Source organism: Glycine soja, chromosome 13, assembly GCF_004193775.1.
Source record: "Glycine soja cultivar W05 chromosome 13, ASM419377v2, whole genome shotgun sequence".
Lineage (NCBI taxonomy): Eukaryota > Viridiplantae > Streptophyta > Magnoliopsida > Fabales > Fabaceae > Glycine > Glycine soja.
Genome location: NC_041014.1, coordinates 19,230,312 through 19,302,400, shown reverse-complemented (window position 1 = coordinate 19,302,400; position 72,089 = coordinate 19,230,312). Strand labels below are relative to the sequence as shown.

Genomic DNA, 72,089 nt, shown 5'->3' with positions numbered 1-72,089 from the left:
TCTATATATATATATTTAAGATTAATGTACTGAAGTTAAAATTAAATTATTTAAATATTATTTGAGTTTGATTATTAATGAAAATAATTTTTTTATCAAACTTTATCTATTTTTCGATCAAACTACATATTAGTGAGTGTTTCTTTTTCTTGATGAATCGAAAAATTAAAATAAAAAATCTAATAATTAACATTATCTTTACGTGTCGTAGAAAACTAAAAGGTTGTGTATTTTCTTGTGGCAATGCTTGTTTTTTGCATTTTTGTTACATACTGCTTCGTTCGTATATATGTTCACCAAAATTATTGAAGCCAATTAGGGCTTCGTATGTGTGTGGTAAAGACAGACGAGCAATTCGTCGGTGCCTAATAACCTTTATAAGCCACTGGCCACTATCAGCTCGATCGACCACGAGATTTTCTTTCGTGAACACGGGATGCCAATTAAATGAAATAATTGGTTCTGATGGGTCTTTCCTGCGATGAATCAATTGATTTGTCACATTCTCTATCTTAATGATATAAAATATAGTGAAAATTGTAGCACATAATAATTGAATACTTATACTTGACAACAAGGTGCCCATGGTTACGAGCATTGTTTGTGGTTCATGCACGTGATTTTGTCGAAGATATGATAACCTAATTAAACTTGTGTTGTCATGTTTAGAAGAGCTAGCTGAATGTTTTGGAAAAACAAGTCTCATGCTGGTAAGTTAGAAACAAATAGAAGAGAACATGAGAGGATTATGCGTCCAAATTGTTAAGGTATTTTCGGTCAAGACATTCATAAACAAACGTTAATTAGGCTTAAGGGTAAGTATTAAAGCCCCACATTAGTTAGTTAAAACAATTAAATGATTATATAAATAAAGGAGTTATGAGTATAAACTATTAAGCTAATCTGGTCATATATGTTGAAAGTTCACATTATAGTGCACTCTTGGACGTATTATATACTTTATAGTTTCCACAAGCATCAATAATTAATTAATATAGTTTTTCATTTTTATTATACTTTTCACTGTTCACCAAACATAAGACTGTTTTTTCTCTTTCAAGCTTATACTACCTACCTACTTTTTTATTTATGTATAATTAACCTAGCTAATATATAATTAATATGTACAAGCTCTATGTTTCAAAACCTAAAAGGTAAAAAAATTGACTAGGATATGAAGTCATGTTTTTTGTTGTTGTTGTTGTGTGTGTAGAAAGCAAAACAAAAGGAAAAAAAAAAAATCATATTTGTGTTTGATTGATTCTTATAATGGATCACAAATATCTAGAGCCATAACAACAGAGAAGGTTCTCATCCTTCACTTGGAAATCACAAATGAGGGATGACGTTGGTAATACGAATACAGCTTTAAAATCAATTTATGACAATACTAAAATAATTAAAGGGAGGAACCGGGTAGGTAAGCATATAATTGTAATTTTTTTTTTTGGTGCAAGGTAAGGATAGAATTTGAACACAACTGAACGATGAAGTGTTATCGTAGATATCTACACAAATGCTATTGCAGAGCAACCTAAACAATTGAAGAGTCCCCCAACAAAACAATATACACGTATACAAAAAAAAAAAATCAGTGAAAAATTTGGCACGATTAAAAAAAAGTTGAATAGTCATAAAGAGAAACAAAACTTGTAACGCCACTATTAACGAAAAGAAGAATGAAGAGAAAATATCTTTAAATGGAGCAAAATAGAAAGAAAAAAAAGAGTAGGTTAGGCAGAATCGTTTTATCATTATTAAGTAATTGTTTTAAAAGTTAATTAAATAAAAGAGAATATATTTGTTTTTAATGTTAAACACAAAGTTGGAAGATATATTATTTTAAATTTCTATAAAAAATGTGAAATAAATAATGAACTCCACGAGATTAATTAATGTTTATGAGACTTGAATTAAAGATCGACTAATGTTAAAATAAACCCTTAAAATAATATGAAATAAAAAAATTATTTTATTAACAATAAATATTGGCGGTAAAGATGATAACATTAAAATGCAATTTTAATTTAACTAAGAATATATTGTGAAACTTAAAAAACTGTCATTCAAGCAATAATTATAGTCAATGCATGACAGTACTTCATTCAGTAAGAAAGTTGGGGAGGACCATTTTCTGCAAAGTCGCTGTCACGGGTAATATATATATATATATATATATATATATATATATATATATATATATATATATATATATATATATATATAAGCATGAAAGCTAAATAAATTCATGCATTCATGCGTAAGCAGAATTTCCTCAGCCACCTAAACTATTTTCTATTCCGATTCAAACGTACGGTTGCAACCTTGTTTCCTTCATTTTCCCACCTACGTATAGTCCTTATTCAAAATAAAAATAATTACAAATTAAGGTAGAGGGACGTATGGCACATGCATCTTTAACTCAATTGGGTATTGTGTATAAATGCTTAATAATTTAAGTGGCCCTAACTATTTATTATACAGCTAGCAGAAGCAGGTTGAACCTAGAATAATGCAGGTAATTCCTTCGTATATTACCACAAAAAAAAAATGTTACAGAGAGACATAAATAAGAAACAATTGCAGTATGGAAATGAAATGCTACTTTAACTCTCTTTTTTTGTTACACTAGCTACGACTATACTACTAAGTGTGTAGTCTTTTGGTCACTGCCATAGGTAGCTGCAAACAATAAAATCAATTATTACAATACAGCTAGAAGATGCAGGTTGATGCCAGGATGAATGGATGATCCAGAGATTCATTTGATCATACAAAAGAATTGGTTAAATAGTGACGTATAATAAGTAAACTAAAAATAGTATGAAAATTTACTTTTTTTTATATATATATAAAAAACTAGCTATGCGACTATACTACCAAGTGCTCTTTCAGTCACGGGCTTAACCTAGCTAACTGCCAATTTATTGAATAATTTATCTAATATATTAATATCAAATTTGGCCATTTTGATAGCCAATGGGTGTTAAAATATTACTCAAAATAGCTAGTTGTTAATTGGTATTACTATGTTGTATTGAAGATTAATCTAAAAAAATGTAAATGTATAATTGGTGGTCTATTATCTAGAGAGTTCTACACCTATGGAGATGTTGTAGTGTGTAGAAATTTCTTGATGGATGTAGAAAAATATCTTATAAAAGTATCTAGAACATTATAGAGATGAATGATATATGATAGATGAGTTTAGAAGACTCTAGGACTAAGTAATATAGAAGTGTGTAAAAATCACCTATGTAACCTATATAAAGACATAAGTTGTAGTAAGTCATGTAATGTAAGTAAAGAAACTAATAAGCACAATTCAAATTAAGGTGTCAATTTTTTGAAAACTCATCCTCTTCCTACTCCCATCATTTTTATCATACATTTCTACCATATCCTTCCATAAAAAAAGACATAACCACGTCTCATATCCTAACAGTGACATTAGAGCAATGTTGATCCTATGACCTTTACTACATCACCTAGCCCACCAACCTTCAACTACAACCAAACCTTAGTTCCAATATTTAATGGGGAAGCATATGATTATTGGAGCATCTAAATGCAAACTCTATTCATCTCACAAGACTTGTGGGATGTTATAGAGAACGACTATCTAGTCTAGTCAAGAAGAATTGGCTACATAGACAGCAGCAAAGCAAAAGGAGTACAAGCAAAACAAGCAACATGATGCTAAGGCTCTGCTATTCATCCAACAAGGAGTTAGTAGAGAGATCTTTTCAAGAATCATGCAAGCAAAAAATGCAAAGGAGACTCTGAAAAATGAATTTAAAGGCACATACAAAATAATTTCTATTAAACTTCAATCTTTGTGAAAGGATTTTGATACATTAATAATGCGGAAAGATGAATCTATACAATCTTTCTTCTCTCGTGTCTCTAATATCTTCAATCAAATTAGAAGTTACGGAGACACGATTAAAGACAAGAAAATAATACTAAAAATATTAAGGGATTGTGTCTTCTCGTTCATCATTGAGTTGAGTTCAATGATCAATAAAAATGTTATTTTATCTATTTTCATTTCCTTTTAGTTTTTTTATACTTAGGCATTCGAACCCAAGGAATTGTGTACCCATTGATCATCATTGGAATGAGCTAAATGACCAACAAAGCGGGTCGAATATCCCAACTAAAATATGATCTATATGATTGAAGGACATTTCAACGCCTTAATTAGGTTAATATTTGCTCCCTCAATAGCATCATTCCTCTAGGTTTTGAACTCAATATTCTTAATTGGATTCTTTATCTAGTATTCTCACCTCTGCATATTCACTCAACCTAAGTATTTTTTTTTACAAACCTCTTCAAAGCTTCATCTTATAACAACCTTGCTAGAAACTTAGACAATTAATTTTTCATAATAATAGTTAGAAGAAAAAATCCAATTAAAAAAAATACAAATTCAAAGTTCAAGAATTTAGTTGAAAAAGTTCAAAAACCTAATTATAAATAGTTGAATAGTTCTGAGACCTATGAAATACGTAATTTAACCTTTATAAAATACTTAATTAATTTTTCCATAAAAATAATTAAGATATTTCATTCCTGAAGTCACTTGGGTCGATCTAGTGTCTTATAAAATACACTAATATCCTTTATATATTACACTAATCTCCCTTAATGCTTGAAAGCATTATGTGTGTGTTATGTGTTACACTAATCTCCCTTAATACTTTTCCGGATGTCCTTTTTTGTTTATTTTTCATCCATTAGTTATAAAAAAAATGGGGTGACATACAACTGACATGAAATATAACGAAGCAGACAAAATGGAGCGTCATTTAACACGAACATGAACTATGGTTATCCATAGCCATATCCATATCCAAAAATAACATAATTGCCTCCACGTCTCGAACATAACAGTGAAAGCTAGGCAAAAACAAAGAGAGAAACAAAAACCTAACACTTGAACCACAGACCAGATTATATCCGGAAAAGCAAGCTGCATTCAATTCAAACTAAACATTTTTTTAATAAACAAAAGAGAGCATGCATTTATTAAAGTAATCCCTTTTATAATTAAAATAGTAATATGATTAATTAATTTCATTTATGTAACGATCCTGTCATTGAACTTTGTTAAACTAATTCTCTTACAGGCTACAGCAAACAATAGCTGTTCATTGACAAACTTGAAAATTATCAATGATTTTACAAATTTTATATAGTATATTTATGGAAAATGCTAGATAGTAGGAAACAAAGTTGGACGAAATCTGTTACGCCATTATCCTAGCCATGATTTCTGCCAAATGCTTATTTATTTATTTATTAAACAAATTTAAACACTTGGTTTCGTGCTTATTCTTACAAATTCCTTCGAATTATTGAGCAACATTCTAAAATTAAATCATGTCAATATATTCGTGCTTATTCGTACAAATTCAACTATTTGGTGACATGTTTTATTAAATTTAATTGAAAGCATTGTCTCGTTTCATGATATTCTTATTGAGATCTTCATGTCAATTTTGATCAAATTTCAACATTTGATGAAAATTTTATGTAGTTTTAGTTGACACGCCGATGTTTGACACCATATGAAATTGCTATGCTTGTCATGGCCCTCGGCTTTAAGGCTTAAGCCAAAGGTGGGGGATGACCTTATATGGAGTCACTATTTAACAATTATGTAATTTGGCAAACTCGAGGGTAGATGTATCGAAATCAATCGTGTTGAAAATGATGCAACTTTAAATAATTTATAAAGTAGGTCCATTTTGTTTACAACGAAGCATTATAAATTTGCCCATGTATAGAATATAATCTTGATTTAATGTATATCATCTTTATGTATAAATTTGCCCATGTATAAAGAAATTAAGTAAACTAACTGTATTATTCCATTTTTTTTAAAATATTTCATATGTTATTTTTTTAACAGATACAAATTCTTTAGTATAGCTCATTTTAGTAAGCTTTTTATCCTTCAATTTGACTTGCTCAAGAAGAAGATTCTAATATTCTGTCTTGTTATTGCTATTATCATAAAAAAAAAAACATAGGATACACTCTTTTAATTTTAGGATTCATATACACTTCTTTAATTTTAAGGTGGAAGGTGTGTTACAGGGGTATTCATGGAACGGATTAGAGTGAGTTAATTTGAGTGAGTTAATTTATGTCCTTATTCGATCTAAAATTTGGCTTATTCTTTTTATACTATTTAAATTTTTTTTACACCTAACATAATTTAAAAAATTTCAACTTTTTTTACTTCTTCTTTGTTCCTTTTTTTTTCTTCGTATAGTCTACGGATTGATAATCCGTAAAGTTAATCTATATGGACCCATATGAATTGGCCAATATGCCAATTATATTAAAAAATAATTAATATCATTATATATAACACTAAAATTTCTAATGTATATTTAATACACATATAAATTTACATAATAAATTTGTAACAATTAATTTTGATCTAATAATATTTTTTTATATATAAATTTTAAATAAAAATCATAGGTTTAATAAAAATTTATATATTTAAAAAAATACATTATTAAATTAAAATTAATTGTTATAAAATTTATTATATAAATTTATATGTATATTAAATATATATTAGCTAGACATTTTATTGTAATATATAACAATATTATTTATTTTTAACATAATTATTTTAGCTTAGTTGGTTAGAATATCATGCTAAAAAAATGAAAGTCACATGTTCAAGATCGGTATGGATCATTAATTTTAAATTGATTTTGTTAGAATTAATTTTGAGAATTTGAACCAAATAATATTTTGGACAAGACTAGGTGAATCCAATTTGTTACTGCAATATATTAATCTTAATCTTAACCTTACATGTAGCTAAAATGTATAATTAAAGAAATATAATACAAGATTAAGATATTTTACAATATATATCTTAACATAAACAATTTCGATATAAATATAGTATCATTTTAAAAAATATAATTTAATAAATGAAGAAGTTGTATTATTAATATATAATTTTTTTATATTAAAAATATACTTTAAAATAATATATAACATTAAGATGGATTGGGACAACCCATAATATAACCTAGACCCATCCTTAAAATGCCCAGGATCTAATTTTTTAGGGTGTTTTTTTTTCTACATTTCTAAAATTGCTTCATGTACTTTTCATGTTACTTCTAGAATGATCATTCAAAAAGATATTGTCAATTCCTTAGATTTGAACCCGTAAAAAATCCAAGTTAGTGGGATGAGTTGGGTTATGAATACCCCTAGTGTGTTTGTTGTTGGGAGAGAGAGAGAGAGAGAGAGGACGTAAGTGGGTGAGAAAAGAAAAAGAAATGAGTGAGAAATGAGGTTATTTGATATAAGAAAAATGAATAGATTAGAAATATATATAAAATGTTTTTAATTTTTCTTTTAATCGTATACGGGTTCAAAACGTCTTTCTCCTTTACGCTCTCTGTCCCATCGTTCAAAACGTCTTTCTCCTTCAGCAAGGTACTATCGATTATCGAACTCCACATTAAGGTGAGGATGGTGATGTGAATGGTGTCAATTGTCAAGGGTGCCCTTTGTCCCTAAAGAAGAAGAATGTGTGCGAGTGTACCTTTATCATGGTTCATTATTTCTCTTTTTTTCTTCACAAATTTGAGAAAAAATCCTATATTACGAGTAGGGGTGGGAATAGGCTAGGCCGGTCTACAGGGATCTACGACCTGGCCTACATAAAGCCTGGTCTGGCCTGACCTATTTAATTAAAAGGCTAGACTCAGGCTTTTTTAAAAGCCTATTAAATTAAATAGGCCAAGCTTAAGCTTATTAAAAAGTCTTATAAGCCTGATAGGCCGGCCTATATATATATATATATATATATATATATATATATATATATATATATATATATATATATATATATATTATTTTTTGGGTACAATTAATATTATTTTTTTAAAAAAACTAGCAAATTCCATTCCTATAATTAAGTAAAATTTTAATTACACGGTGTGAGTTTCTTTATATTTCTCATTATTTTTATTAGTTTTCCTATTTCTGTTAACAGTTCCTTTTTCTATTCCTATTAGGTTTCATTTTTCTTTTATTACGCATTTTAGAGCAAATAAAAATCATATCCTATCATATCCTACGTTCCTATACAAAAATCATATCCTATTACGTTCCTATATAAAAATCATATCATATCATATCCTATTACGTTCTTATACAAAAATTATATCCTATCATATCTTATCTTGTGGTGAATATGGAGGAGCTAATGATGAAAAATGACGTTACTATTAATTTTATTGGTAGATATTTTATGCACCGGTTCTATTCAAATAGAATTGAGATGTAGGCTTTATTTTTTGGTTGTAATAATTAATATGTTGATTTGATAGACTTGGATGATACTACCTCAAGTATGAGGTTTTCTTTTGTTTTAGATTATTTTATATCATTTGGTGATTTCTGTTTATATTATAATATATTTTTAGGACTGCCAACTAAATTAACGTTAGATTAAAAATTAAGGCAAATTATATATTAAGGCCTTGTTTAGCCTATTATAGAAGGGGTGTTATTTTTTTTTTGGTAAAAACAACTAAGAATATTAAAGATTTAATGTGAAGAAGATTTTTAAATATGCTTTTAAATAGACTACCAGACTAGGCTAGGCTTTTAAAAAGGTTAGGCCGAGCCAAAATAAAAAGCCTTTGATAGACTATAGGCCAGGTTCAGGCCTCAAAAATTAATCGTAGACTAGACTCAGGTCTTTTAAAGCCTGGCCTGACCTGACCTATTCCCACCCCTAATTACGATACTTATGTTTATTTCAAAAACAATTTCAGCTTTATCAAACAAGTGGAAAAGAATAGTTTTCACTCACTTCTCTCTTTTTTCTTTATACCAAATATATAAAGCCTTATAGATAATGTTATAGTTTTTTTTTCTTCTTTGTGTGAATGAGATAATGATATAGATAGCATTATTTCTTTTCCTTATAATACAATACTACTTTACTTTATTCGTGTCATTTTATCAAATATTTTTGTAATAAATACGTACGTATATTCAGTTTGAACAGGCAAAAAGATTGATAGGATTGACTAGATTCAGAGAATTTTTGGGTATGAGGAATGGGCAAATGATGGTTAGGTGATGGGGCGAGAGAGTTGGTCGTAATCCCAAAACATAACATAATGCCAGAAAACTTGGAAGAAGGGATTCTGTTCCAGTCAGAGAGTCGGCGTAACCTTAATTTACTTCAATGGATATGGTGGTGGCTATTATCCTTTGAATTTTTATGTCCAACATACATGCATTCATTTCTCATACTTTGTGTCATCCCATACCACAGCTTGCTGATCTCGGTTTAAATATTAGTTTTTAACTTAGATTGAATTAATAAAATTAATTTTACATCATAACTTTTAGGATTGGATGGTTTTTTTTATTAGTAGAAATTAAATATAACATAAAAAATTTATAACATTCATATGTTTATATTCAACCAATTGAATTAATTTAATTAAGATCAAACAATTAATTACGCGTAAAATTATATATGAAGCTGAATCGAGTGTGCATGGTAGAAAAAAGTGTCTGCGGGAGAGTGTTTACGGTCATAGTATCAATTATGCATCCTAATGCAATGCATGTACACATTCTTAATTTATTTATTTGTTATTTGGTAGAATAAAATAAAAGAGAGAAATAAGATTTTTTTTCTTTTTTTAATTAAAAAGAAAGCAAGATGAAAAAGAACGTATACTAATTATAGAATAATAAAAATAATTTTAAATAAAAATGAAATGTAATAAAATTATTAAGAAAGTATATATATTATATTATTATTTTAACAATATTAAAATATACTACATTCCTTCGACATGCGTTATTTCAACAGACAAATGGCGTTCTATGTCGAAGGCATTTATATCTTTTTGAGAATAGTTGACACACTCTTCAAATCGAGCGGAAACCATTTTTACGTGGACTTCAGTGTTTAAGCAATTCATTCCCTTCCTTCTTTTCTTTCTTTTATTTTGATTCTCACCTCAAGCAAACATACGTTTAATCTGGTCTTTTTCCGTGAGATCCTTATACTTTGCTTCTGTAGTTCTGTTCAATAAAGATCACACACAAATGATCATATATAAAATAAAAGAAAATTTGATGCTGTAGAAAAATTTGACCCCTTTTTGTTAACTTGTAGCTTTGAAAAAATATTTAAGCTATACAATATTATATATATAAATAGTCAAAACTAAAAATTGTTTAAAAAGTTATATGATTATTTATAAAAGTTAAGTAATTTTATTTTAAAATCAAATAACTTATATTTTAATCTTCACCAATCTTAATAATATAAGATTCGATTATCAATATTTATTTTACTTAATTATTTCTCTTCCTTTCACATAGACAAGATTTTATAAAGAGAGGCAAAGAGAGAGAATAGACTATACACTTACACTGAATAATAATTTTATATTGTTATTAATTACAAACTATTTCAGTTAAAAAAATTAATCACAAATTATCATATATATTAAGTTGGTTAATTTTTAAAATAATCATATTAAAAGTTATCAATTATAATTAATTTTAAATATTCACATGAATTTTTAACATGATTATATCACATTAAATTTTGATCATTCATGTATAATTGTATGGCTTGAATTTAATATACGCTCTCATAAAAATGATCATCTTGCTAGCTATACTTGTGTATGTGGGTCAACTAAGCTAAGATGGACTAAAAAAAATGTTAGTTCAAATAGAATTGGCTCAAATTAGATCAGCTTAATGGACTTGCTGGAAAAATATAAACATAAATTCAATCAAACTTATTTTTGTCTGATATTTTTTAATTTTAAAATTTATATAAATATAGACTAAAAAAAATTAAAGTGAGCTAATATGAGTTGGCTTGGTGGGTCACCAATAGGGTGGCAATAGGTCAGACCAGGTTTTAAAAGGTCTAAGCCTAACCTACGATGAATTTTTTAGGTCTGAGCCTGACCTATAGCCTATCAAAGACTTTTATTTTGACTGACCTGATCTTTTTAAAAGCCTAACATGACCTGATAGTCTTTTTAAAAGCCTTCTCCACATTAAACCTTTAATATTCCTTTGATAGTTGTTTTTACAAAAAAAAAAATAACACATCTTCTATAATAGGCTAAACAAGGCCTTAATATATAATTTGACTTAATTTTTAATTTAACGTTAATTTAGTTGGTAGTTTTACAAATATATTAATAATATAAACTGAAATCACTAGATGATATAAAATAATCCAAAACAAAAGAGAACCTCATACTTGAGGTAGCATCATCCAAGTCTATCAAACCAACATATTAACTATTACAAACAACAAATAAAGCCTACATCTTCATTCTATTCGAGCAGAACTGGTACATAAAATATCTACGAATAAAATTAATAGTAACATCATTTCATCATTAGCTCCTCCAGATCATACACAATCACCATAAGAATTTCAATGCAACATGCAAGCTTTCTAACGAGACAAGACAATCAAAACTTCAATGTGATTTGTATCTCTTTTTTTTCAGCCTTCAAAATAAGAAGAAAAATACATATATATATTAGTTATTGGACTGAAAAACACTACATAAATAAATGAACAAGTTGCTAAAAATGATTAAATATTACTTATAAAAATTATAATAAGTAATATTAACCTTTGATTTTTTCTTCACATTATATTTTTGACGAAACCAATCTCCACCGCAAATTAGAGCTTCAACAGATTCTTCGTTTAGTTTAGAGCGAAATTCATCAATTACTCTACCTCTAGCACTAAATGTGGACTCTGATGCCATAGTTGAAATTGGAGTAGCTAGTATATCAGCAGCCATCTTAGACAATATCTTATATTTCATGCTATTGTTCCTCCTCCATTGCAATTCTGATTTTATAGGAGAAACAATTGAAACAGTAAAGAAATGTCATGAAGAAGAGGAAGAGATAGCTTGTGAAGGAAAATTGAGAGAATGCAGAAAACTAGAAAAATACAAAAATAGAATACAAAGTATATTTATATACACTCTATAACTAACCAGCTCTAACTAACTATAAAAGAAATTAGTTAGGATGGTTAATACCCCCCCCCCCCCCCCTCAAGCTGGAGAATGTATGTCTGACATTCCCAGCTTGCACTGAAGAAAATGGAAAGCGCCTGGTGGAAGAGCTTTAGTATATATGTCTGCAAGGTATTGAGCAGATGGGCAACAATTTGATAAGGCCGGAATGCAATTTCTCTCGCACAATGTGACAATCTATCTCAATATGTTTCATACGTTCATGAACGATAGGATTCACAACAATGTGAAGAGCAGAGCGATTATCACACAACAAAAGAGTTGGTTGAGTGTAAACAATTCCAAAGTCATTAAGCAAGTGGGTTAACCACTGTAATTCACATGTAGCACTAGCTAGTGCCCGATACTCAGCCTCGGATGAACTTCTAGACATTGTGGCCTACTTTTTGGATTTCCAAGAAATAAGGGAATTACCAAGATCGACTAAGTAACCAGTGATAGATCGCCTTGTATCAACGCATCCTACCCAGTCAGAGTCATTAAAAGCTTTGAGATGCAATGTGCTGGAAACAGGGAAAAATATACCAGAACCTAGTGCTGCTTTCAAGTATCTGAGAATCTTATAATCTGCTTGTTAATGAGCTGAAGAAGGATGAGCTACAAATTGACTTAAATGTTGCACCGCATATGTGATATCGGGCCTTGTTTTTTTGAGGTAAATAAGGCGACCAATGAGCCTACGGTATGATGAAGCTGTTGTATCATCAAGTGGAGTTCCAGATTGTTGGTGTAGTCTTACAGCATAGTCAATGGGAGTAGAGACATGTTTGCTTCCTAACATGCCTGCATCATGCAAGATATCAAGAACATATTTTCTTTGAAAAATATTGATCCCTTGTTTACTTCGAGCCACTTCAAGTCCAAGAAAAAAATTTAAGTCACCAAGATCTTTGATTTTAAAAACTTGATCCAGAAGCTGAGTTATGGACTTAATTTCTAGAAGATCATTGCCTGACAAGACAATATCATCTACATAAATCAGTAAAGCAGTAAAAGATTGAAGATGCTGCTTAATAAACAAAGAATGATCAGAAGAGCATTGTCTATAGCCATGTGAGATGAGAAAAGTAGACAACCGAGCATACCACTGTCTACTGGCTTGTTTAAGGCCATACAAAGATCTCTGCAATCTACAAACTTGATTAGATTTTGTTGAGTGCATACCAGGAGGCAAAGCCATGTAAACTTCTTCATTAAGATCTCCATGCAAAAAAGAATTGTTCACATCTAATTGTTGTAAATGCTAGTTGTTAATAGCAGCTAAAGCAAGCAACAATCTCACAGTAGTTATCTTGGCCACTGGTGAAAAAAGTATTAAGATAGTCTTGACCCTCAATCTGAGTATACCCCTTTGTTACTAAACTAGCTTTTTATCTCTCCACTGACCCATCAGTCTTGTGTTTGATTTTATAAACCCATTTACATTCAATAGCAGATTTGTTAGGTGGAAGGTCAGTCAAAATCCAAGTATGATTAGCCTCTAAAGCCTTAATTCCAGCATTCATTGCTTTAATCCATTTGTCTGATTGAGAAGCTTCTTTAAATGACTTAGGTTCTGTCTCAGAGGATACAACCATAATAAAACTGTGGTATGTAGGAGACAAATTTTTGTAAGATAAGAAAAAAGCTAAAGGATAACGAATACCTGAGGATTGACCAGTAACAACTGATGTAAATATAGTGTGAAAGTCTTGAAACTTCTTTGGTCTGGTTCTGTCCCTATTAGATCTTCTAGGAGGAACAATAATTGGGGAATTTAATGGATTATAAGAAGTGTTTGAGGAGTCCAATTGTGAATGATAAACATACATGTTAGATTGAGAATCATCAAAGATATTAGAGTGTGAAAAAGGTGAAGAACAAACCAAATCTTTACCATGGTCATAGATGGTAGGATAGGAATGTACAAGGAAACTAGGAAAAGATTGAGAGGCACTAGGAGAGGCATAAGGGAAACAATCTTCATAAAAAATCACATGCCTAGATACCATTATGGCTATAGAGGAAAGATAAAATGTAATATACCCTTTAGTGTGAGGCTTGAAGCCCAAAAAAATGGAAGCAGAGGCTCTAGGATCAAGTTTTTTTCTGCTATTAATGAGAATGCTGATGTAGCATAAGCAACCAAAGACTTTCAAAGAAGAAATGTCATATGCAGTACCATATAATTTTTCAAAAGGAGACTTATTATTAAGAAATGGAGTTGGCAAACAATTGATGAGTAAAACAACATTCTGTAAAGCAAAAGACTAAAAGATTGGTGGTAACTTGGACTGAAAAAGAAGGGCTCGAGTGGCATTTAATAAATGTTGATGCTTTCTTTCCACAATTCCATTTTGTTGTGGGGTTTCAACACAGGAAATCTGGTGTATGATACCAGTATTATGATAAAACTGTTTCATAATAAATTCTGCACCATTGTCTAATCGGATAGCTTTCACTTTTGTATTGAATTTCCTCTCAACATAGGAAACAATGGCTTGTAAATGAGTTTGAGTCTCAGCTTTTGAAGTCATTATAAAAATCCAAAAAAATCTAGTATGATCATCCACAATTGTAAGAAAATACTTATGTCCATTCAAAGCAGTTGTGGCATAAGGACCCCAAATATCTACATGTATCAAAGAGAAAAGACTAGAAGCATAAGAGTCATTATTGGGAAATGGGAGTTTTCTCTGTTTTGCTCTATGGCAAGTATCACAAACAAAGGTTTTATCACAAGTCAACATAGGGTAAGTTTGTTTCAACAATTGCATTGTATCATATGAAGGATGGCCCAAACGAAAATGCCAGATATCAATGGCTTCTTTATTACAAGACAAAACAGATTTAATGGAAATGAAATTGTTGTTAGTCTTGGGAACTTAATTGGCAGCAAGTATTCTAAGCTTGTACAAGCCTTCCACTACATCAACTGTACCAATCATCCTCTAGTTGCTTATATCCTGAATCAAACATGAATTAGGCAGAAAAGTTAACTTGCAATTCAATGCAGAAACCAATTTTGATATAGAGATTAAATTGAAATTAAAAGATGGCAAGTATAGCACATCCTCTAAGTGTAAAAACTCAGTAAATTTGACTGTTCCTGAGTGTGTGGCTATGACTTGTTGACTAGTTGGCAGGTGAACCACCATGGGATTTATTTCTCTGTATGTAGAGTAATAGGTCAATGAGGATGCAACATGATCAGTAGCACCAGAGTCCAAAATCCATGTTGCAGCTTCAAACTTGTGCATATTGCAAATAAAGGATAGTGTATTACCTATGGTTGATGTATGAGCAAAATTTGTACCAATCTAGTTAACCTGTGATCCATGAGAACTATTATTGTTGGCAGCCAGCAAAGACATAAGTGCTTGATATTGTTGCTGAGTTATTTTAATGTCTTGGCCATGATAACTAGTCTCCGATCTTGAAACTTTTTCTTCTTCCTTAACAGTGTTATTAATTGAAGCTCCTTGAGGCTTATAGAACTTGTGACCAGGTGAATAACCATGCTTCTTATAGCACTCATCCACTGTATGGTTAATGATACCACAGTGGGTGCAAACTTTACCATTGGTGTTTTTTCCTCCTGTCCCCCCTCTACCAAAACCTCTACCTCCACCTCTACCTCCTCTATTAAAGAAGAAGTTAGGTCGAAAACCATTTTTCTTATAACATGTTTCTACTGTGTGATTGTCTCTACCACAGTAGCTGCAAGAATTAGATGATCTTGTATTAGCAGCGACATTAACTAAACTCAAATTCCCAAGTGCATTAGAACTTGCAAGCTGTCTTTCTTGTTGTGCCATATAGGAAAAAACTTTGTTAATTGATGGCAAGGGATCCATCATGAGTATATTTGATCTAACATGATTGTATTGATCATTGAGACCATGCATAAACTCCATTATTCTATCTTGATCCTTTCTTTTCTTTGCTTCAACAAAAGGATCACAACTACATTTAGAGGCACACGTACACACAAGATCGGGTCGATAACTCTCAGTTCATCCCAAATTGTTCTTAGCTTTGTAAAATAATCAGTTATATTCATGTCTCCCTGTTTAATTGAAGCTAATTTATGTTGTAAATAAAAAATGCGAAGCAAGTCACCTTGTGAGTATCGAGCTTTCAAATCTTTCTAGATATCAACTGCGTTGTCCATCCATAAGATGCTTTGACGAATGGAAGTTGCAACTGAGTGAACAAGCCATGAAACCACCATGTTATTTGCTCTTTTCCAAGCTGCATGCAATCTGTGATTTGAGGCTAGTCGAGGAAGGGAACCATCAACAAATTCCACTTTGTTCTTCGCACTCAAGGCCGTGAGAACTGGTTTGCTCCAAGAATTGTAGTTTGTTGGATCCAGAAGAGGCGAAACTAATGCGATTGCTAGATTTTCACTAGGGTGCAGGTAATAAGGGCTATGAACACTGAGAGATTCATCTTGTTCTTGATTCATCTTGAGGAATCAAGAAAGTACAAACAAGAAGAGAGAATAAAAGGGGAAAGGATATAGCGCAACAGAACTCTTCAATTGAATAGCTCTGATACCATATCAAAATTGTAAAGAAATGCCATGAAGAAGAGGAAGAGATAGCTTGTGAAGGAAAATTGAGAGAATGCTTGATTACAGAGGATGATTCTAAATTGTTATTGAAAGAAAACCAAAAAAATACAAAAAAAGAATACAAAGTATATTTATATACACTCTATAACTAATCACCTCTAACTAACTATAACAGAAATTAGTTAGGATGGTTAATAGAAACAACTTCCTTTTCATGTAGCATGCTCACAATTTCGTCAAAACTAGTGAAAATTGAAGTATTCATTTGGGAGGATGATGAAATATTATCATCCAAATTAACAACACTAGACGTAGACTCTTGTAAACATAGACCTACATACTCATCATACAATTCTTCAAATGAACTTTTCACCTTCTTTATATTCTCATCAGCAACTTCTTTAGAATATATCAAGGGAAAACATATACTCATCATATGAAATTTGCACGTAGGGTCCAAAACACTTGTGATAGCCATCAACATATTACATTCCCCCCAATATTTGTCAAACTTTTTCTTCATTGGACCTACCATTTCCCTTATGAAGAGATCTTCATCTTCAATCTCTTTATCAATTATTTGTTTAACCTTCCAAACTTCTGCCAAATACAAATTTGCAGTCGGATACCCACTACGTGCGTTTAAATAATAGTTATATTAAAGACTTTTAGGGATAACAAAGTGATCTAATAAAATACAAAAAAAAATATTTGTTATTGTACCTGAGATGACATGAGTAGCAAGATTAAAAACTTCCAGCAGCTTACAAACTTTCTCAACTTGATTCCACTCCTCAAGTGAAGGCGCGTAATTATAGTAAGTCTCTCTTTCTTTGTAAGAAGCAAATACAATCTTAAATTTCAAAGCAGTTGACAACATATTAAAGGTTGAATTCCATCTTGTTGGACAAACAATAACAAGTTTCCTTTCTTTCAAGCATTTTTGCTCAACAACATCACAAAATGCCTTTAGTCTTGCATCGTTGTGGTTAATATATTTGACACTTTCACGAATATTGAAAATGACATCCTTAATTGTACTAAGGCCATCTTGCACTAACAAATTCAATATGTGAGCACAACATCTAACATGAAACAAAGAGCCACCAAGGAATAACTTACTACTTAGAGATATATTCTCTTTGAGACATCTTATGCATGAGTCATTGTAAGAAGCACGATCCACAGATATTGAAAAAACTTTATTTTCAATCCCCCAAGTTTTCAAACACTTAAAAATAGCATCAGCAACATCAATACCACGCCTTGGAGCAGACACTTTCACAAAACTTAAAACTCTTTTTTGAAGATTCTATCCCGTGTCAATGAAATGTCCAGTAATAACCATATATTCAACTACTTGATGGCTAGATTTCCACATATTTGTAGTTAAACTGATCTTGCTCACACTTTCTAACAATTTTTTCAATGTTGTCTTCTCCATCTCAAATAGTGCCAAACAATCATTTCTTGTAGTTTTATGAGTAAATCAGGGTTTGCATATTGGAAGGCCCACATCCAAATAGAATCCTCAACAACACTAAAAGGATATTCATGAACCATGATAACAGTTGCAATTATTTCCCTCATCTTTTCGTTAGAGTATCTAACACCGAGAATCATGAAAGGTTTATTTGAATTTGAAGGCTGGAATGGAATGGTGGGTTGTCTACTTTCATCAGTTGTTTTAGCCTTCTTTTGAATGCAACTTTTGGAATGTCTTTTCAAATGGGTAGTACTTGACCCAGTTCCACCAGTAGCAAATTTACTTTTGCAGTATCTGCAAACAACTTTCTTCACCCAGGGGAGATTTCCATTTCATCAAAATCATTCCAAACAATTGAAGTTTTTTTTCCTCTTTCTCCCGACAACTGGTTCTTCATGTTCATTTTCTTGATTGTTAGCTTCTACTTGAGTTGAATCTGCAGGAACTTGTACATTCACCTCATTATCATTTGTATGAGTGGATGCTATTGGTTCACTAATTTCTAAAGGAGAAGACATCTGCTAAACATAGTAAAAATATGAATTAAAACATGACACAACATAGGACAACAACAAGAGGAACCATTAAAATTGATGTCCCAAAACTACATTGCCTATGTAACAAAAAAGTATTGATAGAAATCATATATCACCAAGTAACAAAAAACCAACATGAGCATGCCTAAATCAAGACTCATAATGAAATTTGTTAAAGGAATAAGAATATGAAAGAAAAAATGGCAAGGTTTTGAAGTTTTACCTTTATCAAAGCTTGAAGTGAAAAGGATACGATTTTTGTTTGCTCTGCCATTTTTGTTAGTTGTGTTCTCTATTTTAATTCAACAGAGAGAAACTTAATAAAAGAAGGAAATGTCAAAAGGAATAGGAAAATAAGCAAATAAAAATAATGAGGAATATAAATTTGTTCAATGCAATGACACATATATATTGGTACCCAAAAAATAATATAAGTATATATACATATATATAGACCGGCCTATCAGACTTATTAATAAGCCTAAGTCTGGTCTATTTAATTTAATAGGCTTTTAAAAAAGCCCGAGCTTAACCTTTTTATTAAATAGGCTAGTCCAGACCAGACTTTATGTAGGCTAGATCGTAAACCCCTATAGGCCAACCTGGCCTATTTCCAACCCTAGTCACCAGCTGATAGAACCAAAAAAATTAAGATGACTTTTATTATGAGATTGAAAAAGTAAGTGTGTATTTAAGAATGTTTTAGATTTACTGTTTCACACTTTTCAATACAATTTCTCACTTTCACAAGTAGTGAACGAGACTAGAGGAAAATGGAAATTTTATGTTGAACAAGTTTCCATTGTAAATAAAAACACACCCTAAATCGTAGTCATTGGATCAAATAAAAAAAATTAAGATTAAAAGATAAAATCATGTGACCATCCGTGTATGGGTTTATGATCCAAATTTACTCTTCTCATCCCCTCATAAAAACTATCCTCTCACTTGAAATGCATGTCAATATGTGGGTGGGTGATAATGGGTAAGATATGTACTCAAGAATGGATGAATTGAGTAGTTTAAGACTTTTATCTGAGAATGATTTTAATTCTCCTTGAAAACTTTTCTAAATGCTGTCTCTTTTTTCAACGTGGATCATTAACCAAAATTCTTTGAGGTTATAATTAGTTGCTCAGGAGTATACACCTAAACTCTTGTGCAATGTTCTAATACAATACTAAGAAGGTGACACAATTCCAATGTATATGCCTCTCAAATGATTATATAAAATGAATTTGATGAACAATGTAATTAATAGAATGACAATATGAGTCAATCATTCAATAATAATATAATGAATCGAAGTAGTTGTTAGGAAGTCCCACCCAAAGACTGAAACAGGCGATGTGGGACTTTCTAGCATCCCCCCTCCACAGATGTCGCCGATATGGCGGAGAGAGCCGCCGACATGGCGGAGAGAATTAAGACAGACTATAGGCTCTGATACCATATTAGATTTCATCTTAAAACCAATTGGCATTAAGTGAAGTTGTCCAACAGATATATAAGCTGCACCCCAAAAACTGAGGCATGCAATGTGGGACTTCCTAACAATAGCCAGTATACAAAATCAACAAACTTGATCAAAATTATAGACAATTATACCTAAGAAACTATTTAATTATATTGAATCAATGATAGTGAATTAAACTAAGAAATAAAGAGTTTATGGTTTAAAGAAGATTGCATACTAGCTAGTTCACTCTTCATCATTGAGAACTGTATTCAATCCCCAATCAATCCGACTATTTATGAGTAATTCCTAAATTTTGCTATATCTATTGGTAGATGTTATTTGTTGGTAGCTTTGTAGGACATAAACTTTTCTACCTAGTCATCTACTTGAAGTAAGTGTTTAGCATTACACTAGTTTAGTTCCTATTCGTTTTTTCTTTTTAGAGTTGCTAGTTTCTATTTGCAATACGCATTTCTAATAACTCAAGGGAGTCTACATGTCTGTGTTCTTGCGAAATGTAAATGCTAATTCTTTTTGTCTAATGATTCAGAAACTTATCAACATTGGATTTCCATTCGAATGCTATGACATCTGCTATTTAGAAACTTATCAAGTGACTTTTCTAAGACAATTAAGATTATTGGTTTCTTTATATTGATAAATTAAATAGTTCTATCTTTCTCTATTTATTCTATCACTACATGACTGCTCTTAACTAGATACTCTTTGCATGATTTTTTTCCCTTCAATTTGTGTAGTCTTCAAATTTTTATTTTTTCTTAAAAGCTATGGTTTTATTTTAATCTTCATATTATGGATGTTTATATGCTTCTATGTTTGATGCTTTTAAGATTGTGTTTCCGTTTCCATGAAAGTTGTGGAATTTATTATCGGCACATACTTTTGCAGACAGGAAATTTTTTATATAATAGAATTATCAAAATCCAAAGTTCCTTACACTACTAAAAATATAGTTTTTAACATCGTTGGGACAATTACTAAAAATATAGTTTTTAACATCGCTGGGACAACAATAGTTGTAGCAAAACGGTCTTCAAATGTTGTTCGGTGGTAGTTTTGTAATATACGGGACACGCTGACTACGATTTTGTCTAAAACTGACATAAAACCATTCAAAACACGCCGGTTTCGGTTAAACCGGTCGTTGATAGGACGAGAATAAAGAAGATTTTCAATAACTGTGGTCATATTTAGTGGTATAAAATGAAAACCTTAGTGTGAAGAACACTCTCACATTGTCATAACCTGTAGAATCCACCCGTACCTGCCTTGCCCTTACCTGTAGAATCCACTCTCGTGTTGTGCTGCTGTGCTCTCGTTAGCATTGTCCCGGCACCCCCAGGCGTGAACCTCCACCACTGTAGAAGGTATGAACAAACCCCTAATCTCTTTTTTTCCTTGGGGCTTTGTCGACTAGCTAGTAACTGTATCAAATTACTTTGGGTCTTATATTATGATTTTCTCATTTTCAGCAATTACCTATTAGCCAAATTTAAGTGGATAACCTAGTTTGTAGAGAAGAATGACTGCTTTTTTAGTAGTTTTTAATATATCGCTTAAACATTAGAAACTAAATATGAAGTTAGCCAATCAACTTGACTAATGACGAAATATAGGAGAAGCAAATTGACTAAACGAAATCTCACATAACTTAATTGTTGAACTTATAGGTTTATAGGAATCAATCTGAGTCACTGCCATCACCACATTCTTGTTTTCGATAGTGAGCATTGTTTGAGCTATGCACCTTTTTTCTGAGACTTGTCTGCTAATTAAAGCATGGGTTTTGTCTGCAACTTCATAATCAATTTCAATGTATTTCTATTTTGTGCTTTTCCTTATTAGTATCCATGTTCAAGCTTAAATTTCTAAATTACAGCAGCTACGTACGTATATTCTCTTAGATTCAACAACTACATCTGATCTTTTTACTTAAAAACTTCAAATTTAATTCAACATAATGTGCAAATTCATGTCACAAAGTTCAAGTACATTTGTCATTGTCACCTCATGCACCCTTTTGTAATTCTTGATATCTTTATTTTATTTATACTCAATTTAGAAGTTCGAAACACCCTCATAGCATGCCAGTATATATCTAGTATATGATAATTATGCATTGTGTACCTTTATCTTCATCCTCGATCTCTTAGATGATATCTTCTTTTGATGCTTTCTTCTTTGTTCTTTTTCTTCAGCAATTTCCCGTGAAAGTAAATGCAGCTCAACAGGAATATTAATGGTAGGCATCACTAAGAATTAAATGGAGAAACCATAATATGACAAGGATTATAAGAAATTCATTTTTACTATAGTACACGTCTCCATAGACTGTAGAGTGTAGATAGAACAATAATGGTGGTAACCTTTCATCCAAAATGGCCATAAGTGACAAGGAATAAGGTGTAGGAAGAAACATGCAAAGTTTTATACAATGTTAAAATTCTGCATGTATTTTTTTTGTTTGTGGTTTAATTTTCCTCTGTTGCTTAGTATACAAATTAAAATTTGGGATTGCTATGTGTATCTTTTTACTAGAATCCGTGGAAAAGGTGCCTTTTTGAATGGGAATCCCATAAAAGGTGTGAGGTGTGTCATCTGTTCTTTATTGTTTGAATGATTATTGTTAATTTAAATGTTATGCTTATGCATTCAAATTTCACAGTATCGTCACAAAATGAACTAATCAGCTCTCTTCTTGCAACTGAGGTAAGTCAAACCTGTTATAGTTTACTATGTGAAATCTATTTTTCTTTTCATATCTTTTTTTGCATCAATGAAGGGTATTTCCCTCCATCTTCTTATTGTGCACTTGTGTTGATAACACATAGAACTGAAAAATATACTTTGCTGCAAAATATCAATGTGTGGAATGGCCTTCTAAGTGAGAGCGCTTCTTTCAGTTTATCAAGTTAGCTACATATAAACCCACCCAGCGAATAGTAATAAACCTTGTTTATGTCACGTGTTAGGTTGGTCTAACATCCAATTATGACACTGTGCATAATTCATGGCCATTGCTGCTGAACCCATTTAAATCATAATACTCTGAAGTATCTCTATTTCCACAAAAAATATTATACTAAAAAAAATGTTAATGTATCAAATTATTTGTATGTCTGTAATTTGCCCGTATCAAATTATTTGCTTATAGGGACTGGAAAAGTGTTAGTTTCAGAGGTTGTCTCAATGTATGATATATAACAACATTTGTATAAAATGCAACGAAATGTTAAAAATGTTATCAAATAGATTTTCAGTAAAAATGCACAAAGCTTAGTAGAAATAAATCCATCAACGACATAAAAAAGAACCAAACTATCTTGATGGAAAACGGAAGAATTTCAGTAGTAGCCAATAAGTAAAAATGATTTTGATATCTCATTAAACAAATGACAACACAATTTGTTAATTAAATTTGAGAAAAAAGTACTAGAACAATATAATTTCATTTATAGCAACAAAGGAGTAACAAAAGACAAGTATGCCAAGAGGTTTTACTAATCTCATACACTCCTTCTCCATTTGTTCACGGGAAAGAGGAAAATTCAGTGCAACTCTTGATAATGTACTACCACTAGTACATGTATTATATGAACCGTATTTATTGCTCTCTTTTAATAACTTTGTTTCTATCAAATAAAAATAATAATTCAATAATAACACTGATAGGAGATTGTATAAGAACTGAAATACCATCAAATTCAAGGAGGAAATCACCATTTTAGGAAAAACAAATCAACCAATGGAAAAACATACTAGAAAAGAAATGCATAGATAAGATGTAAAAATCATAGCTGACACACAGATTATGCCCTTCCTAGCCTAAGCTACCAACTTACTGCCAAAATTTTGTTTTGACTTGCCATTATTCCCCATCATTGTTTATTTCACCAACCAAAATTACTAACCTATTTCAACTTGCTTTGATCCAGTTACAATATAACCTTCCACACCATGGGCAATATCCATTTCATCATGCTAAAAAAACAATATATTAAATTATCAGCCAAGGAAATGAGGGCATAAGTAGAGATAAAACACTAATAAAAATGGAGGATTGGTAAAGAAAAAACAATTAACCTTTCCAATACATGTTTATATGTTAAGGTTTTTAAGTTTCTGATATTAAAATTCTACTTCATTAGTAACTATATTATCTAAACCTCCATATCCCTCAACCACAAACTATTTAAGCACAACCCATCATATCACATACCACATTCAAATGAAGAGTATCTCAAATATAATGTTCAGTGCTCACATAATAGATTTTCTTATACCTGAGCATTAGCCTTAGAAGTAGATTTGCCTTTGGATGAACCTGAACTTGCTTTCTTGTACCTCTCAATAGATGCTTTGACAGTGAAATAGGAATAGATTATTAACGATTTATGTTTAATAAATAGCTTTTAGTAGTTGAGAAAATTTCTTTTAGCATTAGTAATGATATTGTTTACCTTTCCTCTTTTTCAATATGAATCACATGATGTGTAGTAGCACAAGAACGTGCATCAATGTCTTCATTTATAATTGGAATTGACATGCTGAACATATTTGGAATAGTTACTCCTGGGAAACTATTTTGTAATTGATTCAAAACAAATTTGAAACCACCAAACATTTTGTTTCTAATTTCCTCAACTTTTTCTTGTAGCTTTATTTGTATTTCCTCTTGCAATTTTTCTTGTATGCTTTTTGTCTCTGCCTGACCATTTTTCTCCACTTCCTCAATTACTTTTTGAGTTTCAAGTTAAGATTGAGTTTCCCAAAAATTTGATGGCACAACCCCCTTTCCATATGTGTGCACATGGCTAGGACTATCTTTTCTAAAGACTTGAGATCTTAAGTTGTGCCTCGGTCTACTATTTCTGGATGTAAAGTTGTTGCCTCTTCTAGCTCTGACTATATTAGAAATTAGAACCATAATTAAGTCTGAACAAAAGTTATAAAAAGTAATAACATGATAAACATACAATAATTTTTTTTACTGCCTCATTCTTAGGCTTATGCGTTAGAATGTACATTTCCACTCGAGATGGATCTCTTCTATTTGGGTTCTTTGTTGTCTATTCACACATAAACAATAAGATAAGTAAAATATATAAGGTTCAGAACATTTCAACAAAAGTTTTTGATCCTGTGGTATGAACACTAGTGTGTAGTGCTCTAGTAACTTTGTTCTTCTTGCTATGATCATTTAAAAGAAATATTTTATATGTGAGCATAATTAGAAAGATAATCATAAATGAAGTAAATGAAATCACATAAAAATATATTTAAATCACTGAAGCTAAGACAGATTTCTAGAATTTAACAAGAATTCTCCATTACTCAAGAGGAACATTGGGCGGTCCATTCTTTATATTAGCATCCTCAGTCATGTTTAGCTTAAAATACTTTTTCATTAATCTACATTTATGAGTCCTCCAACTTAAAATATAGTTTCCAAAACCCATTTTTTGACACATTCTTCAATGTCAAACTTTGACTGCACCAAAAATACAAGGAAATGAATACTTAGCACAATTAGGGGGAAAACATAATTTAGAAGAAAAAAATACAGTGACTATTTGCCACATATCATCCCAATTTGGTTTTAGTGTTTTCCAATTTGTGTATGTCATGGGAGCCAAATGTGCATTCCTAGCTAGTATCCCCAAATAACTACTCAACTTAGCACAAAAGCAACCAACTAGTTAACCAAGTGCATTCAATCTAACTTGTAATCATTATCCATAGATTAAGCCATTGGTTTTGAGGCATCTTGTTCAGACCTCTTTTCTTCTTCCTACTGAACCTACAATAAAGTATTACAAAATTTAGACTTACTCTATTTTTCCAAGAAAAAATTCATATTTCAAAACCATGTAAATTACTCACTATTATTGTCCAACTTAGGTGATAAAGGTACTTGGCAAGGGCTTGATGCATTTTCCTCTAACTCACCAAGAATTTGTTCCATAGACCCACTTGGCCATGAGACCTTGTGTTTCTTCGATAGTTGAGGAGCAAAAGATGATTGAGAAGAACTTAAGCCATTGGTTTTGAGGCATCTCTTAGGACTTTTTTTTGCTTCAGACTAGAACCTACAATAAAGTAATAAAAAATTTAGACTTGCTCTACTTTTCAAAAATAAAATAAAATAAACCATCCAACAATAAAAATACTCAATTAATATTGGTAAATACACCAAGCACAGGAAGCAAACAGCCCCAAACCCATAGTAGTCAACCAATCATATTCTATGAAAAACATTAGTATTTCAAAACCATGTAAATTACTCACCATTGTTGTTCAACTTATGTGAAAAAGGTGCTTGGCAAGGGCTTGATGGATTTTCCTCTAACTCACCAAGAATTTCTTCCATAGACCCACTTGGCCATGAGACCTTGTGTTTCATGCTTGCCATAATACTATAATAACGAAATTTAAGCCTAATCGTTAAAGAACATGCACAATTAATTTGTAAGGACTAATGTACATTAGACTTCATGCATAAAATAGCAAAGTTCAAGTAAGAGTTAAAAAAAGAGCAAGAAATTTCTATGCAAAGAATTTTATATTGTACATTTTTTTAGGAACAAAGTACAGGAAACACTTTTAAAGAAAAAATACATGAAATTGTTATTTCTCTATCAGTAAAATCAACCATGTTGAGATCTTTCTCTTATTTCTTGATGATCTAATACACATGTGTCAATTTTTGTTCCAAGTATATCATCCCTAACCCAATTGACGTCTTCATTCTCATGAGAATATTGATCAAGTATAAGACTTCTTAATTGAGCTGTTGTGTGCTTTTCCATTTCACCATTCTCAAAGTCACCATATATATCAAACAAGTCTCTTGGAATGGTACTAGTAACAACATGCCAATCATCAGTTGGATCTTTTGTGCTATACAAATGTTATACTTGAGTAGCAAATGCAAAGGGGTCATTTTGAAAAATCAACTTTCCGATATTTACAAGGGTAAATCCAAATCCATCTTCTTTGCTTCTAAACCAATCATATTCAAATAGCACAAATTTGGAATGCCCGTATTAATCTAACTAAAGTATGTCTTTCAGAACTCCATAGTAGGCAACATCTTCTACTTCACAATTTTCATCTTTCTTATTTTTAAACTTGACTATAGATGAAGTGACCATAACTCCAATATTTTGTGTTTTCCTTTCACAAGCTTTCAATGGTTAACATATAACCATTAATCTTGTGAGATGAAAATTTTCCAACAACAATGTTAGGCCTTCTAGACAACCACTTAATTTCTTCACTTGCAACCATATTGTACTGGTCCACCAATTCTAGCTTCATATGCTAGATGTATAGACAAATGCATCGTTAGAACAAAGAAAGAGGGAGGTAAGGTCTTTTCCAATTCATAAAGAATTAATGCAATTTCATCATCCAAGCACTTAAACTCCTCAACCTCAAAAACTTTGGAGCATAAAATCTTGAAGAAAGAACTAAAGTTGATTAACACTCTTGCAACTTCCTTTGGTAAAGTCCTTATTGCTATTTTGAGCAAGTCTTGCACCAAGAATTTTATATTGTTCAAGCTGAACACATCTAGAAATATTAGAACCATAATTTTCAGGAAGCTTGACACCTTTCAAATCACTTGTATGCAACATGACTTTGAAAATCATCCTCCACGTTTTTTTTCTTTTTAATCCAATCTATAACACTTGCACACTGAGCTTTATACATCTTTTTAATCCAATCCAATTATATCTATTTTTTTAGTTCCTATAATAAGTTATTAGATGGTGAAAATATAATTCTATCTACTTAATACATTGGTTTAATGAATCCTATAACATATTAGGGAATTAGTAAAGTTACAAAGAAAGCAGGGGAAAACATTGACAAAAACAAAAGAGCTTCATACTTACATTGTCAACTAAACCACTTAGGATTAAGGTATCCATGAGACTAAGTGTTTGTTCACCATAATATGGTTAGGAGAGAAGCAAGTACATTGTATTCACAACAAAAACGCAATAACTTGTATGAAACAATCACTTCAATGCAAATTCTTATATATATACAAAATCACTTCAAAGCAATCGAGAAAAACAGATTGGAATCAAGATGTGATTGAAATTTCACCTGATTGAAATCCAGACCTAACAAAGGGAGTAAGAGAGAAACTCGAGAGTGTTTGCAACTTGAGATTTAAAAAAGCAACAAACGCTACGAGAGAGTGAACAAGAGAGTCAAATTACACCTTGAGATTGAACGTTGTTGAGAGAGATCGAACGATGCCGTAAGAGGGATTGAAAGCGAGTGACCTTGTGACAGAGATCGAGAGTGATGGTGTCATGAGAGTGATCGAGAGCGAATGACACTGTCGTGGGAGAGATCAAGAGTGACACACTGATAGCTGTTGTGGGAGAGGTCGAGAGGGAGGCTCACTGCTCACACACTTCGTCTCGTCAATCGTTATTTTTTTTTTATAAAACTAAAAACCTAATTAAGTATAAAAAAGGTAGTTAAGTAAAAAATATAGTAATAATTAATTAGTAGAAATAATAAAAAAAAAGTGCAAGAGATGTAAATAAGTATTATTCATGATAAAAAAATGTAGCGAAAAAATATAAATAAAGTAAATTAGTAATATTTATTGTTAAAATTTAAAAAAAATATAAGCAAATGAATTAGTAACGTTTTATTAAAAATGTTACAAAAAATTATCATTTAAGTAAATTGGTACCGTTTTTACCACAGTAAAAATATGTTAGAAAATGTCAAAAATAAAAAATTATTTTTATTATAATTTAATTTATTTCTTGTATTTTTATCAAGTGTAATTAGAAAGATAATTAATAAAATAAATTGTTAATTCAGTTAAATATAATCATGTCTTTGGCAATATATCAAATGTTGACCAATACCCTTAATGCTAGTATCTTTTATGATAAATGCCTCTTTGTGACCAATACCCATAATTACAAAAATGTGTTTGTAAGTTATAATGATAAAACTTCAAAAACCATTTTTTCTTCAAATATTCAAGTGTCTTTTATATATGATCAGTGCTTAATTTTTTTTATTAGCAAACATCATTTTTGGCATGTCATTGATTGATTGCTTGATATATGAAATTATCAGCTTGTAGATAAAGAAAACTTAGTTAAACTATTAAAGTTCCATGCTAATGAAGTAACATCACACACTGACATGGTACCGACTACTTTTGATTGAGATTCTTTGTATAATTTAGTAGTATATTTGAAGGATTGGTATGTTAGGAATGTGTTCACAATAAGTCTATTGTATGTAAAGTAAAAATGAGTAAAGGTAAAAGAAGAAGGATTAGTTGATGCAATGAATAATGACCATGTGGTTTGAACAGGAATCAAGTGTTAAGCAGCAACACAATGGTGTCACTTGGAAATATAATTTATCCAAATATATTATTGGTGTTGTTGTTTTATCATGTGTAATTACAAAGTAACTTACCTTGTCTATCGATACACATTCCAGCTCAAACCAATTCAAATCACCTTCGATTGCTTGAGTCCGTAAAGCAACTGACAAACTTAATGTCTCATATGTACATACCAGTGTTCACTACTAAAAAAAAGGGTTTTTACGACGATCGAAAACAACATACGTCTTTGAAGCTAACGTCGACGGTTCTAGGAACACCGTCTTAGAAAAATGCTATTTTCTAAGACGATGCTTATGTGAACACCGTCTTAGAATGTAATTTAATTTTACCTACATCATTGTGTTCTCCATCTCTCACCATTGATTCTATGCTTGCCTGGTAAGATACAACACTCTAACATTAGAATATATTTAAATTAACTAACTATTAATCCAACACTAATGCCAGAAAATAATGAATGACTATATATATTGCCATGTCCAACAAGTCTACAATAGCCAAATATATTTGTTGCTAAGCAATTAAATTTTAACAAAGATCACATACAAACTAACACAAATTGCAAATCAATTATAATCTTTAATTAAAGAAAAAACGGGCAGCAAGGGATACTCTAGTAATTAAATCATGCAGAAAAATATTGTTTTAATAAATAAATGTTACCAAAATTATAAATGTTACAAAAATGTTACTAAAATGTGAGGGAGGCAGAGGATTATGAGATCCAAATAAAAGGCTACTTTGGGTAACATTTATTTAAAAATGTTACTAAATTTTTTATTTAATAATCAATAATAACACTTGTTTTAATAAATGTTAGAAAAAATAAATTTAATTAGCAATGACAACATTTTTACAAGTGCTACCTCTTATGTTAGGAAGAACATTTTCTCGTGACAGAATATTCTAGAGGGAAAGGAGAGAGAGAGAGAATCTAAGCACAGAAGGAGAATATATTCATATATCCCTCTCACGGGTTTGAACTTGGCTTTTATACATGCAGTTAGTTACGTAACAGCTAACTAACAATCCTAACAGCCTGTGGCATGACTACATCACTGCCACTAAGCTTCTAGAATGATCCCTCAACTTCCTTCGTGCTGCTATACCTCCCGAGAATCTGTTAAGCTTGAAGCTCATAGTCCTTCAAGTGCCCAGGAATGTTGCTCCTTCTTTTGGGCCTCGTAACCTGATGTTCGAAGTTACTATTCGTAACATTCCCGCGATCTTCAATTAGCACCTTGTCCTCAAGGTGATATTGTTCCTTGAGGCCTTCCCACTCTTCCCATGATGTTTCATCTGGATGCAAGCCTTGCCATTGCACTAGAACCATGTGTGTAAGCCCCTGGTCTGTTGGAACCATTTTTTGACCTAGAATGGCTAAAGGTGTCGTGAGTGGTTGATTGTCCACAGCTCCGGCAGGAAGTGTTTCTGCTTTCACCGACTCAGTCGAGCCCACGAAGGGCTTAAAGAGTGAGCAATGGAACACCGGGTGAATGCGAGAGTGTTCCGGTAGTTCCAGCTTGTATGCTACGGGGCCCATTCTCTCAATAATCCTAAAGGGTCCATAAAAACGCCTCGAGAGTTTAGACTGACCCGGTCCGGCCACCGTGGTTTGACGATAAGGTCTCAACTTGACCAGGACCCATTCATTTACCTGAAACTCATGGTCCCTGCGACGTCCATCTGCGATGTCCTTCATGCGAGCTTGCGCCTTCTGCAATTTCCGGCGAAGTAGATTGAACATTTCCTCCCTCTGACTAAGTAAGTCATCCACTGCAGGTACCGTGGAAGTGCCGGTAAGATATTGTGGAAAACTCGGAGGTTTGCGGCTGAACGTGACTTCGAAGGGTGTTACCCCCGTGGAGGAGTGGACGGACGTGTTATACGACCACTCCGCCCACAGCAAGAAGCGCCCCCACGAGCTGGGTTTTCGATGTACAAACGCTCGTAAATACTACTCCACCACTCGATTTGCAACTTCAGTCTGTCCATCCGTTTAAGGATGATATGCAGAACTCATTCGGAGTTTGGTTCCACTTAAAGAGAACAAGGATTGCCAGAACTTGCTCATGAAAAGCGGGTCACGATCTGAGGTGATGCTGCGAGGCATCCCATGCAATTTGCCCACCATCTCCATGAATGATTGAGCCACCATCTGTGATGTGTGATGAGAGGGGAGCATTCCTAGGTGTACTCCTTTAGAGAAACGGTCCACAATGACCAAGATACATGTGTAACTACGATACGCCGGGAGGCCTACGATGAAATCCATCGAAAGGTCCTCCCATGGCCGTGATGTTACCGGAAGCGGACATAGAAGGAGCAGTCCTGGGGTAACCATATACGACCATGATAAAGAATGAGGTCTTGAGCTAGTGAATGATCAGGATATGCGTGAGGTTCAGCGGTCATCTTCCTTCTTAATTCCCTGAACTCGGGATTTGCCTGCAACTCCCTTCGCAAATCTTCGAGGAAGACGAAGTGAGGGACTGAGATAATGAATAATGAAGCAGTTGTTGATGCTCCTGACCGAGAAAGTGCTTCATGATAGTAACTTCTTAAATGTTGCAAAATGTCTATTGTGTAGTAGTGCTTGTCTGTTTTACTATTGTATTTGAGTGATCCAACAAAAATGTACAAAATGTTTTGTGCTATCATGAAGCATGTGGATGGATTAGTGCAAAGCTATTCAATTATGAATATATAACTACATTAAATACTCAATAAAGAATCTTATTGTTCATAATAATCTTACTACGGCTTGAATATTATCTCTAAAAGAAAATAATTGTAGTTTATAAAAATAAAAGTAATAACTGAAAATAAAAATAAAAAAGACAAAATAAGATGGCGATGTGACACATTTTATAGATTGCAAATGCATAAACCGGATTGTGCCTATATAGCTATAAAGTACATAGATCCAGAATAAAATGTCAATATAACTATTTTATTATCATAACATCTAATAAAAGGGAAGCATGTGTGTAGCTTAAGCCATTCCAGTGCTACATTTTCACTAGGGAAGACTTGATATTCCTAAATCAGCAGCGTATCAAAAATATTTAATCCTAATGAATAATATGAAAACTACAGCACACACTTGGAGCTTTCATGCTACAGACTCAATAGGCCAATGTTCCCTTCGAAATGGGGTAATTCTCAGAAGTACACGAAAGAAACAAGTCCAGCATGATGAAAACAGATAACTATAGTGCATTGTCTGACAGGTAGACTAGGACAAGTAGCTCGACATAGTGTTGCATGTGCACAAAACAAAACATTATGTTTCTTTTGAAAGATTTGGGGGGGGGGCGGGGGGGGGGGGGGGCCAATGTTATATATTTAATATTAAGTATTGAATAAAAAACAAATATATTTAATATCTTGAAAATATAAAAACATTCATCATTTACTATAAAAAAGTAATAGAGGGATTTGTAAGAGGATTTAGAATTATTCTTTTGGGGGTAAAAAAAATAAACAAAGGCATGCACGTTTCATTATTATGAATGGAAACAGACACAAGAAGCGGCCAGAAAACAATACCAAACATGACCAAGACAGGACTTACTGTAAGTACACCATAGAAGGAATGGAGTGGAAATGAGGGATCCTTTGGTCTGGTTTGCAAAGGAAGTAGGAATGAAAGTCATTCAATTTACTAGAGGAGGAATGCTAGTGACACATTCAAGATTTTGTTAAAAATTATCAATTTAAGTGGATTTTACTTCTAATTAGTGATAGAGAAAGTGTTATCAAGAAAATAATAATTAGAGAAACTCTTGTTAGCATTATTCAATTTACTATTATAGAACAAATTAATGAAGCTATTAAACTATTTTGAAAATAGAAAATCATTATTTGTTTTCAAGATAAAAAATACTTCCTTCGATATTGAATACAAGAAAAAAATTACAATAATTAAAAAAATTAGTTAGCATTATTTAATTGTAATTAAAAATTAATTTGTTTCATAAACTACCCTTCATTAAAATTTGATATAAAAAATAGTTATTGAAAATAAAATTTCATTTAAATGAAAACTTAAATATGTTTTTGTTACCTAAGATATATCTTTTTTTAAGATTTCAACTTTTTCAATATTTTTTTTTTCCTGACTGACGTTTTCAATTTTTTGACTGTGGTACATGTCGTTAGTACCTGTTAAGTGATTATGTTTTCAACAACATATCTTGTATAATTTTTTATTGTTGTTAGCGTCGGCTTAGTGTAAGCCACAGTAAATCTCATATTTGAAGTTAGGGCTAACTTAACAACAACAATAAAAAATTAAGCAAAGCCTATTATTGGTTGACATGATAGTTATGTGATAACGATGATGGGATACTTCATCTGTCACCATTAAGAGAATACTGATGATGTCAAAGCCCAAAAAAATGTCATGAAGGAAAATAAAAAGAAAATATTGAATAAGTTACGATTAGAAAAAAAATATATCTCATGTAAAAAAATATATTTAAATCTTAAATGAATGATATTTAAAATATAGTTTCATTAAATAAGATATAATTAATTAAAATTTATTTATATTTAAAATTGCTACATAAGAATTCTTTCTTCTTACATTAAAGATCGAAGAAAGTATTATTAATTTATTGTGTTTTTGAAATTGTTAAGGTAGTTATGAAATTTTTGTTAACATGAATCACTAAATATATAGGATCTGTATGGATAAATGTGAAATTAAATTAATTCTTGATAAATCTATTTTTTCAAATTGGAAGATATAGGACTATGGATGCTAATTTAATAATTATTTTTCAAATTTATTATAATAATACACTTTTATATTGAATATTTTTTATACATACTAGATAAGTCAATTTCTTGCACTGAGACTTGATTTATAAAATATTATTGAAAATATTATTAGATCATCCATAATGGCATATATACAATTGGTTCTTAGATTATTTTTTCGGGTCTCATATTAGCACATCAATATAAAGAAATCTACCAACTCTTTATTCAAACAATAAACTTACTAAGAACTTTAATTTGATTTCACATGTTTATAATTATATTTATATATATTTGCTTTAAAATAGTAATTTATTTGTATTTTAATTTTGAAATAATAAATATGCCAAAATAATATATAAAGAATGTCTTTCTATTCAAATTATTGCTTTACATTTTTTAAATAGAAAAAATCAGTCTCACGACTATTTTAACTCTCTCAAACGTTAAGAGCATCTTGTCACTGTTATTTGTGATGCAACCACAAGTAGATTTTTAAGTTTTTGTGTGTCTCACTACTAAATTACTAAATTAAGAGATAAAATCATTTAGTGTGAAATGAGACCCATCAAATTTAGTGACAAGTGTGTTAGAAATAAAATGTTGCTAGCATTATTGTTCAATTTACTATTATAAGACAAATTAATGAAACTATTAAACTCAAGTGTTCAAATGAAAAATAAGTCAATTAACATTGTTAAGAAATTTAAACATTTTTCTTTGAGTAAATAGTATTTTTAACAACTTGTGTAGTATCGTCATTCAATTGCATCGAAATAAGTTAATTATCTTAAAAGTTATATCAATAATTTTTTTTAATTAGTTGATAATAAACCAATGATACATAGAAATTATACTCTTTTTCTTTTCATTTAAATCTTAAAATTATATAGTACAATTTGATTAGGATACAAATGGAATGAAGGTGAAAGTTTTTTTTTTAATAATTTTATCTTTTATTTAGTTAAAAAATTTGGAGAAAGAGGAGAGAGCAAATAACACCAAAATATTAGAGAGAAGGCAAAAATTGCATGACATGAGAGCCTCCCCCTCTCCTTCACTCCATGTTTTTCTCTACAAGCATGTATAAAAAGTATACACATCACTAAATAAACTAGCTATGTAGAATTTCAAACTCACCAAACTGGATCCAAGATTTTGTTTGAGAAAACCTTGTCATTCCTTGCTCTCCAAATTCATTTGAACATATGGAACCCTTTATTTTTTTTTCTTAAAGTCAGAGAAACTACACAAAACTATATAGTGTTGTTCATTTCCACCATGATGGTATTTGTAAGTAACAGAGTATCAATCTCATTGACAGTACGCACTATATATAAACTACTTTAGTGTCCGTTTTTCAAGAAAAGATGAGATCTCCAAACCTTGATGCAAAGAAGAAATGTTTTCTTTCTCAATTTCATGCATCTGAATTCGTTTGAGGTAGTTGCTAAATTAAATATGTTAAAATTTTAAGAGATCCTTATAAAATATCAATAACCATTAAAAGTATATTACGCTAGATTTTCAAGAAGAATTTTAAGAATATTTGAATCCATAATGATCGATCAAACAAACGAAGCGAACTCTAAATCCGTAGGTAATTTCTTATCTATGCGCTCTTCTTAGAATATATTATGAAATGGCATAGAAACAACAGATAATCGACTAATAGCATAACCGGAGGTTTCATGGTTCTTCCTTAACTGAAATTTTTTTATTCTTCAATAGGACAATAGGACCTTCCTAACTCTTCAAAGGAGAAGAAGCGAAACTATGTGTGATGGTTCGATATATTGAGGATCATAGCTTTCTTAAAGTGTGTTAACCCTAATGGGTTCACTTAATTTGATCACATAAAATAAAACTTACTAATAATAAATAATTAATATAATTGTCTAATAATATTAACTCACATTAATTATTCAAATAAAAAATTTCAACAAAAATAAACTACTGTTCAAAACCCAAATGATTGAAGACACGTTCCATTTTAATTATATATCCGTATATACTTGTTTCTTAAGCATTCAAAACACTCACTATCTTATCAAGTATCAATTCAAGAAACTTCCCAATATAAACAGTAAAAAAAAAGAGAAAGAAAACGGCTTAAGAATTGAAACTTCCTCTTCTACTTCTATAAAACGAATGTAACAAGTAGAGAAATAGAATCAACACACTCATGACTCATTTTTACCCTCATGTGTATTTTCTTTTAGAGATAATTTGTTCACGAGACAGTTAAATACTAAAAGTGGATCATCTCTATCAAGTCATAGCAAAGATTTTTGAACCTTACTTCACCATGTGAAAAACTAGTTTATTCCATTAGACTCGATTCTTGTTGGTATCAATACACTCTTTTAAACATATATCTTAATATTGACTAAAGATTCATTAAAAATTAAAATTTTTTATTTTTATGATTCTCATTTATTATTTAATGAATTTCACTCAATATTTTGTAATTTCTAACAAAAAAAATATTATTAGAGTGTGTTTGAGAATATGTTATTCATTCATCTACACGTTTTATTCATTTTAAAAAAGAGGAAGTTTCTTAGGCTGAAGCTGCTTTTTTATTATTATTATTATTGGTCCACACTGCTTTCAGTTTGCTTTGGTTTTGTTCACATTGTCTTATATAGTTCCATGATTGGCCCAAATGCACATATTTAATGCCTCAAGCATCATGCGTGTATGTACCTGTCCTGTTTTATTCATCATGATGATGACAGAGTTTCATTTGCTTTGCCTGTTTCTTTGTGTTTGCATTGGTTTTGATAACCATGTTAATATATAGATATGGTCCCATTGTTGGATCCAAATGTGTCTATTTAATGCCTCATCGACCTTATCACCATCATGTTAATGTAATTGCAAGCCCAAATAAAACCTGTTGTTCTTCATCCCCAAGGTTAGGGGAAAATAGATAAAATTTGTCTAGTTCAAATTGAAATTTCATTTCAGTAATAATCTGTGAGTGTAAATTATTTAGATAAAACTCTAATCTTAATTAAACTAACATGACCAAAAACGTCATTTAAATTTTATTTAAAACTTCAGTCCAGGAAAAGTCGTGCCATTGTACCAAAATATCTGCATATACGCAATAACTTCTTTTTTCTTACGTGCGTTTCCCATTTATACAATAGTTGATGTCAGGATGAAATTGATTTGGGGCCAGTTGTTGACTCACACTTAAACATCCTTTCTATAATTAGAGTGTGTATAATTTCAGTGAGAATAATAAAAATCGATTTTGACCGCAGTTAAACTTATTTTATAAAAAATGTATATATTTAATGGTAAGCAAAATTAGTTTTGCCTCAAAACCTCGGTTTGAAAGTGATAAAAATACAGCTTTTGCATTGAATGGAAGATTTCATACTAAATTTTATACCAGACTTGCTTTCAAGATAAAAAAAACATCCGAACATAAATTATTTCACTTAAAAATCAATTTTAACTAAAATTAGTTTTATAAGATTTAATTAATTGCACACTTAAACTGGCTAGACTATATGATCAGGACAAAAAAATAACATAAAATATTACTCATTTTCTAATTTATGTCATCCAATTTTATCGTAAAGCACCTATTAAAATGAAGCCTGGTAGAATTAAATTGGGAGCCACTGGCACTAGGTCTTTGTTAAATGGGCTTTCGAAGGTTTATAAGATTGGGCTGACTCTTGGGCTTCCACAGAGGGGTATTGATGATTTGAAAGGGCTAAAACTTCCACCACCTCCAATTATTACTTCTTGCACCCCATTGCATTGCAGAAAACTCAATCCAAAATGTAAAAATGTAATGAGATGCATGAAGCAACAATCTTTGACAAGACAAAGGAGGAACCCTGACTCTCTTACCAAATAAATAAATAAAGCGAGTGACAAACCATAGTGGCATTTTTATTTATTTTTTCTATTCATGAAACATTTTTTATGACTCTTCAGAATACAACTTTTTCTTTCTATTTCTCTCCACCTCAATTATCTTATAAATTTTTCTGTATGTTGACAACGAAAAGGCATATGATTCATATGTTGGAGTGATACAAATAGCAGTAAGGAGCATGCACGCATGCAAGTACGGAGGGGTAAAGCGTTAACATAACACCTTCTAGAAGAGGTTTAGGGGAATAAAGGGATATTATTGTTAGGATCTTGTTGAATCACGAACCTTTCTGTTAAGCTTTCTGTTATGGTCGTTGAGCCTTGTTCCTTCTGTAGAAACTATAAATGTACGAAAGATGCTTTGTGAATAGAAGAAGAAAAAGAAGAAATTCCTCAAATTCCCTAAACTCTCTATCTCTCTCTCTTTCTCAGGAGGTTACTTGGGCCTTGAAAGCCAAGCTCTAAAATGGAGCTTTCTCTTTTTATATGATGAGAAGATTGGGGTTCAACAATACATGCATCAAATGGATTGATGGATGTCTTGTTTCTAGCTCAGTATCGGTACTTGTGAATGGTAGTCCCTCAAAAGAATTTATGTTGCAAAAGGGATTAAGACAAGAAGATCCACTTGTTCCTTTCCTTTTCACTATTGTGGCGGAGGAATTAAGTGGCTTAATGGGGAAGTGATCTCTAGAAATCTATATAGAGGCTTTAAAGTGGGGACTAAGGAAGTGGAGGTCAATTTGTTACAATATGCGGATGACACAATTTTTGTGGGAAAGTTCAATGTGGATAATGTGGTGATCTTAAAAAGTATGATGAAATGTTTTGAACTAGTTTCCGGTTTGAAAGTGAATTTTCACAATACTGATTTGGAGGTATTGGAGTGGAAAATGGGGAAATGGAGAGATTCTCAAAAATTTTAAATTATACAATTTTGTCTATTCCATTTGTATATTTGGATATTCCTATCAGTGCAAATCCTAGAAGGATGGAGACATGGGAGTCAATCATAAAATTTTTTGACAAAAAGCTTGCATCTTGGAAACACAAACATCTTTCCTTTGCTGGAAGAGTTTGTTTGATCAATTTGGTACTTCTCTCCCCTCTTCTTTTATCTTTTTTTTTTTAATTTCAGAAGGAATTTCCAGGAAATTGGTAAGGATTCAAAGAGGTTTTTGTGGGGTTTTGAGGATGGGATAGAAAAAATATCTTGGGTTGGGTGTGAGAAAATTTGTTGTCCTAAGGAGGATGGAAGGTTAGGTGTTAAGGACATTTCTTTGCTTGCTAAATGGAGGTGAAATATTTTCCACAATTGAGGAGAAATTTGGAAGAGAGTGTTAGATTCTACATATTTGGGTTGGCAAGGAATGTGTGATGGTGGTTCAACACCTAATGAGTCAATTTGGTGGAGGGTCATAAAGAAGGTGTGTGGAGGACAAGTGGATTTGTGGTTTGAAGATATGGTGGAATGGAAAATAGGAGAGGGGTCACATACTAGATTCTGGAAAGATAGGTGGTGTGGGAGGGAGAGATTACAACACAAATTTACAAAGTTGTTCTTTAACTCGGAACAAAAGGAGGATAGTGTAGAAAAGATGGGGTCATTGAGAGATGATAGATGGGTTTGGGAAATTAGATGGAGGAGAGAGTGATTTGAGTTGGAGAAGCATTTGCTGGAGGAATTTTTAGCATTGATAGATAATGTTAATATTGAAGACATTGGAGGGGATCATTGGGTTTGGACCGTGAATCCATCAAATATATTCAGGATTAAATCCACTTATCTTGCATTGCATAATTTAAAGGTGGGACCAAATGAGGAGAAAGTGTTCAAGCAGCTATGACAAATCAAATTCCAAATAAGGTTTCTTTTATGATTTGAAGAGTTTTACATGATAGGTTACCTACAAAGGTGTATTCAACTCTTGGAATATGGCCTTGCTTGTGGTTTGTGCCATCAATATGAAGAGGATATTTCACATGTTCTCTTCTCATGCAAAGTGGTACAAACTATTTGGTGGAGATGGTATGGACCATTGAAAATTCAAATGGTTTCTCATGCTATAGCTTATGATCATTTCCGTCCAATTTCACATGGATTACAAGGACAAAAACAAAACAATTGGTGGTTAATTTGGGTGGAGCTCCATTGTGTGAAATCTATGGCAACAAAGGAACAAATCTATTTTAGAAAGACAAATACCACATGAAGATAAGGTATGACAAAAAATCCTTTTTGATGTAACGTCTTGGTTAAAAGCATTAAGCATATCAAAATGATTTCAATGTATCGTTCCAACAATGGCAACTGAATCCAAGTATTTGTTTGGGTATTTGTCGAGGAGTGGTGTTAACAGTAATTCTTGGTTTATTAGAGAATGTATCTTTTTCATATACAACATATTTGTATAGGTTAAGATTCATTTTTTAATAGGTGATGTAATCTTTTTATGTACTATTAACAAGTTGATGTAGGGGAGAGTACCTATCTTTTATTTTCTCGGAGTGGGTAATATCACACACTTCCGTTGATACTATAAAGCCTTGGTGACTGCCTCTCAAGCACTTTGTAACTATTATAGCACCTCTGATGCATTTATAATATACATATTCATTGCTGAAAAAAAAATATTATACATTTTTCTATCTTCTTATTTCTTTCTTTATTGTACATTTTTTTTCTCCAAGAAAATTGTATATATGCGAATTCTCTTTTCTAATCAGCAAGCTGATGAGCATAAATATACAAAACTCAGTAGAATACTGAAAAAGAAATGGGCCAGTGGCTTAGATAGTGGAAGCTCCTAAACAAATTACTGTTATGTCATTTACACTCCGAAATACCGCTTTCTTCTACTTACCTGCATGCTGTTAAGTTCCGATTATACAACACTTTCGTTTGGTATAGTTGCATTACAATCAAACCCAAAACTGAAACAATTGCCTATAGTTTTTTTTTTTTTTTTTTTTTATAGATGAATTGCCTATAGTTGTAACCTCAATTATTATTGTTTAAATTGTTAAAAACATGAAGGTTACTAAAGATACCCATCAGAATAAATCACATGGTTTCTAATCCTATAAAAAAAAATAAGACTAAGAAAGATATTGGAGAAAATTATCGAAAACAATTAATAATATCTTTGCAAAATTAATTTTTTACTAAAGATCTCGTATGATCTATTTAGCCAACTTCATTCATGAGACTATCATTGTTACTTATTAGTTTATAAGCCTTTTAAGTACGTACACTTCAATTTTTACTACCAATTGAACTAATGATAAGAGTGCGATTTAACAAATTAATTGTATCAAATGAAATTAGGAAAGCATGTTTATGAACCTGAGTTGAAAGAAATTTAATAATTTAGTCCCAATATTAATAATAAAAATAATGATGACATAAAATGAGACTTGGAATAGAAAAAAAAGAATTACATTATTACCTGCTCATATTTTCAAATGATTTACTATCATGAATTTCATGGGGGAACATTCACTGCGATGTAGCAGCCGTAAGACACCCATTAGTAAAAAAAAAAAATAGAGGGAAAAGATTGAAAAACTAGAACGAATATTATTGACCTTCGTCTGAAACATGATCAGAAGGAATATGGCCAAAAATGTCAGGACAAGAGTTCCAATTTCCTTGTTTTCGGGCCTCCCAATACCCTCCTAAGTAGCGGTAGGTGCCACTTGCTTTATCCCTACCAAACCACCGTGGTTCCCAACCGCTCTCTTGCATTTTCCGAGCCTGAATAGTGAAAAATACCATTCAAACAAATATCAAATAACAAACATAACTAATGAAGTTGACATAGAAAACAAGTACTATAGCATAAGGATTTGACTCCTCTAATGTGCAAAGTGATGTTGAGATTTTGGCAACTTTGTAATTTATTTTATACATCATGTATGCATTACAATTACAATTTCAACCGTCAAGTTTTTTAGTTATTGGTTATCACTTTATTTTTTAAACTACACCATTCGCTTTAAATTTTCAAATATATGTACATACACTATGTTATTTACTCCACTTTCCTCCCCACAAAAATATCGGTTGAAGAATTTTTTACCTTATCTAACATTTAGGCAAAGAGCCAATCCGCTACGTGTCTGACCTCATCAGTGGTAATAAAAAATGTAGATACTATTACCATTTAGTAGGGAATTATAAGGTTAATTTGGTAGTTGAAGGGAAAAGAGAGAGGGGGGGAGAAATCGCTGGTTAGAATTTCTCCACTAATAAAAACTAATAAGACTAACTACTAACATTGACCAATAAAAAAAAATTATTACTAAGTGAAGTGGCGGTCAACAACAACATGATCAATTGTCCCTCTTGATCATATTTCCCCAATACCAAAAGTCATAGAAGTGTTGATGATAATCAAAGATAAAATTGCTCCGCACCCAAAATAAATTAAAAATATTATTGGTTTTCAACTGAACACAACCTACATACTAACCGTTCCATAGACAAGGAATTAGGATGCTGATATCCTTGAGCTAAATAGCATCTTTCTAATCCCTTTTTACGACGAAGGGAAGAATCAACAATCAACTAGATGTAAATAAGCACTTTAAGTGAAAAGAGATAGGAGAAGGTATTAAAAAATATAAAAACATTATAAACTGAATGATAGGATATTTCCAATTTAATTAATTATAAAATAGACACCAATATTGCTTGGTCAGAAAGATGGGAATGGGCAGAAAAGTTGCCAGTATCACACATTAAGAGTAAATCGGTCAAAAGTGTTTCCATTAAAAAGTAAAACAGTTAGTGCTTGGTTATGTTATGGGAATAGCTATTAGTGTTAACTGTGATTCTTGTCTTCCACAAGTAGTTGGCATTTGATGACAGTCAAGGCATTCTAGCTGAGGATTTGAAGCACTAAATAATCTATTTCCATCCTCAGGTAGCATTCAACGTCTAGACCAAAAGGAACGAGATGAAATCCCACAGAAAAGATTTGTTCAAATTTCCTTGATTTCACCCTTATTAGTAAACCAAGATGTACTAAGTTATAATCTCTTGTCCTATTTTGTTCTAGTTTTAAATCAAACATATAGCAAACTCCATATTGGGTAGTGTCCCATTCCAACATAATGCTAGCCTACAAGTGAAACCAACAAAGGAAATACAAAGTAAACTGAAATATTTACCTGGCGTTGCCGCTGTTCTAGCCGCAACTTTTCTGAATTTGCCATATCATATTCCCCATTTTCCAAATGCCTCTGATCTGGTCTTAACCTGGAATCAGTAGGTGGCAGCTTTTCCTACTTATGCACAAACAGAAGTAATAATAAATGTCGAGCACAAGCACTCACAATATGCAAAATATAGTGATATGAATATTTTGGTCCTTTTATGTTAAATTTAAATTATTTTATATAGCTCCTCCATGATATAGAAATGATCAAAACGTTTCCTTAGTGATGCAAGCACTAATAATGGTGGTAAAAAGGTATAAAATATAGCACATTTTTCCATTATAAAGAAAAAAAAAAGGAAGATAAACTGGCAACACAAAAGAAAGTATCAGTTAAAAAAAGACCTTTAATCCAGGGGTAAGTTCATTTAATGTGATGGCAAACCGAGTAAAGTTATATCTAGTGGGAAACTTGGGAGGCTTGCTCCGCTTCCATAGTAGATGGGCATCTGACATAGATTCATAACCCTTCCCTTTCCCACTGTAGTCTCCATTAATATAATACATGCTGTCATCCCATTTTCCGAGTAATGTAGACAATATTTTCCCATTTTTATCCTGAACAATACCATGAACCTGAGAGAAGTTCACATGTCAAGTACTATTTTAGACAGAAGTTAATGTCATAGCAAAGACTAGCCTCCGTAAAGATGGAATCCATGAAACAGATATAGCACCTGGTGAGGATTCCGGTCAATTATAGATTGCTCCTTGAATTTCAGATTACAAGAGTAGTCTTGGTTTCCCTGTATACGCATTGTACCATAATGATCACAATACAGCTTCCCCAATATGAGATTGTATATTGATGTAGTAACCTGAAATAAAAGCTCCAAACCAGTTTAGAACCAAATCTGGACACAGAATTCGTTGTGGCAAATGGACACATGGTAAGCAGTTAAAATATACCTTTCTCCACTGGAATACTTCACCATCATCAAATTCCAAAGTCAAAATGCCAACAGGATCAAGCTGAATTGACCGACCCCAAAATTTACTCTTTAAGTTGCTATCTCCCCAAAATTTCCAACCTGTACCCTCACAGTGACATGCTACTATCATTGGATGATGACTGACCTGAGAGAAAGCAGATATATAATAATTTCAAAACAGAAACAGACATATTCTAAAAGGCATAATCATATCCAATGTTGAAATTCAAATTATATTTCCTTTCATTGGGTTCTATGGAATTTAAGCACCCAATCACATTATTTTTCATTCATCAAATTAAGTGGAGTAGTTTTAAGATTCTACTTGAGTTCTTCCAAAAGCAAGAGAAGTTCTAAGGACTTCAAATAAGCATGATTACTTATTAGTTATTAATGATTTGTAGGAAATTAAGCAAATAATAAGCTCAAATACATTATATAACAACAGCAAATAACAAAGTCACATTTCACACACATAGACCTTTTAATGCTCGCAGCTGGCCTATCAATGATAGGTTATCTGTAAGTATCACACTAAGCACTGATTAACCTTGGAACATAACCTCCCTAATATAGTAACATCCAAATACACTTCCTAACATTTTTGTACCAAAAGAATAACATGTGGCTTTCACTTTCTCTATGCTACTTTTTTAAGATATCAAACATTACGTGATAAATACATACATATATGATCAAAATACTAAAAAAAGGATCATCTATTAGATAATATCAATTAGACCTTCTCTGAGAAAAATCGAATTCCTTTATCTGGAAAGTCAGCCTCATATGTTTCCCCTAGTAATGGGTTAAATGGTTTGCAAATTCTCCCTTCAGTTGAAGCATAGGCAGATATAGCAAACGCAGCAACATTGAGAATTCTCATGAGACTATTACCCTGCATAACATTATCAATGAGTTAAAATAGTTAGAACATTGCACCCAGTCATACATTGAAGAACTAACAGCAAAGTAAAAAACATGGCAACATGAAACTTGGGTTCCTTCTCCAGACTTACCCTTCTTCCCCATTCATATGCACGGTCTATAAGATACGAATATTCCATTTCTTCACAACATTTTTGCAGAGATGAGAGAGGCTCATTAAAATAAACAGGAAGGCAAACTTTAGTTAGATCCTTCCCAATATTATCCTTAATCATTGACCAAAGACTGACGCCTTTCTCCTTTTCAACAGGGTCAGGCAATTTCCTACGTCGTTTAACAGAAGGATAGTTGCCTCCAACAGATTTAATTGAAGGATCTACATCCTCCTCTGATTCAACTGTATAGAGTCCATCATCTGAAGAGAAAGATGAGGCCCTAATATCAGATCCATTACTTTTAAAAGAATTGGATGATGATAGAAAATCACGAGTGTCAAAAAAAGCGGAGTCATCTTCATCTGTTTCTTCCTCGGCTGCATCATTTCTCTCGTTATCATCCTCAGACTCACTTGCACTTGCTTCTGGATCAAAAAGTGAAAATAAAATCGAAAATGGAAATAGTTCATAAAAAATCAGAGCATCAAAGATAGTACCTGCCATTTAAGCACTTCTAGTTTCAAGAAAATGCACAACCAAAACCGAATCACACAATCAAATGATCTTAACCATATGAACGGGTCACCATTGAAGAACTTACCACTAGATTTCTCCTGCCTCAATCTAGAGGAAGCCTCTTGATCATTCAACTGTCTTTGGCTCTCGTCAACAACAGTGTTCTCCAGATCAACCTTTTCTGTCTACAATAATAAAGTACAAATAAAAGATTTTTACTACACAAGGAGAATAAAATGCTAACCATAAGCAATATGTTAACAAATAAAAAGAAAGCCTTTTAAAAAAAAGAGATCAAACAAAAACTCTCCAAAGCCAAAGAAAACCATTTTGTTTATAACCAGGGAGGGAACCATTAAAACATGGGTAATTCAATGGATGGGCTTTAGTATAAAAGGTCACACCTTACCAAGAAATATTGACATATTTTGCATTTCAAAGATAATCAAGTCCACTGACTCTCTCCTAATTAAAATAAAAATAGCAATTTGGGGGAAAGAGTAAAATCTCAGGAAGGCACATTTGTAAAATCATTAATGCAGAAAACATAGCGGTCTATTAATATGTACCTTTCAAGTTCTTGGCTTATACATTAAGGTGAAGTGGTGAACAAGCTTATTGGCTAAACAAAAATATAAGAACACTCAAAATTATATAGCATTTTATGATTAGTCAATCCGCTGCACCTTTGCATGCATGGCCATTAACTGGTTGAAAAATTATACAGCAAGCTAAATAAATACAACCCAAAAATACATCTCATCAGTGTCTTATTTCAACCTACACAATTTTTATAAAGAACATTCAGTTGTCCATATATATCAATAGTCCAGTTATCCAAAGATTAATTTTTAACAGAATTCTGCTACAAATACGTTCCAAAATCATCACAAATAAGAGTGAATAGAAGAGCCTCGACCTCAAGACCCACTAACCATAACTTCACTCCTTTTGGATTTAAGATTTATATCTTAGAGACATTATGATACCAACAAACCCCTACTTGAGGCACCTATCTAGTTAAAAAAAAAAAAGTCTCAATATGAGATATGGAACTAACTGTTCGTCACAAACCTATTTAACAAGACAGGGAAAAGAAATGAACAGAAGAAAACTGAATATTATTAATTAAAGTTGCACCTCTGTCAAGTGAACCCAAAAAACAAGCCATTGGATTTCGGTTCTAGGTTGTGTACAAAGTATAAAAGAAAAAGGGAAAAAACCTGAAAAATTACACATCTGATATTTGACAGGATGATAATACACTATTCTCTATTTTCTCTTATAAATGAAAAGGAGAAAGACAAGGCTCCCTCCCTTCTTTCCCGCAAATCTTACTACTAAGAATGACCAGCTTTCTTTGCAGTAGTAGAAATCCACCAAGAATAGCCAGTTTGACTGGCATGAAGTTTTCTACTTTTCATTAAATGTACCTCTAATTGCCGCAAAGTGTCGATTAGCGTCACCTGCTTCTGCTTAAGCAGCTGAAGCTGGTTTTGCAGCGCAGCGTACTCATTTCTCATAATTTGCTCAGTGTCCTGAATAGCTGCCTCACTTACACCTTCCTCCATAAGCCGATGCCTCAGTTTCTCGGTTGAAACGGCCACATTGTCCACTGGCGCCATCAGCTCACTGTTGGAAATGCGGGGAAACATATCTTTCACAGCCTGCAGGGCTTCCACCCATGCCACTCGATCCTCCCGGGTGTCGGCCCTCAAGTGGAGTCTCTTAGTCCCAGTGAAAACGGAAAACCTCTTGTCATCCGACCTGCTCTCTCGAATAGTCGAAATCTACACACACAAACACAGAGAGTCAGAGATCAATGCAACAAACAGAACTCCTCACTCATAATGCCAGAAAAAGAAAGGAAAAAACGCCATGCCACCCCATCAAAGTTTCTATACATTAATTAACATGCCATCTGATAAATTATTAATAACCAATGTTCTAAAAAACGTCCGCCACCACAATGTCATGTTTTTTACAATTTCTATGACTACCACCCCAACTGCGGCCACATTTGTCTCGATTTCTTCAATATCAAGGATAGTGACTAATTCAAAACTTTTTCTTTTACGAAACCACATATATCCTCGACAAGAAGCAATCAGGTTCGAACCGAGTAGAACCACAGTGTAATTTAAAAAAACTTCGTTAACAACCAATTCCATCGATCATCAATAAAAAAATGAACACTAGATGTCATAAATCTGATATTCAGATTCATAAATGAATAAACAAGTTAAGACTTACTAATTAAAACCTCTGAATTACTAATTTCGTAACCGGTGTTCTCCCAGCGTCGTAACCGAAACCGAAGCGAAATTAAAACGGAAAATAAATAGAAACAGGAATAGGAATTGAGTAAAAAGCGGAAGCAAATGAAAGAAGAGGAAATTAACGAGGAATGGACCTTGAGATGGATTTCGCCGAGGGGCTTGCGGCGATGGTTGACGGCGTGATTAGAATTGCGGTTGCGAGAAATCATGCGCGCGGATTCGTCGCCGATGACTTTCGATCCCTTCTCGGTTTCGGAGTTGACGACGATCTTGTCGGGACCGTGAATCTTGTAGTAGGAGAGAACACCATCTTGTAGCACGAACCAGCGCGGCCTCCATCCTTTTCCGTAGTTCACCCACTTGTGTAGAATCCCCGAGATTCCGTTCCCGACGAGGTCGTTGATTCTGACGTCCACCGCCGCCGGCGCCGGAGGGAGGCTCGCGCGGCCGCTTACGCCGCCGTTGGAGAGGCAGAGGTGGAGCTGAGCGTGGCGAGGGGCGGAGTCGGATCTCCCGGGGAGAGGGGGCATGGCGATGGCGGGGGCGGCGAATGGGGCCGGGGAGGAGTTGTCGGAGACGGCGGAGACGCAGCAGAAGGGATGCATTAAAGGGTGGAGTCGGCGGCGGCGCCACCGGGAATGAGGGTGGTGGTGATTGAATGATGAAGGTTCATGGTATGTGTGTGTTTTTGTGATTGGAAATTGGAATGGGGAGAATGGAAATGGAAGAAGGAAGAACGAAGAAGAGTCAAGAGAGGGAGACTGCAAGTTCGCGTGAAGGATCCGGAGATTCAAAAACGGTTACGTTCTAAGTGCTCTAACTAAAATAATTTGGCTAAATAAATTTAATGGATAAACTATACAAGAGTTAATAAATAGTCTATGCATATTATAAAAAAAAAATTATATATTCTTGTTTAATTACAAATTGAAGTTTTATTTTTTTTTTCAGGCTTTTATTCGCTATAAACAATATTGTTCCTGCATGTTAGAATTATGATGTACGACAAAATTTCTTCTTTTGATATTTAATAGCTGCATATATAAGTTATCAATGTGAATTATTTTAAAATAATTTTATATTATTATTTAATCATAAAATCAATTTTATTTGAATGATAATTATCAATAAATTTAGATAAGACATAATCCGTAAAAAAATTTACAATAGATACTTTTTTTCTCTAAAAATTAAACCCCAAGAATAAATGGTAGTGGGTGAAAAGAAAAATAAGTGATAAAAAAAACTGCATATTGATTTGGAATTGGACACACCTTTCTTAGTAGGAAAGTTGTTGTGTACCTATAGAATATGTCGATATACATCCTTTCATAAAGTTTATAAAGAAAGAGCAATAAGAAAGATACATTGCTTGTAAAAAAATTAAAATATTAATTGTATTTCATTTTTATTTAATAATTATTTTACATTAAAATATTAGAAAGATAATAATTAAAAGGATAGAATATTACTCTAATGAGATATGGAAAAATAAAGGTAAGTTATAAAATTGTTTAAAAAAATAATATAGCACTTAATTAAATAAACTCGGAATGTAGAAAAGAAATGTAACTCATAAGATCAGTTTTATAATATTTTGTAACAATTTGTTTGGTGTCAATGTTTTGAAGTTTCGATTGAAGTATTTGGTTGGAACTTGGAAGTGGCACCATTGTCACTTGGTTATATCTTTGCTGGAAAAAAAAAACTTAGTTATATCTTTAGTTTAAATATTAATACTATTTAAGAGTAGTTTTTCTGTGGTTTACTTATAAATTTAGCCAGTTAAACTGATTAAACTATATTTTATTTTCATGTTGATTAATTATAACTTAAAAGTCTTGAAAATTTGATATAGCATTTAATTTTAAAAAAAAACTATGACCGAATATATTTGGTATGAAATTTAAAATGCCATATTATTTTATTTATATAATAATGGTAATAATAATAAAAAAATTCTATCTACATTTTTTTTTGCAAAATTTTATCTTTCTTTTTTATATTATTCATCAAACCAACTGATTTGTTTTTGTATTAGGATCCAATCCAATTTAATTTAAATGGTATGATTAAATTCTAAGACAATTATCATAGGACTAGAATTTAATAGTAAAATCGATTTGATAAGAATTGTGATTTGATAGGTATTATTAACTAAGTGATAAAATGTTCCTGATAATTACGTCGTTGTATCTGAATTATGAGGACTCTCAACCATATCGATAGTTTAATGTGTTTATCAGCGTCTAACCCTAAAATGTGGATCATCCAAGCACATTAGCATAACATAATTATGTCTAGGCCTCGTATTCTTTAGACACGGCGCAGATGATATCTGTAGAGAATGTGTAACATGTGGGGAGGATGCAGTAGATCAAAGCTTCCCATTAATGAAGCAAAGAAACGTGGAGTTTAATGTGTGACAGAATGTATTTGACGGAAATGGGAAACTCAGCAGAAAACAGTGGTTTTAATTTCTCCGTTTTCCAGGGCATCTAATTCAAATAACTCCACAACTCATAGCTACCAAAATTTAACTTTTGGACTAGAATAATTCTAAAAGAAAATAGTCTATGAAATTAATAGTGGAAATATTGTCTATATTATTATTCAATCACAGAATGATATACAAGAAATTAGTTGATTTTTTTTATAATAATTTTCTTTAAAAGTTTCTTTGTTATGGTTTTTAATTGATTGTTAGGGTAAAACAAATTATCCTAAAAATGTATAAAAATTACACTCTTGTTATAAATAATTCTACAATCTTATTGAGGGCATAAATCAATTAGTTTAAAATTGGTTTAACTAAACCGATGGTGCTGTGTGGAAAATCTTACTTATCAATAATTATGAGTGTAGTTTTAGATAATAATATAGACATTATTTCCATTATTAATTTCATAATAAAATAATAATATAGAGAGTCAATAATTATGAGTGTACTTTATTTTATAATAAAATGCGCTGCTTCACTTTAAAGGAATTTTTTTTTACAACCTTTTAAAGGAGTTAGGTGCCTTACTTTTTCATTCAATACCCTTTTTTATAAGGAAGTACAAAGATTTGTAAGAAAAATCATTTTAGATTTTTTTTAATTTTAATTTCTTAAGTAATACCTTAAGAGTACTTGTTTGTAGTATTAACATACTTTTGAGAGATAAACATATAATAAGTATTTAAATTTAAAAACTAAAATAGTATCATATTAATTTCCAAGGATATTTTTAAAACTTTATCACTTTCGGTGTCTAAATTGATAGCACCTTGCACTTTCATTAATGAAATTGGTTATTTACCTGCAATGTCAAACTAGTTCCTAAAAGTAAGAAAACTATAATAAATAAAAAAATCCATGCAAGTGCTATATATGTCACTCACATTAATAAAAAATTCAAAAAATTGTGTGTGACTCAAGTGATAATATTTACATATACTCAAGGACTAAAGTAACATTAACTAGTTAAGTTAGGGAACTTATTCGACATTATAGAGTCTTATTTTGAATTTGTATCTTTAAGGAGTAATGTGACATTATTTTATACTTTTAGAAATTAAAATTAGGAGTGTAAGAATAGCTTTAGTGGTAGATCCCAAATTGAGATTTTAGATGAGTGTATTCTTCGTAGAATTGAAGGTCCCTTAAGATCTTTTTCATTTTTTTCTTTAGTGATAGATCTCCTTTTGTAATCTTAGATAATTTTTTACAGGTCCCACATGAACCTCATTTTTAAATATTTTATTTAATTATTTATTAAATTAAATATACTTAATTAAGTAATTAAATTTTAATGAAGCATGGAAGAAAAAAATTTATAAATATTAAAAAAATAAAAAATGAACATAAATTTAATTTTTATTTATGACTAAATGTTAAACAAATGAAAAAAAAAATGCATAAATTAGATAATAAAAAAATGCAACACATTAATGAAAAAAAAATCAAATTTCATTATTGTTGCGACTGTATATTATCAAATATCCATCACCAATTCTGCTTGAAGTTGTTGATGAATTCTTCGTGTATGTATAATGTGTCTTGTTTGCAAGCATGCAACAAAGCCAGGAAGAGTACTACTAGATACTTCAACATTTAAAATGTCATTATCTACGTGATCATAATCAACATTGGCATTATCATTGAGCGTATCTTGTTCGTCTTCAACAATTATGTTATGCAATATAATGCATGTCAACATTATATTCTTCATTGTATCCATATTTCAGGCACATGATGAATCATATATAATTGTGAGTCGAGATTTGAGCACACCAAATGCTTGTTCCAAATCCTTTCTTGTTGCTTCTTGACATTTTGTAAATATTTTTCTTCTGGGACCTTGTGATATTAGTACGATCTTCACAAATGTGGCTCAATCAGGATAAATATCATTTGCAAGATAGTACCACATATTATATGGAGTTTCATTAATTGTAAATTGTACTAGAGAAGCTCAACCTTGTAAAACGTCATCATAGGTGATTGGTTTAATACATTAATGTCATTGTTTGAACCTGCAACATCAAAAAATACATGCCAAGTCCACAAGTCTTGTAAAGTGACAACTCCCCCAACGTTCACGCTTCCTTTTTCTTTCTTTTCTCCAATGCACACTTTCTTCTTTTTCTTTTCCTTCTCCTCCCTCTCTCCTAACCTTTCTTCTTCCTTTCATCTTCTTCCATTTTTCTTTCTTTTTCTTCTCTGCCACTCCCCCTCCCCTCCTCCTTCTCTCCTTCCCGCTGATTTATGGTTTTTTGTTTTCAATATTTTTTAGTTTTATTTAGGTATGGTCAGAGATCTCCAAGATTCTTTTAGAATAATTTATTCTCCACCCTAGAGATCTCTAGGGTTCTTGTAGAATAATTCATTCTCCACCCTAGAGATCCCTGATCTTCCTTTATTGTAAGATTCACACAAGATCAAATCTTTAGTTCAAGATCTGACATTAAAGTTGCTCTAAGTGAGTCGCACTCAACAAGCGAACCCACCCAACTTAATCCTATTTTATTTGTTTGTGATATGATTTTTTAACATGTTTTGTATAATTATGAACTCTTTTGTCATAAATATAATTATACAAAAATATTATATAATCTAAAAATACATTGAGAAATAAACTTGATGAGGACCTTTATGATTTTTTTAGTTTAAGAAAAAGGCTTAAATATGAATTTATTTTCTATAAATTAACATTTCTCAATTTTATTTTATTTTTTTCATTTTAATTCCTAAAATTTGTAACATTTCCAATTTTAGTCCTTGTCAATTGTCATCTACATTCATTTAAAAAAAACTGCCTTGTGTAACGGAGGATGACATGGCGGCGCCACACTGGGCTTCCAATTCCAACTAGATATTTCCATGTCATTTATAAAATTTTAACTTTTTTATGAAATAGTGAAACGTTCGTTTTAAGAAACGTACGATGAAAGAAGAAAAGGGAAGATTGTGTGCTTAGGATTCATCTTTCCAAAGCTAGGGTCCGCTGCCTTTGCTCAGCTTCTCATTGCCAAGGTTTGTCTAATGGGTGCGACCTAGCTAGTCCCGTCATTTGCTTAAATAATGTGACGTTTATTTGATTAACATTTGATCATGTATGAAATAAGATAAATTAGCTAATTCATTAACATTTTTATATTATATAATATATGATTAAATTATAAATTTAAAAGGTAATATTAAAACGAAGACTTTGTTATACATGTTTGGAAATAAATAATATTAAGTTAAGAAACTTTATTACTAATATATCACTATTCTTATTGTTATTAAAACAATGATCCAGTTTGGAATAGTTTAAAATAAAATTTAAATCATATTCAAAATATATTAAATTTACCAATAATGTTATTAATGTAATAACGATCTTATGTCTCTTAATTAAATGAATTGAATTTAAATCTTGATTTTTATTGTGAAATAAAGTGTGATGGATAAAATATTATAGTTGTATACATTTATAGTTTTTAAAGAAGATTAATAATTATTTTTAATCAAACTATTTCATACCAATATTATAACAAAAAAATATATTAAATTTAACTTTTAAAATTCAAATTTATAAAACTTAATCCAAGGAAATTAGTGAGTGGAAATCACCATTTACCGTTAATGGAAGGAACTGAAACAAGTGTAATCTATAATCTGTAGCCAGACGCAGAGGATCACGGATTTGTTTGACCATAACTGCAGTAAAACTCTGTAAGATAACACGTGGTGGTCCAGGACGTTAGAGGTGCGTCTTTTACATCACACAGCAACACATGAAGAAGCAGCAGGTACGTAGTTACCTTCTTGTTGCATAATGCAGATGCGTACCTTGTTGTTGTCTAAACTCGGATTCAATATTGTACCCACTTTCACCTAGGTGAGGCCGCAGCTAGATAATCTTACGTAAATTTGGCATTACTAAAATTATAATAAAAAAAGAAAATGATAATATGCTCTTTTATTGGCTGTTTCTTTTAAGTGATGAAATATATTGTTCATAGTTGAGCAAAAATGACCGATAACATAAGTAATAGTAATTTATTTTCTTAATGTGAGTCAAGATTTAAATCTTAATTAATCACTCAAATAAATTATATTTGAAAAAAAATGTATATCTTGTATGTATTTATGGTTTTCGATAGAGATTAGTCACCGCTTGATAAGAATTATTTCCTATCAATACTATATATGATTAGATAAAAAATATTATTATTTGTTGATTATTATGATGGACAAAAATGTCTTTTCTTAACATTTATTGTAATTGTATACTTAAACTCAAAATCATTTGTTAGAGATGATGTTAAATTTGAATCCATCTAAACAAAAAAATATGGATTGATTCAGATTATTAGTTTAGTTTAGCTAGATTGAAAAATTATAAATCCAAGTATTTTGAAAATTCAAATTAATTTATACTTACCAAAATCCAAACATGGTCTTGGTTCAGTTTCCGTTAGAGTACAAATAAGAAAAATTCAAATTAATTTATACTTATCAAAATCCAAATGTCAGGGTGAACGGGCAAGGCTCTCGGATTTCATATGTCAACTTATAGAGGTATTTGACAACAAGAGGAGAGACTTGCAAAAAATAAAAGATTCCAATGTTGTTCTAGTAAATTTATGAGTAAAGAGATAAAATAAGTATATGCTTAAATGAGTCTCGAGTGAGCAACAAAAAGAAATGTTAATAGAGTTGTTGCTCGTGTGCTGAAGTGTGTGGGATGTGTTGAGGGTTAAATGGAATCTGTTATTTATAAGAGTGAAGCGTAACCACGGATCCTTGTTTGTATGGGCTATTATAGCCTTTGTAGATAATTCACTGTTGATAGATAATAGTCGAGAGTTTGTAGATAATGTTAGAGATAAATTGTAGCTTATAGACAAAAGTTAGTATATATTTGTACCTTGTAGACAATGATGTGTGACTTTGTAAATAATTAACTACTTACCAATAAATAAAGATATTCAAATATATTAATAAGTTAAAGATAAATTGTCAATTAGGGAGTCCGATTGCTAAGGACCCAATGTCTATGCTCTTATTATATGACTGATTGACTGAAATGAATGATTGACGTATTTTAAAATATATGTAAGATATGATTTGTATGTTATATACCCTGAATAGTACATAATCTTAATTAATTATTATGAGTTCTTCGTTTCTTTTCCTTTCACCTGTGTCTTGTTCCAATATATCCCTCACAAGATGCCCCGCAAGGATCCAAAACAGTAGTTTCATGTGAGGGCATGGTCCAAAACGGTGCAAAAGAGCAAAAGGCAGTACTTTTAGAAAAATGTTGTTTAGACCATCTTTTAACTTGTACGAGAGAAAAAAAAGAAGAGATAAGAGATATAAGATATTAATTTAATTAATAATGCAATATAATTAAAAAAGAGATAAAAATAATTTTTTGTTAATTTAGTATTCGAAACTTTTGGTTGTTAAAATATAAACGCTATTCTTTAATGACATGAAATCATGAATGTACCACCACCACCTGATCATTAGCAATGTATTAATGTTGATACAGCTGTAGAGATATTAAGTCATTTTTAGCAATGTACTAATGTTATAAATAAAAAATTTAACAACCCAATCGTAATCCCATCCCAAGCACAAAACAGAGAATATTGAGAGAAGTAGTAACATTGATGGATTAAAAAAGTCCATAGGTTACGTTTTATTAATCCAAACACACCCTTTAGTTGTCTGAAATGAAAATTATATTATTAAGGATATAGTGCATATGTTCGGATAAAAGTTACCAGAGCTTAAAAGTATTTTTTATAATTATGAAAGTAGTAATTTTTTTCATTTGATGCATTGAAAATTTCCAAAATACTTAAATCTAAAAAATTAATCAAATTAATATATATATATATATATATATATATATATATATATATATATATATATATATATATGATATATCACAACGTAAAATAAAAAATAAAAAAATGGTTATTAGTTGTAAAGCAATAAAAATACTCGGATAAAAGAAGATATGAAAAATAGGATAGTTATTTAGTCTTTTAATTTTATAAAATTTATTTTAAAATAAAAGAATCAAAATTATAAATTTTAAAAAATATAAAATGACCAAAATTACATTTCAACTAAAATTCTAATACGTAAAGGTTTACTATTCATCTAATTACTTTTACAAGAGAAAATTTTGTTTAAATAGGATAGGACTACGGACAAATTATGAGTGGAGAGTATATCTATTTATTATTTATTTTTGTTGAACTGTGGAGAGTTTATTTGCAAAGTTTTAAGAAGGAAATATATATGGAATTCTAGAACGTTATCATGTATTTAAAACCATGTATGCTATCAAAAAGTCAAATTCAGTGGATTAAATAAAGTATACAAGTATTGTGATACGTTTTCAATTTGAACTTATAAAAAAACAAAAAAGCATGCATGCTTAAGATCTCAATAAAAAATAACATCTCATGCAAGTTCTTACTCAAAACCTTTTAACAGTTGAAGTCTCAAACTACGTGGCCCACCAAGCTTTCTCATCCTCACGTGATTATCCAAAGGATCTTTGACTAATCTTCTTTTCGGTTCTTTTTCCATTAATCATGTGTTATTATGATTCACAGATTTGCATACATACATACATACATACTGTTCGTTGGAGACACTGTCCGTTTTCATGCACATCCCGTGTCTTCTCTTTGTCCTCCAGTCAGATGTTTCTTTACTTCAACTATAAATTTCATCTTTAGTGGCCATCAAAAAGCAATTTTGCTGTGTGGAATTTATGTTTTTTTTTTACTTCAACTGTACAGAGTTATGTTATTTATTTCTACTACATATTTTTATAATTCCTTTTTTTCAGGTCATTTCATAATTTTCTCTGTTCTTTAGTATTTTTTTTCTAATTATAAAAAAGTTATATAAAAACATGAATAGGCATATATATATATATATATATATATATATATATATATATATATATATATATATAACTTTTCTGTTCTATAATACTATGCAGATTATGTTATGCGTCAACTAGCAAGAGAAAAAAAAAGTAGGGGCAGATTTTTCATTGGGTGAAAATATGTAAAATGAAAATATATATTTTGATAAAATATTATTAGACATCATAAAAAAAAATGCTATAGCCAACAAGGCAATGTGAGATTTTCACTTTGACATTTTACAGAAACCTGTCATAGACTGCTGAAGAAATCATCAACGGCATAAAAGTTTTTGTAGGCTCATTAGTTGACACCACCAACCTAGAAAGCCCTACACCCAAAAAAAACTTGTAATTCCAATTAATTACACCGTGAAATTGTTTACCTCTTTGATAAGTTTAGTTTATTTTAAACAAATAATTATTTTTTTTAAATAAAATATTAAAAAAACAATTATTTCACAAAATATAAACTGAGCCTTATCTTCATTATTCCAATTAAAATTTAATCATATTATTCTTCCAAATATATTATTGGAAGATCCATAAGCAGAAATCGGGTGATGGATATGTACAAGGACTCTAAGTCAATCACATGCTCAAAAAAGAATATAAGTTGAGAGAAACATACATGAAGTATTATTCTTTGGTGTACATGTATAGTATGATGATGGAGTATACAAGTAGTTTTATTTTCGTTAAAGTATGATTTCGAAAAATTTTAAAAAATTAGAGTGACTTTGGAATATTGATGGGGAAAATCATACAATTAATCATTATGGCTACTAATCTTGTATATGTTTAATGGCTCATTATGAATTTATGATTGAGGTTCCCTCTGTAATAAGTTGTGATTTGGTGCATGCATTGACAAATCTTTTCCCGTGACTGATTGTAAGATTTATTTATTTTTAAATCAGCAAAAGGAATATATTACTAAGAAAAGAGGACACAAATGGGTGCCCAAAACCAACTTCTCAATTGAAATTAAGCCTCATATAATATGTTTGGAATATATTACTAAGATGTTTGGTATTAATTACATGTTAGATCGGTTAATAATAATAGAAGTGTGAGCTACAAACTAACTTCTCAATTGAAATTAAGCTTTATATATTTTGTTTGGAAACTCGAAAAAAGAAAAAAAAATTGTTTAAAATGTGAAAGTTATAATTATTAGTTTCTATAGTAATATTCTATATGTGAAAAATCACACTAATGCATTAGTGCATTAGTACCTTGTAAATTACAGTTGACTGTCTGATCGTGACATGTACCAACCGTTTTCCCCTAACTAGTAGTACCAAAAAGATAAACTCAATGAAGCTCGAGACATGGTAACAATTAATGGCTAATTGCTACAACCAGCAATGGCAAGTCACAAGGGTATTGTCCCCTACAAAGAGCAAGGTCTCATTCTCATTGGATATAAACGTTTAATAAATGAAACTTGGCTAAAGAATATAGCTTAGTCTATTTTGTGTGCTGGCTGAAACAGTGCTCAATAGGAACACATGAAGCTTTCACGAATGACAGATGGAAAATGCAATTGCTTCTTTCACTAATTGCCTATTTGTTGCTGCTTTTTTAGTACGTGTTGCACTAGCGTATTTTAAAAGAAAAAAGTTCTAACTACATAGTTCAGTTTGTATTAAAAAAAATACTCTAGTCCTTTTTATAAGTAACAAGTGTAGCATATTTTTACATTACATTTATTGTTTATAAAAAGGACCAAAAGCGAAGGTAGTAATATTTTATTTATAACTTCTTACAAAAAAGAACTTAGAAAAAATGATTATTTGTTTTTAAATAATTGAAACCAAACATGCAAAACTTCTTTAGAAAAATTGTTGTACAAATAGTAGTTTCTGTTTTTTTATTAGTTTTTGATTCTTAAAATGTGTGTAATTACTTGTTTGGTCTCTGTTGCTAACTTGTTATTAGCTACAAATGTAACAATTTTGTTTTTATGATCCTGTAAATATATAATGATTTTTGTTTTTAGTGCAAAACAATATGACCACGTAAAATATTAAATAGAGTGGAATTTGCCTTTAGTTCTTCTAATCACAATTGCGACCGAAACAAGTGAGATCCATTATTATAGAGACTAAGGAAAATGAGGCACTCCATGCCTCACAGTTTCTCCATTTTTTTTAAAAATAAAAATATAATAAAAAGGAGAAAGGTTGAAGAACGGTAGTTGAAGAACTTGTGAGAGTGGAACGGTTTAAATATGTTGTGCTTGTTTTTGAGAATGATAATATTATTATTTTTTCTAATGGAGTGAATAGTAATGGAAAAACAGTTAAAAGGATAAATTTAGGAAAAATAAATATGTACACAAAATGAGATAATTATCTTTATCAATAGTTATAGATAAAATTATTAAGAAAAATTATAAAGACTAAATACAAAAATTATTATTTTTTAGTGAATTAAAAACTATTAAATTTATAAGTACGTAAAACATAATTAAAACATTTTAAAAAAAAATCAATTATTTCTTTAAACTAATCATTTTCCAAACATGTTTTCAGCGTTATGATTACATCTTGAGATAGAGACATTGGTGTTACATGGTCATGTACCATGCTTTTATGGCATCGATCCACACTTATCGGTTAATCATTTTCCCGAAACTAAGGTAGGCGTTCCATCACTTCAATGTCTGGTTGAAGATGATGAAAGATATTTTATTAAACAAAATTTTCTGGCAAATAAAGACACAGATCAACAAAGAAAAAAGAGCAAGCCTTCCTCAAACATAGAACATGACACCAATTTTCCCCCTTCCCCCGCGAAATGATTATTCCCTCCTTATAGCCCAAGGAAAATTAAAGTTGCAGATGTGGTTGTGTAAGTGAACGTGCAATTGATCATTCATTAAATATTTAAAAGAAGTTACCGAAAGGATTAGGGTATATATTATTGAATAACTTGCAAAGTAATATACGAATAACTATCTTTACTTAGAAGTTAAATACCAAAAAGAAGAAAAAGCATTGGATGTTTAAAACGAAAACGTTTTAGTGATCATATCATAGCACAGATGACTCCAATTTCATAAAAGTGATGTCACCTCAAAATAACAGAATATATGATAACTTGGATATGATAGGGATAGGAGTAGATATGTGACAGTCAACACAATCTTATTAAGCATCTAATTTGAATTGAATACACTTTATTTGGAAGCAAAGGAGAACAATCATCATAACATTACTGAATCTTTAAAAACCATATATATCGAAATCATTTCATATTTGTCTATCAAAGAACAACCATAGTCCCTACATTTGATTGACTAAAGCAAATCATGAACTAGGTCCTAGCTAGAGATAGAAAACGACGGATAGTAATGTTTAAAGATTTTTTTTTTGTATGCACCAAAAGACCCAATTAGAATACTTGAGAAACTCAATTATTTATGATTATACACCGACTTTGTTTGTGAATAATGATAAGTTTGGTAGGTAGCAACTTATTCATATCTAAAATAAAATTTAAATTAAAAATGTGTATTTGTTGTTTGGCCCTTCGAATGTATAATAACTATAAAAAGAAAATGGGATAATGCGGTTGATCTCTTGCTTGGGCTAACGAGGAAAAAGCGATCTAAGTTTGAAGGAAATTCACAAATGGAATACAGCCAGGGTCTTATAAATGCATACTCTAAAATAGGCCCCTGTGTAAATAAAATGAAAAGAGAGAAAGGGAAAGAAAAAAGTAAAAAATATAATAAGTAATGAGATAAGAAAATAACCAAAAATTTCAAAGAAATTCAATTGTAAGATGTTGACTTTGATCCAAGATCCTCAGTTAATTATAGAAGATACAGAGTCTTTTAGTCTAAAGTTAAGGAGAGGTGAATGAGGCTAGAAATAAATTCTATCATGATCATTTTTATAAATAGTAGATGATTATGATAGTGTTTTTTTTATAAGTACAATTTTTTTTACAAGTAATGATAATGTTTTTAATTCTATTTTTTTTTGGTGAAATTTAATTCTATTATTTGTTTCTTGTAAAAAGATAGTAGAGAGTATATATTTTATATTTATATTTGTCCATACAATTAAAATTTTGTTTTTGGGTGTGCCTAATAGTTTGATTAATTAGAAATCTATTATTTATTATTAGCCATAAAGCCAAGACTTTTTGGTAATGGTAATGGTATGGTAATATACACAATGCGGAAGTGTTGGTGCCACGCGTGGAAAGTGCTAAGGAATCTTCCTCGTGTCAAGTTTCCTATTCTGACCATTCCTTTCAAAATGCCGAAGCTATTGTCACAGTGAAAAATACTTAGAATTTCAATGTAAACTATTGTAACCAGATCATGCCTTAACTTAATTGAAATGGTCATTAATTTATCATCATAGGAGACTTCATATTCCAAATTCAAAAGCATAAAAGTCCCAATTAAACCTTGTATTGTGTCTCAGCTGTGTTTTATGGATGCTTGGGAGTTAAATATATGCTTGGAAAGAGACCGTTGCTTAGGCTCTCAAGTTGCATTATCATAGATATATGTCAGAAATATAATCATTGAGAGAGAGGAAGAATAGACAATCTTAATTATTCCGAGGATAGAGTTTACAGGTTTGATTGTCGTCACCGACAACTATAAAGTATACTGAAAAATTAAATAATAGAAATTTTATATCACTTTCAGCAATCGGAACAAAGTAAACCAACTCAAATGCAATTAGGCGGGGTTGGAAGTTGGAACACCCATTGAATAGGAAAGGATGTCACAAAAAGAGAGGAACAAATAACACTTTTTTTTATATTGATTTTATGAAATTTTAATATTTATTTAAAAAGCAGCCTTTTGTTAGATAATTAAATTTTAAAATGAAATAATAAAAAAAAACGTGTAAAATCAATTATTAGAGTCTTATTGGCATTTTCTCTCACACATATATCTTTTAAAAGCAGCCTACTTTTACAATTAGATATAAAAGTATTCGAAAGTTATTGATGAAATTTTTTATATATAACCTGTAACAGTAATTAGATCCCTCCCTCACCACACTATAGTTTTTTCAATTAATGGTTTTCTAATCTTAATCCTCACTTAAGCGTGACAATTCCAATGTTATGCAGGTTTAGTGAAATGCATGTAACACTAGCACAGCCTATAGCTGTTAAAAAAAGAGAAAAAACCTATCACAGCCTATAAAGGTTGTCAATATACAACTCATCACAATGGATAAACTAAGAAATTACAAGGTTGATTTGATAATAAAAGAGATGAAAAGAAACCAAAGATTATAGATTTGACTCATCCAATAACAAAAAATTAATAATTAATATTAGTTGATAAAAAAATATAATTAAATTACTTATTTAATCTCTATAGTTTCATGATTCTTACCTTTTTAATTCTTATAATTTAAAAGTGATTTTTTTAGTCCTTATAGTTTTCATTTTAATTCTTTTGTAGTCCCTGTAATTTAAAAGTGTTTTTTTTAATCTTTATAATTTGTATTTTAATTCTCTTTTAATTCCTATAGTTTTAAAGTGATATTTTTAGTTCCTATAATTTATATTTTAATTACCTTTTAGTTCTTACTACAAAAATACATATAAATAATTAACTACAAATTAGTTATAAATTATCAATTATTTTTTTATTACAAATTATCGTATGATAAATTAGTTACGAATTAGTTGCTAATATTTTTGTAGTTAATTATAATTAATAATATTACTCATATTTTGATGATAAGGACTAAAATGAAATTAAAATATAAAGTATAGAGACTAAAAAGATCACTTTCAAACTATAGGGATTAAAAAAGAATTAAAATACAAATTATAAGGACTAAAAAAATCATTTTTAAAACTATAGGGACTAAAAGAGAATTAAAATATAAACTATATGAATTAAAAAAATCACTTTCAAACTATAGGGACTAAAAATGTAAAAATCGTAAAATTATATGAATCAAATAAGTAATTTAACCAAAAAAATATAATGGACTAGCTCAAACCTAAAGACGCCACTCGACTTTAGGCAGGTAGGATACCTGAATTAGATGGTCCACGTCAAAAAACACTTCCATGTTACAATATTCAAACATTGCCAGCCACTTTCACCTTCCTGAAATTCACCAGCTTCATATTTTTAATGTTTGAAATTTACACTAACCTTGCATGTTTCATTACTTCGTTTGACAAACCATCTATTTGAAAATTTTCCAATGTACTGCTTCATATAGCGCCTTTTAAATTTACACTTTTTCACATATTATAAAAAATGAGGAACACAATTGAGGCACCATAAACATGAAACCTATGAAGCATCGACACCGACACGAACACTGGACACGACACGAACACAGACACGTGAACACCTGTAATGTCCAAAATATAGAACGTAATACGGGTGTCGTGTCCGTGTCAGACACTGACACGGATGCGTGTCGGACACTGACACGGATGCGTGTCAGACACTGACACGGATGCGTGTTGGACACCAGACACGACAAGGGACTGGAGTGTCCGTGCTTCATAGCATGAAACATGTCATGACAGCAACATTATACCTTCCTTTCTAACTACAAGTACATTGAAATATAATGATTGGATAAAAATCACTGGAAATTGGAATGAACAAATAAGAAACCACTGCCTTACTTCAGCTCTTAAAACATCTTTTGAAAATTTATAAATTCCTCAATATAAGCTTAAACAAAACAAGCACCTATTGTTTATCAGTCTTTGTCAATCGTTCCTGTAGCTGAATACAAAGTTCTGATATTCGGGACAGCAATTTACACTGTTGGTCTAGCGAATTTAATGAATACATACTTGTTAATTTGATGGGATTACCAAGCAGCTGTTGGAGCTGACAACAGAGCTGTGATGCTTCAGGGTCATTTATGCAAGTTTTAGATATAAGTCGCAGCAATTTAAAGGTTTGGTCTTGGGACGAAGATGAATGACATGGAACTGGAGGAACTAGAAAAGGATGCTGGAGTAGCTGAGGAATTCTCCACCTTTCATTGCGATGCCATGCTAGACACCTTTTCATAAGATCCAGAAGCCATGGATTTGAAACTGGTTCGTACGTAATTTCATGATTTGGATCAGTTATAACTTTGAATTTTGCCCAAAATGTCCTGTAATCTGCAAAGGGTGTTCTCCCATAAACCATTTGATAAAGAATGCAGCCGAGGGACCAGATATCTGATGGCCGACCACATTTTATGATGTTTCCACTTGCATCACTCTCATTGCACATAAATGCTTCTGGTGACATGTAACTTAGTGTACCAACCTACAGTAATTGAAAGAAAACTAATTAAAAAATTTCAGATATAATTGATCTGTTATAGCTTAGCAAAATAAAGATCACCTATTTACATGACTTTAAGATGTATTTTTCGCAGACTATCAGGACCCATTGTTCAGTTGGTCCAGTCCAACTCAATCATGGGCCTTGGGTTTGGAAAACATATAGCTGGAGAAACAAGGGGCAAAATGGGAATTAACAATGGGAGAGCAAATATAGTCTAATGCCTTGTATAGTGGGAGAGGGGAGAGAAAAAATTAGCCTTTGCTTTTCTGTTTGTTGTGGACAAAGGTGTGAACCTTTATAGGAGCACTTGCTCTGGGTATTGCAGAATTCATTCTGCAGTATATTCTTCATCAATAATATCTTTTTTCCATCTTGGTCTCTTGACAAATACAGCCTATGAATTAACTAATAGTTAGTATGTAACTCACTAGTATACATTGTGATAACAAATTAACAATGCAAGAGATGCTTCAATCAGGCATTGTTGTACTTTCCAAATTTGGATAATAATTTCGGTGAGTAACCTAAAGAAATGACAGCACATCGAGCCACAATGACAAAGTGTGAAAGATATGCATTTCAATTATAGTATTTTCTACAACTGAACAAAGCTGAGAGAGAAAAGAGTTAAAAACATAGTAGCCAATAGTGCAGTATAACAGAGTAGCAGAGCAGTTTTCAGTACATCTAAAATGGAGCTTTCACATGCAGTAGCAGCACTATCATGATATAGGTTACAACCCCCCCCCCCCCCCCCTTGAACACTGTTGTTTAGGGTTTTTTGGGTAAAATTGTGATTTTTCACCCATTTTCTAATGCACTTTTTGCTTCAAAAACATTACAGGATTTGAAACCTTTCATCCTTGTCCATTCCACCAAAAGATACCTCTGTTTTGACAATGGTTCCTTCACACTTCACAAGCCTATTTTTTTCCCTGTCTACCACTCTTTCTTCCTTTAGACTTCCCAGTTCACATTCTGCTAATTTTTTTTTCTAATTTATGTTGTTTTCTATTAATTCCACCACCATCTTTCATTTTTTTGACTTCATTACAATGTCCTTATTGCTCCAAGACTGATGGTGTAGTACAAATTATTTAGTTTGAATTACAATATTTAAAACAGAGGGCGAGTCCTGGTGCAGCGGTAAAGTTGTGCCTTGGTGACTTGTTGGTCATGGGTTCGAATCCGGAAACAGCCTCTTTGTATATGCAAGGGTAAGGCTGCGTACAATATCCCTCCCCCATACCTTCGCATAGCGAAGAGCCTCCGGGCAATGGGGTACGAAGTTTTTTTTACAATATTTAAAACAGCAGCCATCCTGCTTCCTGCTACACGATGCTACCTGAGATTGATAACTAAGGATAGAAGTATGCAATACCTGTGAATCGCGTTGTATGTTTGTTGTATCACTCATGATTGCTTTGGCTATTCCAAAATCAATCAGTTTTAAGGAACCTTTGACAAGGAGGAAGTTAGCTGGCTTCAAGTCAGAATGCACAATACGTTCTTCATGAATTGTGTTGACAGCTTGAAGAATTTGCTGAAGGTATCAACAAAACAGTTTCAGATAATTTACTTCGGCAGAAATACAATACTATACTATGCCAAAACTGGAGAAGAGTGCAAGAGAAAATTATTTGATTATTTTGAAGATGACTATCAACAAAATGCTGAATAAATAAGCTTTTTGTCTGACAGCATAAAAAATATTGCTTTCATATTGTATGTGAAACATGAAAACCATTGCAGACTAGACACCAGAACACATTGAAGTTCAAAAGGAAGTTTTTCTTGCATTCTTTTGGAACTCAAACACAATATCTTTTAACCACCGAACTGACAAGGCAAAAAGTAATATGTAACATGCAGGTTCAGAGAAATGATAAAATATTTTCAAGGTTACATTGCAGATTAAAACCTGCCAATAAAATCGAAGCCAGTTCTCATCTATGGTCTGGTTGCTTCCATTCAGTTCCCTCCACTTTTGAGACAACATATGAGCCAAATCGATTTCCCCGTATTCAAGTACCATGTATATATATCCATCATCCTTGACTCTACCATCCTTATTACTGAAGGAGCCATTTATGACTCCCTCAAACAAAGCCTTGTCAGTCACCTAATTGACAAGAGTGGGTAAAAATGAATAACACTAGAACACAAATAAAGTAATCCTTAAATCAAATCCATCGCACAAACAAAACCAAGAAAATTATCACCAGTAAAATATGTTACACACAAATCAACCAAAGGTATGTATTTCTCCTGTTTCTAGATGCACATGACCTCTCAAAGATAACTGACCAAATGTCTGTATGTAAACACAGCGCACACACACAAATAGGATGGACTTAATTCAAAGATAACAGAATAAAATTCGAAAGCATAATTTCATTAATGATTTTTCTAAAATGCACTAAGGTCAAACCCCTAAGAAGGAGTTGCAGATCAGAGGAAAGAAACTCTGGCAATATCATCTCGCAAGAAAGAATCTAACCCTAGCTGGAGGACTGTGTGCACGGTTGGCTAAATAATTTGCAACTGCTCCCATCTTTATATACACGAGTGAATCAAAGTAATTACATAACAGGGATCCTTAAGACATTTTACCCATCCAGTGATCCTAATTGAGAAAATATTTTAAGCAGCATTAGGTCACCACTCACCCATAGAGGGCAAGCCTTGGCACCAGTGTTATCAATGGCAGATAGCAAAATAAGGTAGAAGGCCAAAATTCCATCATATAAACACACCATGGCAACCTACGGTGCTGCCATAGCGAGCCTCCCTTAACAAATTGCCAATGGTGGTTGGCAAAAAATCCACCACGTCATTCTGCCATGGCAGCTACGGCACCACCATTTAATAACAATGCATGGTGCAACGATAAAGTTGAGCCTCCGTGACTGGTTGGTTAAGGGTTCAAATACTGAAACAGACTCTTCACATATACAACTGTAAGACTGTCTACAAACATATCGAGGAGCCTTTTGAGTTCTGACACCGAGGTAAGTTAGTTTTTTAGGTCACCTATAGAACTTTGGTAAAACCCATGTGATCAGTATGGAACTAAGATAACATTTACCTTAATAAGAGATTACTTCCATACCTAATTTAGAAAAGAAAAAGGGGGTGGGGTGGGAGCAGGACCACCCTTATCATTATCCAAAATGATTACTATGGAATTTCATAGTAGACGCAAACCATGAAGATAAGAAAAAGAAGGAAAATGCAGTTATAACAAGAAAATTGATTACATAAAGACACTACTTTCTGGCATGTCCTTGACTGTCTAATTGATTCAACCTATAAAGAGGAATACCTAGAAAAGTGTAGAACCTCCAGCTCCAAGCATTAGGAGTGTAAAATTTCTAAGTAGTCCTCTATAAGAGCAGAGAAAAACCCAAACCTATGGAAAGAAACCAAAGGAGGGACATGGGCATAAAACAAAAAGATTGACTTCAATAGATGGTTGGGATAAGAGAAATATAAAATAGCGATACTTAAAAGTAAGAACTGCTATGTATCATATTCATAACAGAAATAGGTAGAGAGTACCTCATAATCTATAAGCTGGATAATATTATTCTTTCCTTTCAGCCTATTTAGATACTCGATCTCTTGACAAAAGCCATATGCAGTGGCATAATCACGACCCTTTAATTTTATCTTTTTAAGTGCATAGATTGTACAGTCTGATGAAATCACTTTGTGTACCTCACTGCTTCCACCACTACCTATCTTGCCAAGCCTTTGATAAAGCTTGCCACTGACTTTGAAAAACAATTCAGGGTCATAGGCCCTCTTTCGAATGCCTGATGATGCTTTAGAACTTGTATTTTTCTCTTGCTTTTCTAACTTAGAAGACTCCAATTTCAAATCTGAAGATGAAGTGAGAACCTGAGGCTGTATGTTGGTAACAGCTGCAGACTCTTGCCCTTTACTTAACAAGTCATCATGACAAGAGGTATACTTTGAAATACTTGTATCCTTTAACATACATCCTTGCTGCTCCTTAGATGGGTCACTCTGCTTAAACGTCAACTCTGCATCAATTGGTGAATTACAATCTTGGACTGCACTTGCCACCTGATCAATTGACATTCTATTGGTGTCTTTCAGAGAAATATTTGGTGATTTAACATACCCTTGAATTATAGGACGAGAATTAACATTCAGGTTCCCATAAGGTTCTGCAGCCACATGTGAACCACTATCTATACAGGAATTCGAATGAGTTATAGAATTCAGCATTGGAGCTGAAGTTGAATGGACTGACGTAGTTGTAGGACATGGCAATCCCACTACAGAAGATTGTGTAGCTGGTTGCCTCAAAAAGTTTTTGAATTGCTGCAGATGATCTTGAGTAACTATTGTTCTTTTTGGCAGCATAGAAGTCTTGCCTCCCTCAGATACCAAGCTAGTTTCAGATTCTGCCTGCTGCATATTTTGGTGCTTCTCATGTTGATTGAATCCAATCGATGCTTCATCTGTCAATGCAAGTGAACCCATATGAGATGATATGTTCTCCAACTCAGTGGCTTTTACAACACTGACCCCCGCATGTTAAGAGAGGAAAAAGAATATATATTGCAGGGCACAGTGACTGCTTTGGGATATGTGGCACAACATCAGCAGTTATTTACAAAAAGAAGTCAGTCATAACGCAAGAATAAATTCTCAAAATAACAATTTACACCCATAGAAGAGTTTCCAATCCAATGTAACAATAACAAAAAAAGTTCAAGTTAGATCCAAATTATTGTTACTTTGGAGTTAAGGATTTGGAATTGTAATTAATATCAAAACATGTGGGGTAATTATTTTATCCACATTGTTCATAAAACTAAATAACTCTACCTATGGTCTCGTAGCCTGTCTCACGTTCGAGTAACAGAAAAGGGCCATGTTAGGTCCTCATCAGCTAATGTAAAACTTGTTGAAACCCCCAAACAAGAATCACTCACGACGGATTATGTGCACTAATGTTTGGTCATTACCGGGAACTAACCCGCTTGATGGCTCAAGTGTAATGTTAAATGAGCTAACTGTTGCATCAGCAGCCAAATGTGGGTATTGTTACTGATTGATTAACTTTGATACTTGAGATAAGGCTATTGATGAAGGTTTGCAGTCATGTCCTAAAAAGTAGCACAGGTAAAGAATTTGCACCTTGGTCTATTAAACTTGCACAAAAGCTGCATTAACTGTGAATGCAAATATACTAGTAACAAAGCATGCAAAAGGAATCAAATTACAAAATTACCCTGCGGCTGTGCAGTGGCATTGTTGATCTCAGTTAAAAACTGAACCTTGTTGTGTGCACCAACACTCAGAGATTCCAGCAGCAAAGAGGGCTCATTTTTGCAGCCTTCGCCGGTGCACGTGTCGGAGATCGACGGCGGATCCTCCTCGAGCTTGTTCGTGGCCTTTCGTAGAGCCACCATGGCGCGCTTCGGCCTCACGTTATGCGATTGCGTAGTACCTGAAAGTGAAGGAGTTAGTAAAACGGAAACACAGAAACGAGAGTGAGTGTTTTGAGGGGTAAATGGGGAATTAAAAAATACCGAGAGGGCGATGGCGCTTTAGGGCAGCTTGGACTTGTTTGAGGAATTCCTGAGAGGAAGAGGAAGAGGCGCGAGGGATTGAGGGGTTAGGGTTTTCATCCATGGAAATGTCACATTTCTAACCCCGAATGAGACTATCAATCGATCGTGTTTCTGTTCATGTTCCTTCCATTACAATACTGATGAAATCAATCAACGCTACTGAGTTTGAAATTGGAGAAAAACTCGTTCCCTTTTATAGCTTCCTCAATGGGCTTCGTCGATTAGATTTCGGGCATCTACTTCCTGCATCGGTTTGTTTGATTCCTGCACCTCCAACGGCGGGGCGTGGACCAATATGTGGTTCCCTTGTACCCAGTTCCCAAAACCATCCTCATCCCTAGTGGGGATCCATCCAATAATTTAAAAATATATACTTTTTGCAAAAAAAAAAAAAAAGATATTCATTTTTAAAGAAAATTGAACAAAGTTAAGTATATTATTTATTTAAAGAGTTGAGTTTAGATTACCAACTTGTATTAACCAAATACAAAATCCTATCCAATAAAAATTTTTCTATGAAAATCATATTCACATTATCTAAAAATTATCCTAAGATTTGAGAGAGAGAATAATATCTTATAACTTATATTTGTCTTTAAAGTTTTAATTTGAGTCTTCAAAATAATAGAAAGAATAGACAAGAAATGGTAAATATGAAAGTCTAATAAAAATAATTAAGTAATATACATAACATAAAATAAGAGACACAGTAAAAAACACAAAATAAAAATAATTTAATAATTATATGTGTCGGGTACATGACAAGTATGAGTATGGGGCAAGTTACGAATAGGTACATACACATACCCATCCACATTCCCACTTTAAAAAATTGAGTATTACCCACGACAAATCTATGTGCAAAGTAAGAGGGCAATTGTCCCCATAAAAAAATAGGTATTGCCCCTATAAGATAATTGTTTTAAGAAAATGAATGTAAAAAGTTATAAATACAAAAGGAAAAAAATTGATACTAATTTTATCTACTTTATCTTTTTGATTCTACTGTTTTCAATTTCCCTAATACTCTTCTAATAGAGTTTATATTATTTTTTGTCTGAAAAAAATGTTAGGTTATCTTTTTCTTTACTAAACAAAATTTTTGGATATATCCGGCAAATTTACCGTACAGGGCTTGTTTTACAAACAATTTACCAAAGGGGGTTCGTTTTTAAACAAATAACATGCAGGGTCTGTTTCCGACGTGGGTGCCGCCATTGATACTGGCGGGAAGCTTGAACCGCCAGTGCCAATGGCGGTAAGGAGGGTACCGCTAGTCCCAGTTGCGGGACATGTGCTGAGTAGGAGAGAGGGGTGAGGGTGTGCCGCTGATGGCATCTGCGGAACAGGTGAGAGAGGGTGGGTAGGGTGGGTGCCGCCAAAGCTGTTTGCGGTACAGGTGAGAGAGGGTGGTGCCGCAAGTACTGTCTGCGGGACACTTTGGTGCCGCTAGTACTGCCTGCGGGACACTCTTGCTTAATATATTT

General features: G+C 31.8%; 2 protein-coding genes and 2 long non-coding RNA genes across 12 annotated transcripts; 1 reads left to right on the top strand and 3 right to left on the bottom strand.

Annotated features, from left to right (window-relative positions):
• Positions 1-21,305: 21,305 nt before the first annotated feature.
• LOC114381873 lies at positions 21,306-22,841 on the top strand. Its single transcript, XR_003660108.1, has 2 exons — positions 21,306-21,546; positions 22,378-22,841. It is a non-coding gene; the product is annotated as an uncharacterized LOC114381873 (long non-coding RNA).
• Positions 22,842-25,513: 2,672 nt separating this feature from the next.
• Positions 25,514-28,619, bottom strand: LOC114381872. 2 transcript variants are annotated; one of them, XR_003660106.1, is made up of 4 exons: positions 28,298-28,619; positions 26,468-26,595; positions 26,063-26,268; positions 25,514-25,979 (listed from the first exon to the last, which is right to left on the bottom strand). It is a non-coding gene; the product is annotated as an uncharacterized LOC114381872 (long non-coding RNA). The 2 variants fall into 2 exon arrangements; XR_003660107.1 differs by having other exon boundaries at positions 28,416-28,619.
• A 13,034-nt stretch (positions 28,620-41,653) lies between these two features.
• On the bottom strand, positions 41,654-49,071 carry LOC114382546 (oxysterol-binding protein-related protein 1C-like). Of its 2 annotated transcripts, none has more exons than XM_028342047.1 (11): positions 48,379-49,071; positions 47,399-47,755; positions 46,051-46,150; positions 45,426-45,874; positions 45,149-45,304; positions 44,384-44,551; positions 44,152-44,292; positions 43,820-44,050; positions 43,428-43,541; positions 41,841-42,009; positions 41,654-41,754 (listed from the first exon to the last, which is right to left on the bottom strand). In XM_028342047.1, exons 1-11 carry the CDS (start codon positions 48,847-48,849, stop codon positions 41,738-41,740), a joined length of 2,373 nt encoding a protein of 790 aa, XP_028197848.1. In that variant the 5' UTR covers positions 48,850-49,071; the 3' UTR covers positions 41,654-41,737. The 2 variants fall into 2 exon arrangements, with proteins under 2 accessions (XP_028197848.1, XP_028197849.1); XM_028342048.1 differs by having other exon boundaries at positions 45,426-45,871.
• A 15,228-nt stretch (positions 49,072-64,299) lies between these two features.
• On the bottom strand, positions 64,300-70,945 carry LOC114382206 (probable serine/threonine-protein kinase mps1). 7 transcript variants are annotated; one of them, XR_003660211.1, is made up of 8 exons: positions 70,561-70,945; positions 70,260-70,478; positions 68,552-69,483; positions 66,912-67,112; positions 66,372-66,533; positions 65,284-65,384; positions 65,048-65,152; positions 64,856-64,969 (listed from the first exon to the last, which is right to left on the bottom strand). XR_003660211.1 is itself a non-coding variant. In XM_028341469.1 (6 exons), exons 1-6 carry the CDS (start codon positions 70,661-70,663, stop codon positions 64,394-64,396), a joined length of 2,193 nt encoding a protein of 730 aa, XP_028197270.1. In that variant the 5' UTR covers positions 70,664-70,945; the 3' UTR covers positions 64,300-64,393. The 7 variants fall into 7 exon arrangements, 3 of the variants coding, with proteins under 3 accessions (XP_028197270.1, XP_028197271.1, XP_028197272.1); XR_003660212.1 differs by having other exon boundaries at positions 64,859-64,969; positions 65,056-65,152; XR_003660209.1 differs by having other exon boundaries at positions 65,048-65,384.
• Positions 70,946-72,089: the final 1,144 nt, after the last annotated feature.

What these genes read in the sequence shown, in the direction of transcription:
- LOC114382546 (XM_028342047.1), bottom strand. Translation starts at nt 48,849, where the DNA reads ATGCATCCCTTCTGCTGCGTCTCCGCCGTCTCCGACAACTCCTCCCCG. An exon ending in ACACTTTGCGGCAATTAGAG is followed by an intron (nt 46,151 to 47,398) that starts GTACATTTAATG and finishes TTATTATTGTAG; the next exon opens with ACAGAAAAGGTTGATCTGGA. An exon ending in CATATGAATGGGGAAGAAGG is followed by an intron (nt 45,305 to 45,425) that starts GTAAGTCTGGAG and finishes AATGTTATGCAG; the next exon opens with GGTAATAGTCTCATGAGAAT.
- LOC114382206 (XM_028341469.1), bottom strand. Translation starts at nt 70,663, where the DNA reads ATGGATGAAAACCCTAACCCCTCAATCCCTCGCGCCTCTTCCTCTTCC. An exon ending in GGCTTCGATTTTATTGGCAG is followed by an intron (nt 66,534 to 66,911) that starts GTTTTAATCTGC and finishes TGATACCTTCAG; the next exon opens with CAAATTCTTCAAGCTGTCAA. An exon ending in ACATACAACGCGATTCACAG is followed by an intron (nt 64,970 to 66,371) that starts GTATTGCATACT and finishes CAATTACTGTAG; the next exon opens with GTTGGTACACTAAGTTACAT.